Source organism: Muntiacus reevesi, chromosome 4 (genome assembly GCF_963930625.1).
Source record: "Muntiacus reevesi chromosome 4, mMunRee1.1, whole genome shotgun sequence".
Classification (NCBI taxonomy): Eukaryota; Metazoa; Chordata; class Mammalia; order Artiodactyla; family Cervidae; genus Muntiacus; species Muntiacus reevesi.
In genome coordinates, this window is record NC_089252.1 from 44462698 (window position 1) to 44518453 (window position 55756).

At 40.5% G+C, this 55756-nt stretch overlaps 1 protein-coding gene across 1 annotated transcript; it reads right to left on the reverse strand.

Annotated features, from left to right (window-relative positions):
* Window positions 1-23009: 23009 nt before the first annotated feature.
* LOC136167398 (elongin-A-like) lies at window positions 23010-24950 on the reverse strand. The gene has a single exon (XM_065934990.1). It carries the CDS (start codon window positions 24948-24950, stop codon window positions 23010-23012), a length of 1941 nt encoding a protein of 646 aa, XP_065791062.1.
* Between the last annotated feature and the right edge of the window lie 30806 nt (window positions 24951-55756).

Here is a 55756-nt window from a genome sequence, read left to right on the forward strand (position 1 = left end):
AGACTCTTGAGAGTCCTTTGGACTGCAAGGAGATCCAACCAGTCCATCCTAAAGGAGATCAGTCCTGGGTGTCCATTGGAAGGACTGATGTTGAAGCTGAAACTCCAGTACTTTGGCCACCTGATGCCAAGAGCTGACTCATTAGAAAAGACACTGATGCTGGGAAAGATTGAGGGCAGGAGGAGAAAAGGATGACAGAGGATGAGATGGTTGGATGGCATCACTGACTCAATGGGCATGAGTTTGAGTAAACTTTGGGAGTTGGTGATGGACAAGGAAGCCTGGCATGCTGTGGTTCATGGGGTCACAAGGAGTCAGACACGACTAAGCGATTGAACTGAACTGAACTGAATCCCACATGTTGATTTTTACTTTGGTCATTTGTGCTTTGGGTGTCATATAGAAAAAAAATCATTGTCAAGACCAATGTTAAGGAGCTTTCCTCTTATGTTTTCTTCTGAGAGTTTTATGGTTTCAAGTCTTACACTTAAGTCCTTAGTTCAAGTTAGTTTTCGTGATGCAAAAATGGAATGCAAATGATGCAAGATAGGAATCCAATTTCATTTTTTTTGCATAAGGATATCATTTTCCCAACATCATTTATTGAAGAGACTATCCTTTCCTCATTGAGTATTCTTGGCTTCCTTGTCAAATATTAGTTGACCCGAAGATGTATTTCTTAATGTGGGCCTCAGAAATACTTGAAAGCCAGTGGTCATGTGGAGAAAACTCTTTTGAAAAAAATTATATTACCTTTTGAAATAAGGCAAAAGAGAATATGGCATGTTCTGTCAATATCATACCATAGCAATATTTAAGAGGCCCAACTGTTTTTCAAAAGGACTTTTTGTGATGATGGAAATATTCAATATCTATGCAGTCCAATATATTTGTCATTAGTTACATATGACCATTGAATACTTGAAATGTCACTAGCCTGACTGAGAAACTAAATGTTTAACTTTAATTTTAATTAGTTAAAATACAAATGTAAATAACCAACACTAGAGGAATGTTTCTATGTCCTTTAGAAAAGAAAATGTCAAGATTTTATTGCTCCATAGACTATTAACTACTTTTGTATCTAACCTAGAAATCTTATTTTAACTTTTTTTCTCAAAATGCCTATAAATACCCAGTTCATCAAAATGGTCTTTAAGCCAGCTTCACCATCTTATTGGCTTCCTCAGTTAGTTAGACAAAGATCTTTGACATATGTCTATTCATATCAAAGAGAATCATATTTTTAACTTTTTGAAAATCATGTCAAGAAAACAATGTGATAAGTGTAGTGTAAAAGCGTGAATAGTGGAATCAAGGCTCCCCTGGTAGCTCAGCTGGTAAAGAATCTTCCTGCAATGCAGGAGAACTGAGTTCGATCCCTGGGTTGGGAAGATCCCCTGCAGAAGGGAACAGCTACTCACTCCAAGATTCTGGCTTGGAGAATTCCATGAACTGGATAGTCCATGGGATCACAAAGAGTTGGACACGACTGAGCGACCTTAATTTTCACTTTCAACGGAATCAAGAACTAGTGTTCTCTCCACCTAAGCTCTGCCTGGAGTAAGTGTGGTGATCTAACAAACACCACTGACTGAACTGTCCTAGAAAGTGATTCCTGAACTGACTCTTAGTAGGCAAAATGGGCTTTTATTAGACAACTGAGGTAGGCCTGATCCTCCAAGCAAAAGCAACTGCTCAGGATTGGTTCAGAAGCATTGCAAGGAGTTCCTTCAGCAACTGAGTGTAGTGGAAAGAAACACTGGCTTCAGGCAGGAGACCTGGGTGTGCATCCTAACTGCATCCTCTTGGATAACCTAAAATTAGGTAACTCAGCTCTTTGAGCCCGTTTCCACAACTGTAAATTGGGAGTATTAATAACTTTCCTCAGGGTATTAGGAGTAAATTAGATAACCACATAAATCACATAGTACATTGCCTGGTGTCCTGCTTTAAATGTTCAATAAATTACAATCATTACTGATGAGAGAGTGGTGAACAATTTCAAATGGTGCCAAGTTTAAATATATTAAAGTGTAAAATAATCTGTAATTAAATTTTCTAATTAGGAAGTTGGGCTTCCCTGGTGGTTCAATGGTAGAGAATCCGCCTGCCAATACAGGAGACACGGTTTGATCCCTGGTTTGGGAAGTTCTCTTGAAGAAGGAAATGGCAATCCACTCCAGTCTTTTGCCTGGGAAATCCCACGGACAGAGGAGCCTGGCAGGCTAGAGTTCATGGGGTCCCAAAAGAGTCAAACATGACTTAGCAACTAAACAGCAACAACCATAAGGAAGTTATTGGCAACTCTGACAGGAACAGTTTCAACAGAGTAGAGACAGAAAGTTTTGAGAAATGAATGGGAGGTGAGGAAGTGAAGAAGATAGTCAGTCCTTTCAGAAAGCTTGGAGAGAGGGTCAGAGAGGTGATTCAATTTCATAATTATAAGATAAGAACTTTTTTAGATTGAGGTGACTTGAATATTTTTGTATCCTGAGGGGAGAAAATGGATGAAGAAAGCCAAAGAATAAAGAGGAGATGGTTTAGAATAAGATTCATAGCAAGAGAGACAGAAGGGAAAGACATTGAACACACAAGAGTAGTTTAGTACATGAAGAAAATAAAGCGGAGGAAAATGTAAAGTTCATGTTTGTCCACTCATAATGAGTAGGTCTCATGCAGTGGAAAGTGGAGGAGAATGGAAAATTTAATGCAGTCAGAACCCACCTGCAGTGCGGGAGATCTGATTTGGAAAGATCCCCTGGAGAAGGGAATGGCTACCCACTCCAGTATTCTGGCCGGGAGAATTCCATGGACTGTAGTCCATGGGGTCGCAAAGAGTCAGACACAACTGAGCGACTTCCACTTTCCACTTTCACTTGAATCCAATAGTCTTTGACAACCAAAGTCCACAGTAGATTATATCAGTCTAAATGGACCAAGTACAGACAATTTCAAAGTAAAGTGAAAATTGGAATTTCCAAACTTTTCCTTGAATTGGGAGGGACGGGGAGCCTAGAGTAGACAGGATGCCAAAATACAGTCTTGGGAACATAAGCATCAGCTCACAAATGACTGAACATCTGCTGAAATCAAGGACAAATACTATGATGCATAAATTTTAAAGACAGAATTAAGAGAAGCAGACAGTTGCTCCCCCAGAAATTCATCAAAAGATCATTTGAATGCTGAGCAACTTCCACAAAACAACTTCTAAACACTGGTGGAGGACACCAGGCACCCAGAAAGGCAGCCCATTCTCTTCGAAAGAATATGGACATGATACAAAAGACAAAAAGGGAGACAAAAGAGGTAGGGATGGAGACCTGTCCTGAGAAGGGAGTCGTGAAGGAGGAGAAGTTTCCACATAGTAGGAAACCCTCTCACAGGTGGGTCTGTGGGGAGTTTTGGAATCTCAGAAGGCAATATAACTGGAAAAAAAAACAAAAACCCACAGAATACATTTCTAACCTCAACTGCAGAAAAGAGAACTTTCCCTCTGAAGATTCTAACCTAACAAGCTAACAGGCAACCTAGTCCACTCACAGAACAAAGGATTGGTCAAATACCAAAGGAGAGCTAGCTGGCTGCGGACTTGCCCCTCCCCATCCAGAGGCAGAGAGGCTTGCGACAGCCAGAGCCGGAAGGCAAGGGGCTGCTGCAATATCAGCCTCAGAGATGGAATCTTCTACCAAACTGTGAGCAGGCTCCCAGCTGCTAACCACATCTTCCTGAGATCCTGGATGCTTGACAGCAGCCAGGAGGGTTGCAGCCTGAGATTAACTCTACAGAGGACATAGACAGCATGCTTGAGACGGTGCTTTTGCAGCACACCCGGGACACCAAGTGGCCAGGAAGGGGAGGTGATTAAGATGCATGGTCCACCTGAGACAGTGCACTCACCAAGCACCTGGTTGCCTGAGCTGATCAGACCTGGAAAGGGCACAAAATGCACACCCAACCCATACAGACTAAGCCAGAACTGCGTCTGAGTGTCTCCTGTGGAGGTATGGGTCAGCAGTGGCCTGCCACAGAGGCAGGGGCTCTGGGTGCAGCAGACCTGGGTATTGCATAAGCCCTCTTGGAGGAGGTCACCACTAACCCCACCACAGAACCTCCAGAACTTACAGAGGACTGGGGAAACAGACTCTTGGAGGGCACAAACAGAACATTGGGTGCACCAAAACCCAGGAGAAAGGAGCAGTGACCCCACAAGAGACTGACTCAGACTAGTCTGTGAGTGTCCAGGAGTCTCTGGCGGAGGTGTGGGTTGGTGGTGGCCTGCTGCAGGGTCAGGGGCACTGAGTGCAGCAGTGCATGCGTAGCACCTTTAAAGGACCCTTATCTTCATCACCTCCACCATAGTTTGGCCTCAGGTCAAGCAAAATGACCCCACCCATCAACAGCCCCACCTATCAACAGAAAATTGGATTAAAGATTTACTGAACATGGCCCTGCCCATCAGAACTTTGGCCACCTGATAAAGAACTGACTAATTTGAAAAGACCCTGATGTTGGAAAAGATTGAAGGCAGGAGCAGAAGGGGACAACAGAGGATGAGATGGTTGGATGACATCACCTACTCAATGGATACGAGTTTGAGTAAACTCCGGGAGTTGGTGATGGACAGGGAGGCCTGGTGTGCTGCAGTCCATGGGGTCACAAAGAGCTGGACACGACTGAGCGACTGAACTGAACTGAACTGATCAGAACAAGACCCAGTTTCCCCCTCAGTCAGTCTCTCCCAACCGGAAGCTTCCATAAGGCTCTCATCCTTATTCATCAGAGGGGAGACAGAATGAAAACCATAATCACAGAAAACTAATCAAACTGATCACATGGACCACAGTCTTGTCTAGCTCAATGAAACTATGAGTCAAGCTGTGTAGGGCCACCCAAGACGGATGGGTCATGTCAGACAGTTCTGACAAAATGTGGTCCACTGGAGAAGGGAATGGCAAACCACTTCAGTATTCTTGCCTTGAGAACCCCATGAACAGTATGAAAAGGGAAAAAGGTATGACACTGAAAGATGAACTCCCCCAGATCAGTAGGTGCCCAATATGCTACTGGTAAAGAGTGGGGAAATAACTCCAGAAGAAATGAACAGACAGAACCAAAACAAAAACAACACCCAGTTGTGGATGTGATGGGTGGTGGAAGGAAGGTCTGATGCTGTAAAGTGCAATATTGCACAGGAACCTGGAATGTTAGGTCCATGAATCAAGGCACATTGGAAACGGTCAAACAGGAGATGGCAAGAGTGAACGTAGACATTTTAGGAATCAGCAAACTAAAATGGACTGGAATGGGTGAATTTAACTCAGATGACCATTGTATCTAACACTGTGGACAAGAAGCCATTAGAAGAAATGGAGTGGCCCTCATAGTCAACAAAAGAGTCCGAAATGCAGTACTTGGATGCAGTCTCAAAAATGACAGAATGATGTCTGTTCATTTTCAAGGAAAACCATCCAATATGACAGTAATCCAAGTCTAAGCCCCGACCAGTAATGCTGAAGAAGCTGAAGTTGAACGGTTCTATGAAGGCCTACAAGAGATTCTAGAACTAACACCCAAAAAATATGTTGTCTTCATTACAGGGGACTGGAATGCAAAAGTGGGAAGTCAAGAAACACCTGGAGTAACAGGCAAATTTGACCTTGGAGTACAGAATGAAGCAGGTCAAAGGCTAATAGAGTTTTGCCAAGGGAACACACTGGTCATAGCAAACACTCTCTTCCAACAACACAAGAGAAGACTCTACACATGGACATCACCAGATGGTCAACATTAAAATCAGATTGATTATACTCTTTGCAGCCAAAGGTGGAGAAGCTCTATACAGTCAGCAAAAACAAGACCGGGAGCTGACTGTGGCTCAGATCATGAACTCCTTATTGCCAAATTCAGATTTAAATTGAAGAAAGTAGGGAAAACCACTAGACCATTCAGATATGACCTAAATCAAATCCCTAACAATTATACAGTGGAAGTGACAAATAGATTTAAGGGACTAGATCTTATAGACAGAGTGTCTGATGAACTATGGATGGAGGTTCGTGATGTTGTACAGGAGACAGGGATCAAGACCATCCCCAAGAAAAAGAAATGCAAAAAAGCAAAATGATTGTCTGAGGAGGCCTTAGAAATAGCTGTGAAGAGAAGCAAAAAGCAAAGGAGAAAAAGAAAGATACACCCATTTGAATGCAGAGTTCCAAAGAATAGCAAGGAGAGATAAGAAAGCCTTCCTCAGGGATCAGTGCAAAGAAACAGAAGAAAACAATAGAATGGGAAAGACTAGAGATCTCTTCAAGAAAATTAGAGATATGAAGGGAACATTTCACTGAAAGGTGAGCACAATAAAGGACAGAAATGGTATGGACCTAACAGAAGCAGAAGATATTCAGAAGCAGTGGCAAGAATACACAGAAGAACTATACAAAAAAAGATCTTCAAGACCCAGATAACTACGATGGTGATAGTTTATGGTGAAATGTGTCAGATTCGTGATCTCTGAAGATTTATTTTCGGGACCAGAGACCAGCTTGACTGCTCAGGGCTCTTGTGTGGCAGAATTTTTATTACAGTGAAAAGGGACAGAGAAAACTTCTGATATAGACTTCAGAAGGGGGCGGAGGGTGCCCTACTCACTAGCCTTCAGCAAGGGAATTATATACTTTTTAATTAGTTATTACAATAAATCAAAAGAATGTCTCAAGTTTGTGAAAATTTTACCAGATCCACTCCCACAGTTTACATTTTAGGATAACAGAATTAGAACTTAAGAATAGAAAGATCCTACTAGACCAACTCCCATAATTTACATTCTAAGATATCAGGATTAGTCAGAGGTTTTCAGGTAGGAGAAACTGTCCTCAAGCTGGATATATTGCTGTGTAATCCCTAGTACAGAGTTTAAATTAGAGTTGTTTGTTGTGTAATCATCTGTTCCTGTAATCATCAGGGCTTAAAGAAAAAAACGTTTTATGTGACTAAGACTAAGGAATGTAGAAAAAAAAAAAAAAAAAGGTTGTCCTTTCCTCCTCCTTGAGAATTCCAGACCCCTATCTCCTCCGTGAGAACCCCAAACTCCTGTCTCCTCAGAGACTCTCCCCCCCCGCCCTTCGCCCCTGACTTCTTTTCAACTTGCCTAGGAATTAACTCTCTCAATGGTGTGATCACTCACCTAGAGCCAGACATCCTGGAATGTGAAGTCAAAGTGGGCCTTAGGAAGCATCACTATGAACAAAGCTAGTGGAGGTGATGGATTTCCAGTTGAGCTATTTCAAATCCTAAAAGATGATGCTGTGAAAGTGCTGCACTCAATATGCCAGCAAATTTGGAAAACTCAGAAGTGGCCACAGGACTGGAAAAGGTCAGTTTTCATTCCAATCCCAAAGAAAGGCAATGCCAAAGAATGCTCAAACTACAGCACAATTGCACTCATCTCACATGCTAGCAAAGTAATGCTCAAAATTCTCCAAGCCAGGCTTCAACAGTATGTGAACCGTGAACTTCCAGATGTTCAAGCTGGATTTAGAAAAGGCAGAGACACCAGAGGTCAAATTGCCAACATCCTTTGGATCTCGAAAAAGCAAGAGAGTTCCAGAAAAACATCTACCTCTGCTTTATTGACCACGCCAAAGCTTTTGACTGTGTGGAGCATAACAAACTGTGGAAAATTCTGAAAGAGATGTGAATACCAGACCACCTGACCTGCCTCCTGAGAAATCTGTGTGTAGGTCAAGAAGCAACAATTAGAACTGAACATGGAACAACAGACTGGTTCCAAATCAGGAAAGGAGTACGTCAAGGCTGTATATTTTTACCGTGCTTATTTAACTTATATGCAGAGTACGTCATGTGAAATGCCGGGCTGGATGAAACACAAGCTTTAAGTTGGCTTAAAACTCAACATTCCGAAAACTAAGATCATGGCATCCGGTCCCATCAATTCATGGCAAATACATGGAGAAACAGTGGAAACAGTGGCAGACTATTTTCTTGGGCTCCAAAATCACTGCAGATGGTGACTGCAGCCATGAAATTAAAAGACGTTTGCTCCTTGGAAGAAAATCTATGACCGACCTAGACAGCATATTAAAAAACAGAGACATTACTTTACCAATAAAGTTCCGACTGGTCAAAGCTATGGTTTTTCCAGTAGTCATGTATGGATGTGAGAGTTGGACTATAAAGAAAGCTGAGGGCCGAAATAGTGATGCTTTTTAACTGTGGTGTTGAAGACTCTTGAGAGTCCCTTGGACTGCAAGGAGATCCAACCAATCAATCTTAAAGGCAATCAGTCTTGAATATTCATTGGAAGGACTGATGCTGAAGCTCCAATACTTTGGCCACCAGATGCGAAGAACCCACTCATTGGAAAAAACCCTGATGCTGGGAAAGATTGAAGGCAGGAGAAGAAGGGGACGAAAGAGGATGAGATGGCTGGATGGCATCACCGACTCAAAGGACATGAGTTTGAGTAATCTCCGGGAGTTGGTGAAGACAGGGAGGCCTGGCGTACTTCAGTCCACCGGGTCGGTAAGAGTCGGACACGACTGAGCGACTGAACTGAATTGAACTGCCAATCATCCCCTTTGTGTCTCTCGATTGGCCAGTGCGGTGCAAAAACTCCGGATTATTTTAACGTTGATTGGCATGAGGAAAGAATCCATCTTTGCCCAGTGATTGGCCAGCATATCTAGGCTCTGGCCAATCCTGAAGGGGGCGGGCTGGTTAAGCGTCAGGTTTCCCTGAACGGCCTCGGTGGCTGTACTGGTCGGCCTAGTAACGGGCTCCTTTCTTCCTTTTCTCGGTTCCTAACGCAGCGTCCTGATGGAGCTATCTTACCAGACCCTCAGATTCACCCATCAGGCTCGGGAAGCGGTAAGGAAAGCATATACTATCAGGAACGCCTTTCCTCTTGCTGCGGGCCGATTCCTGTGTCCAGTTGCTATGGCGACAGAGTCCGCTGCTCTTGTGGCGCAAGCGCAAAGTCTGGGGACCAGGGTTGAAGCGGGGTTGCGGGAAAGAGTCGGGCTTGGGCTCGACTACTGTTTGATGAAAGAGACGGCAGAGTTTGTGACTGAGGAGATGAGGTGTTGAGGGGCAGGTGTTATTATCAGGCAGGCTGAGTCTTGATGAGTGAGTGGATTTAGGGTATGGTCAAAATGAAATTGTTGAAACGCAGGATAACACTGGCCTGGGAGTTGGAATACGGGGTTCCGGTCCTGATTCACTACTACGAAGGCTGAGAGACGTTAGGAATTTAATTCTCCTCTCAGGCTTACGTTCCCGCAGTAGGAAGTAAGGTAATTGGACTACAGTCCTTTCACACAAAGATTACGTGAATTTTACAATACATAGTGTTTCCTATTGTCTGTGTCTTTGGCTAACTGGCTCAACACTATTTTCCACAACAAAAAAACGTGAATTGAAGCTGTATTATATGCCAGGCACCGAGGATACAACAGTACTTCAAGGGGAAAATGATTATAAGCATTTTTTTTTTTTAGTTGAAAAATACTGATATTTAAGCTCCACCTGCAGAGATTCTGATTTACTGGTTTTGGTGTATGCTGTGCATTGATAGTTTTAAAAACCTCAATTGTGATCTCAATCTAGATTGCAGAGTGTAGCCAAGATTATGAACCACCACTCTACTGTTTCCCACCTTTAAAAAGAAGCTAATAATACACAATAAAAGGTAACCCTTTGACCTTACACTCCCTCTACCTAGCGGTGTCTCTTCAACTTCTCCAGTTTCTTTCCAGCTTCTGGAAAGGATTGGCTACACTAGCTGTTTCCACTTTGTCACCTCTGGATTGTGCTTAAGCCCTTCCATCCTGAGCCTGAACCCCCTGCATCAAAACATTTGGGGATGGCTTTTAATAAAGCATATTTCTGGACCTCACTGAGAATTACAGAATCAGAAGCTCTCTGGGATGAGGATCTTGAAACTTGCATCTTAAATTCAGACTCCAGGTTTGAAAACCACTGCCCTAGATGGTCTCATACATTTTCGTGACTTCCAATGCCATCCGTATGCCAGCAGCTCCCCTAAACTGACTCTAGACTGGACTTCTTTGCTGAGCCCCAAACCCATGTGATATCCTAGAATATGGAACACAGAGAGAATGATACATCAATTGACTACTTGACAAATCCAGTGGAGAATCAAGTATCGGCATGTTAACTTGTTCAACCCCTAACTCTTAACCTTCCTCTCTAAAACTTACAGCTTTTCCAGTCTTTTTCCATCTGCGAATGTGAAAATCAGAATTCTGAGAGTCATTCTTAGCTCCTTCTTCCTGCTAATTCCTGCTTAAGGAAGGCATCAGCAAATCGTACAGGTTCTGTTTATATAATGGGTCTTTAATAATAAATATTTCTACAGCCTTTATCTGGGTACAAGCCACCATAATCTACCACTTGAACCATTTCAATAGCCTCTTAACCATTCCCCCTTTTGGTTTTACCTCCTTTCGGTCAGTTCTTCCTCCAACGATCAGAGTGATCCTAAAATTGTGTCACCCCCTGGCTAGGATCCTTTTAATGGCTTTCCATTATACTCGGGATAAAAGTACCACCTTGACGTGATCTATAGAGCATGGTAATGTTGTGGCCCAACTTCCCCTTTGCCTCCCACTGCTCCAGGCACATTCTCTCAAATCTGACATGTTTCTGAACTCCATATAGTTTGTACCATGTAGGTTATTATTTAATTGTGATTAATTTATGTTATTACCTATTTCCTGCATGTGATATTGCCTCTCAGACAGAATTCATGTGACTTGAAGACAGAGGCCCAATCTTGTTTTTTTGTTCTATTCCCAAGATGGCACTAGGGAGAGCCATATTTAGGTATGCTCATTGATGTCTTAAACTCCTGGGGTCTAAATGCAAGGAATTGTACTGATTGGGGGTCTGGGGAGGGGATAGATTGAGGTGGGGAAGATAATCAGTGAGTTTGATGTATGTCCACAGGAACTTTGATCATCTCTGTTGTCTACTCTATTGGATTTCAAGAATGCTTCCTCTTTATTTGGTTGATTTTTTATTGTTGTTTCAAATTTTAAATATATATGTTCTCATATATATATATTTCAATTGGATTTTTTGTTTTAAATCATGTAATGTCAGCACTCAGTTTAAAAAAATTTAATAGTCCTACAGAACTTAAGAAGAAAGTTTCCTGTTTCCTTTCACACCCTCAAGTATTGCTTCCCAGAAGCAACTGCTTTTGCCCTTCTTAGCAGCTTCTTCAAAATAACAAGTTAAAACTTCTGAATTTTGGTTTTCCATTCTCAGATGTAAATTCTACTTACTTTGATGGAAAACGAGCATTTGGCTTTTTTTTATCCTACTTCGTTCCTTCCCCATCCTCTCTCTCTAGTCCATACTTCCCTTTCTCCATTCTCCCAAGATCGTTTTATCACAATTTTTGGTTAAATACATATTCAGTATAATTGTGTATATTAATCCGACCATGAAACCATTATTCACAGCTGAGCCATATGGTAAACTGTGGTTGTATTTTATTTTTTATTTAACTGTGGGATAGGACTCAATCATAGCTTAACTGCCTTATTCTTAGGCTTACTTTTCTGTATATTTGATACTACTTTCTTCCTAAATTTTCCAAAGAAATTGTAAACCTCCTCTCCGTGTGGTGAAGCCCACCAAGAAAATGTTCAGATTTTTTTCTTTTCCTTCTTCCCTTTGGTTTAGAAGAGTGACTTAAACAATTTATTTATTCATTTTTGGTTGTGCTGAGTCTTGGTTGCTGCGCTGGCTTTCTCTTAAGTTGCGGAGATCGGGGGCTCCTCTCTAGCTGCAATGTGTAGTCTTCTCATTGTGGTGGCTTCTCTTGATGCAGAGCGCAGGCTCAGGGCACGTAGGGCTTCAATAGTTACTGCTCCCAGCTCAGTAGTTGTGGCCCGATGGCTTTGTTGCCACGTGGGATCATCCCAGATTAGAGATGGAACCCGTGTCCTCTGCATTGGCAGGCAGATTCTCAACCTCTGGACCACCAGGGAAGTTCTTCTTTTTCCTCCATCTTGCCTTATATCCCTGTTTAGCAAAACACATCAACCAATGGCTGCCAGAAAAAGGGCACATGGGAGGCAAAGTTTTGGAAGTATGTATCCACATACGTCCATACGAAGCAGCAATGTACGAAGTGGCTTTCCAGGCGGCGCTAGTAAAGAACCTGCCTGCCAATGCAGGAGATGACTGAAGCGACTTGGCGTGCATGCACTCTGTGTGTGCAACTTTGTTCTCTCACCTTGTTGATGGTTTGGCTGAGATTGATACTCTAGGTTGGAATTGATTTTGTGTCATTTGAGGAGGCATTTCTCCATTATTTTTTAGCTTCCAATGGAGTAGCGACAAGTCTGATGTTATTCATTCTCTGAATCCTTTTAGAATCTTCTCCTTCCCATCTCTAGTTTTTGAATTTTCATGAAGATATCATTTGTTGAGAATCATTTTTCATTCCCAGTGCTGGTATGAAGTTATGGGCCATTTAGATCAGGGAATTCATGCCCTCAATTCTGGAAAATATTCTTGTGTTATTTCTTTACATAATTTCTCTCTGTTTCTTTTTTTTTCCCCTTCTCTTTTTCTTCCTTTCTTTCTCTCTTGTCCTTCTTCCCTCCCTCCCTTCATTCCTTTTTCATGTTTTTCTTTCCTGGAAGTCCTATTCATTGAATGTTTGACTTCCAAATGGAAGCTGTAGCATGCTGTTTTCTGTTATTTTACGCTGCTTACTCTTGTTTTTTCTTATCAAAAGAGCTCCTCAACTTTTTATCCGATTTTGTTGAGTTTTAAATTTCTGCTTTCATACTTTTATTTCCAGATACTTTCTTATTGTCTCAATGTTCCTTTTTCATGGCTCCTTTTAACTCTGAAGGTTTCCTCTCCCTCTCCCTCCCTGCCCCAGCCCCTTCCCTCTTTGTCTTTTGCTCCTAGTATTATGTCTGTTTCCCCTCAAGTTTTTCTTTGCTTTTTACCGCTGGTGCCCTGTCTTTCATGTAGGTTTTGCTCAGAAATCTAGTGAACCTTGCCTGAAGTAAGACACCTAAAAGCTAATTAAAATCTATGAGCTTTAGAAGAGGCTCCTCAAATAAGGATGGATTTTTCTGTTGGATGATCCAGATAGGCAGAGCCTTTTTACTGGGGCATCCGCAGAAGCCAGTTTCTGTAGATATTTGCTCTGAGGTTTTCAGTTTCTCCAAGAAATCTTCTTCACTTTCCTACAGGGAATGAGGAAAAAACAAGCATGCTTCCCACCACTGTTGGAGTTAAACAGGAAAAGGCAGTTGTTTGGGGTGGGCGGTTTCTCTTCACTGTTCAGTGCAAAATTTATACTTAATTACTCTTTCCTTTTTAAAAAAAATTCCTTTACCATCATTTTAATGTGATTTGGGGAGACAGCAGAGAGAAACAATGTCTAGAACAGTTTTTGTTTTACAGATATGTATTGTCTGCTGGGCACAGAGACTCGCACTAGTTGCTTTTGCAGGAGGTGAATTTTAAAAAAATCAATTAATATATGATTGGTATCTAAAGGATAGCTTTATTTTGTTATTGTGGGTTTCAAGTCAGGCATTTGTCATACATGTTTGTATGTTAAAATTTACTTTTAAATGTGGTTATTTGCATATGACAGGGGTTGGTGGCTGAGCTTAAGAATGGGAGTTAGATACTTTTGAATTCATATACTGGATTTTACTTAACACTGAGGTGTAAATATGCATTTATTCATCAGCTCCTACAATGAACACTTACTTAGTGACTACTATGTATAAAAACATGGTGTTTTGAGATACCCATGATGTTTTGGGCATTGACACTGATGATTAGCCTTAGGAAACGCCTCTTGGTTTTCATGATACTACAGTCTCCTATCTCCTAGAGTTCTGTTTTCCTTCTTGGCCTCTTTAATGCCCTTATCTTTCTCTGTCCCTTACATTTTTGTTCTTTAGGATCTCTTGGTCAGCCTGCTTTCCAAACTTGACAAAGTGCCTCTCCTTGATGCAAAGAGTAGACATCACCATGCCACCTTTATCCCAGTAAATTATAACTGGATTTTTCCTTGTTGATTCCTTCCCCTGACCCCAGTAGACTATAAGCTCCTTGAGGGCAAGAACTCTGGTAAGTTTCTTTCCTGACTGGTAAACTTCTGAGTCTTTAGTGTGCACTAAACACCTGGGATGTTTTGAACATCCAAGTTGTGATTCAGTAGTTCTGGGTGTGCTTCATGACCTCCTGTGTGGCACAGTAATGATCTGTGGGTAGCAAAGATCTGTGAGTGGAGAATTTTCTTCTATTCCATTTTAAATTTACTGTTTAATTAAAACAAGGCTATGTCCAATTTGTAAACCTCTGCCGCTGTTTTTTTTTTTTTCCTACTTGAAGGTAAGATCCTGGGGGAAAGGAACTCTGAGGAGCAATTGCTTCAGTGTTTTTAATTTGACCACAAAATTTAAACCAAACAAACAGTAATTGGTATCAATGCAGAAAAATGGTTTTTAGAAAGCCATAATTGAGCCACACATTCATGTGCAAAATAATCTGATACAAAGTTACTTTTATTTATTCTCACGTGTCATTACATGTACTTTTCGAAAGTTGTGACTTTGCTTGTGTGAAACTTTTATATTAAAAAAATACCTACTATAAGTGTTAACTAATTAATGAGGTGGCAGATTAGGTTTTTAAATGAATGTTGTTAAATGCCTTGGCTTTTATTAATCGCATAGTCCCCTAAAAAAAAACAAACTAGGGTAATTGAAAATTTAATTACATCAATGTTTTTCTTCAGAGAACTAAGGCTTATTAAACTTTAAATGTTCAAACATTTAAGCATCTATTGAAATACCAATAGCTATAAACAATGCGCAGTTCTAAATACTAATTAAATGAGCTCTAAATCACCATAAGCTAAGCTGAATTTTAAGTAACTCTTATGTTTTAAGTGCTCAGCTCTGCTCTTACTTAAGGAAGATTAACTACTTCACTGCTGACCACCGGTGTAGCCTTTATGGAGATCTTTAAAAATGCTGTGACTGATGTTGAACCACATTTTTTCTGTACCTGGACCAAGAAAGGAAGACTGATCAGATAACCTGGAACATTTTGCTAATGTCACATTGATATTCTTGGAAATGTGTTTTTGTTTTTCTTTATTCCCCCACTTTTAACCACATAACTGAGAACATACAGATGTGAATTTGTACGTTTGGTGTTTTGTGTTAACATCCTTTCTTTCTTCTGTAAAAAAAAACCACATTAACTTTAATATATTTTATTTTTAAGTACAAAAAGTATATATCTCTCCATTCAGATCAGTCTTGTGTACATTTAAAAAAATTGATACAGCTTCCTGCTTTCAAATGTGATAGAGCAAATAGTACCAGCAGTTTTGCAGAGATGAGACAGGGAGCTGAGTTTGGGAAGACGTCAGTGGTTAGAACTGGGAGGGAAGAGGACCAGAGAGGAGGCAGCTTGGCAAACAAATTGCTCCATGTTTTGAGTTTTGGGCTGAATCCTAAGCTGTGCATACACAGATCAGAAATGTTTGAAGCTGGGGAAAAGCCAATTATCAGGGAACTGTGATAGGAACAGCTGCCAGCGCTCCTGTAACACTGAGATGTTTCAAGTCCAACCAACCTGAGTGGAGACCTCTTGTGGAACAGTGGAGCATTTACTAGAGATTCTAGGAAAGCAGTGCATGAGGGAAGATCCCCTGGAGGAGGGCATGGCAACTCACTCCAGTATTCTTGCCTGGAGAATCCCATGGACAGAGGAGCCTGGCGGGCTACAGTCCATGGGGTCGCAGAGTCAGACACAACTGAAGAGACTTGGCACAAAACTAATCTTAGAATAAACATGACTTTACATAACCTCTTTCCTAACAAAGCTTGATAGGATCAGAATTACCTGCAAGTAACTGAATGATCTGCTTCCCCCAAACCTTCAACATACTTAAAAGAAGGTAATATAATCTGGAGATTTGCAGGACTGGCATCCAAGGAAAAAACTACTAGCAGTCATAAAATACAGGAAAATGTGCCAAAACGAGGACAAAAATCTGTCAACAGAAGACTCAGGAATACAACAAAAGACAGAATTAGCAGATGGGGGGGTCTTTAAAAACAGTTGTTATAAATATGTTTAAACATTTAAGGAAAACATGATTATAAAAAGGAGAAAAACAGAAGATATAAGAAAATAAAATTTACATACTTGACAAATAGGCAAAATTGTTTTTGGGTCCTCAAGTCTGTTCCATTGGTCTTTTTGTCTATTTCCTGTGCCAATGCAACGCTGTCTTAGTAATATAGTTGTATCCATTCTTTTTTTTTTTTTTTTCCATTTTTTTTTAGTTATATCCATTCTTCCTGGGCTTCCCAGGTGGCTCAGTGGTAAAGAATCCGCCTGCCAATGTGGGAAACGCAGGATTGATCCCTGGGTCGGAAAGATCCCCTGGAGAAGGAAATGGCAACCCACTCCAATATTCTTGCCTAGGAAATCGCCAGAGGAGTCTGGCAGCTACAGTCTATGGGGCCGCAAAAGAGTCAGACACTTGTTTAGTGACTAAACAACAACCCATTCTTGATATCCTCTAGAGCAAAGACTTCTACTTGTTCTTTTTGGTCAAATGGTCACACTGTTATTGACATGTGTTTACATATTTTATAATCAACTTGTCAAATTCCACAAAGGTTGCTGAATTTTTATTGAGATGGCATTGAGTTGGAACAATAAATTTGAGTAGAATTGATGATTTAAAAATAATGAGAATTACAAAGAATTCTCCAATCGAAGAGTATCATTTCTCTTTTTATTCTGGCTTCCTTAATTTTTTTCAGTAGCAGTTTAGAGTTTTCTGCACAGAAAACTTGCCCATTTTTGTTAGAAATACTTTTAGTTCTTGATACTATTCTAAATGATTTTCATATCATTGTAAATGGTTTCTTGGTTTTTAAAATTTAATTTTATATTTATTACTGATATGTAGAAATGCAATTGATTTTGTATGTTGATCTTATTTTAGCAATATAAAATAGTGTGCTCAGAGTTCTTCTTTTAATCAGAGAAGTATGTTGATTTTTACCATATACTTTTGTACATTGGTTGAAGTGATTATAATATTTCTCTTTATTTTGTAATGTGGTGCTTTAGCTGTGTTGTTTGATTCTCTAATATTAAACAGTCTTACCTCATTCCTGGGATACGCTGAAGTTTGATGTTACATAATGCTGATTCAATTTGCTAATATTTTGCTTAGACTTTTTCCATCTATATTAATGAGTGAGACTGGCCTATTGTTTTCCTCTTTTGAGTGTTTGTGTCAGGTTTTAGTATGAAAGATATGTTGTCCTCATAAAAATTGAGAAATATTCCATCTTCTTCATTCAGTAGAAGAAATTATGAAAATTGCCATTGTGTTTTTCATTGAATGTTTGGTAGAATTTGCCTTGAAAGAAATCTGAGAATGGATTTCCCATAGAAAGTGTTTTGCTTTGTTTTTTGTTTGTTTATTGGTTGGTTTTTAACAAATTCAGGTTATTTTCATCAAAACTGTTGGTACTTTAAAATTTCTTTTTGCTGTCGGTTTGGTATGTTATGTTTTCTTAGAATTTATCTCATCTAAATTTTCAAGTTTATTGGCATAATCGTTCATAATATCCTTTCTTCAGATTATGAGACTGACGCGCTGCCCACTGCGCTAAGAAGGCTGACAATATCCTTTCTTAAAAAATTAAATATATATGGAATCTGTAACCATCTTCTTTTTTTATTCTTACATTGTTTTTTTGTGCTTCTCTTATTTTTCTTCATTAGTTTTACCAAAGTTTTATCAATTTTGTCAGTTTTTTCAAAGAACCAAGTTTTGTTGATCCTGTCTGTGGTCTGTTTGATTTCTATTTCTTTACTTTTGCATTCTTAAAATTATTATTTCTTTGCAAATCAAAACAACAATGAGCTATCACCTCATACCAGCCAGAATGGCTAGCATCAAAAAAATCTACAAACAATAAACACTGGAGAAGGTGTGGAGAGAAGGGAACCCTCCTACTCTGTTGGTGGGAATATAAATTGGTACAGTCACTGTGAAGAACAGTATGGAGGTTCTTAAAAAAACTAAAAACAGAGCTACCATATGACCCTACAATCCCACTCCTGGGCACATATCCAGAGAAAAACATAATCTGAAAGGATACATACACTCCAGTGTTCGTTGCAGCACTGTTTATAATAACCAAGATATGGAAGCAGTCTAAATGTCCATTGACAGAGGAATGGATAAAGAAGATGTGTAATTAAAAAGGAAGAAATAATGCCATTTGCAGTAACATGGATGGACCTAAAGAGTGTCATACTGAATAAAGTCAGACAGAGGAGAAATATCATATGACATCCTTTATATGTGAAATCTAAAAAGAGATGATACAAATGAAGTTATAAAACAGTAAGACATTCACATATTTAGAAAACAAACAGGTTGCTGGGGATGGGAGGGATAGTTAGGGAGTTTGGGATGGACATGTACATACTGCTATATTTAAAATGGATAACCAACAAAGCACATGGAAGTCCGGTCAATGTTATGTGGCAGCCTGGATGGGAGAGGGGTTGGGGGGGAAATGGATACATGTATATGTATGACTGAGTCCCTCACTATTTACCTGAAACTGTCATAACATTGTTAATCAGTTATACCCTAATACAAAATAAAAAATTCAAAAGAATAAAAAAAAGTGTAAAAATGGTTATTTTCTTTCTTATACTTTCCTTGGGTTTATTATTTTTTATAATTTCTTAATATATTTGCCTGATTTATTAATATTTACATTTTCTCTCTTTTAACAGATGCATTTAAAGATTTAAATTTTCCTTCACTGCTTTGCCTGCTTCCATATATTTTATTTATTTATTTCAAAAGTTTTAATATGTAGTATATTAATTTTTCCTTTTCATTCCCTTGTGGCTCAGCTGGTAAAGAATCCACCTGCAATGTGGGAGACCTGGGTTCGATTCCTGGGTTGGGAAGATCCCCTGGAGAAGGGAAAGGCTACCCATTCCAGTATTCTGGCCTGGAGAATTCCATGGACTGTATAGTCCATAGGGGCGCAAAGAGTCAGACACAACTGAGCGACTTTTGCTTTTTTCATTTAGTTCCAAATATTTTCTTATATCTATTATGATTTTTCCCTAACTCATAAGTATTTAGAAGTGTATTATTTACATATGGGAAGTCTGCTGATACCTTTTGGACATTGTTTTCTAGTTTAGCTGTGTTGTATTTACTAGCAACATTCTACAGGATTTCAGTCCTCTGACATTTGTCGAGAATTGTTTTATGGCTCAATGTATGGTTAAGTTTCTTAATTGTGTTGTTCAAATCTTTTCTATCTTACAGATTTTTTTCTTTCTGTTTGAAGGCATATAAGTATCTCTCACTGTAATTGAACTTTTTGCCTATTTCTCCTTTTGATTTTGTCAATTTTTGCTTTATCTGATGTTATGTTATTAGGTACCTAAACATATAGAATTGTTGTCTTCAATTAATTTGTGTGTTTGATGTGAGATAGGGGTTAAGTTTCACTTTTTTTCCTATTTGGTTATTCAGTTGCTCAAGCACCTTTAAAAAAATTTTTGAATTACTGTGGCAACTTTGTAAAAAATCACATTACCATATATTTGTGGGTTTATTTTTGAACTCTCTGTTCTTTTTGATTGATAGATTTATCTGTCTCCATGCCAGTATCAAACTGTCTTAATTATTGTAGTGACAGAGGATGAGATGGCTGGATGGCATCACCGACTCGATGGACATGAGTTTGGGTGAACTCTGGGAGTTGGTGATGGACAGGGAGGCCTGGCGTGCTGTGATTCATGGGGTCGCAAAGAGTCAGACACGACTGAGTGACTGAACTGGACTGAACTGAACTGAATACTAAGCCTTAAAAACTGGTAGTAGAAATTCTCTGACCTAGCTATTTTTCAATGCCATTTTGGTTCTAAATTTCCACATAAATGTCAGAATCAGATTTTCAATTTATACAAAAAAGTTCACTGAGCTTTTCATGAGATTGCATTCAGTTTATATATCAGTTTTCAGGAGAACATCTTAAAAAATTTATTTTCTCAATTTTTAAACATTATAAGTTTTAAAATATCTCTTAGTCCTATTTTGTCATTTTCAGCATAGAGGTTGCATTATTTTGCTAGGGCTGCCATAACAAAATATCACAGATTGGGTGTCTTAAACAGCAAAAATTTATTTTCTCACAGTTCTGGAGGCTAGAAGTCCGAGAAAAAGGTGTTGGCAGGTTTGATTTATCCTGAGGCCTTTCCCCTTGGCTTGCAAGTGGCCAACTTTTTGCTGTGTCTTCAACATGGTATTTCCTATATTAGAGAATCATCTCTGGCATCACTTCACATGTCCAAATTTCCTCTTCTTCCAAGGACACCGGTCAGATTGGATTAGGGCCCACCCTAATGGTCTCATTTTAATTTATTAACCTCCTAAAGGCTCTGTCTTTAAATACAGTCACATTCTGAGTTATTCAGGGTTAGGGCTTCAGTGTATGAATTTGGGGAGAAGGGGATACCATTCAGCCCACAAAAGAAATCTGCAACATCTTTTGTTAAATTTGTTCCTACTTGATTTTTATAGATTATTGTAAATTATATTGATTGAAAGTTTTCCTCAAGCCTGTGTCTGATACTTCTATTATCTTGAGGTCCATGTGGATCTGTTTCAATTTTCTGTTATTCCTAATGTTTTTCGTTTATATTGCTTTTCTCTTAGACTGTGCATGGCAGTGTAGTTGATTTGTTTTTAGAAATAATTTGTGATGAAGGATGATGATATCTTCCTGTAAAGGTAATTTAAGCTTGTGCCTGGTGGGAGGAACTAGCAATCCAGGAACGTCTCAATCCAAATTTAGGGACTGAGATTTTTCTGGGTTTTCTCTAGTAGCTCAGCTGCCAAAGAATCCACCTGCAATGTAGGAGACTCCCATTTGATTCCTGGGTCAGGAAGATCTGCTGGAGAAGGGATAGGCTACCCACTCCAGTTTTCTTGGGCTTCCCCAGTGGCTCAGCTGGTAAAGAATCTTCCTACCATGTGGGAGACCTGGGTTCAATCCCTGGGTTGGGAAGATTCCCTGGAGAAGGGAATAGCTACCCACTCCAGTATTCTGGCCTGGAGAATTTTAGGGATTGAAAGTTAGGGATTCAATCCAAATTTAGGTACTGAGACTTTTTTGGGCCATACAGAACATGGACAGCTTACCTTATCTTTTCTCTCATTCCTAGAGTGGAATAAGGACTGAATATTCATTGGTTTTGCCAGGGTCCCTTATCTTCATGGGTCTTGGTTTAGAACCTTTGCACCTTGGCACTTTGAGGTTGTCAAATATACTACTCAGCGTCTTAGCCTTTTAGAGGCAGGCAGATGTTCTAGAGAAAAGTGGATTCACATACCAGGGTCATGCCTTTGTATTAATTAAATACACACACATACACATACAGCTGTGTTCGTAGAATAAAATCCTACTGGTGAAATTGCTATATCAGTTTGTATATGTGTATATTTGACATGTGTGCATCTGAAGAATGCAATTCTGTGGAAATAAATAAAAATCAACCATATTGAGGAAACAGGCTATTTACTGAGAGCTTGCTATAGTAAGAAAGTCAACTATCATCACTTGCATTTGGCAGGCAGGGGAGTGGGAAAGCTTTATAGTGGAAAAAATTGGGAAGATTTTAATATTTTATGATTGGAGGCTGTTGACTTGGGAAATCTGGAGTTGGACTACCTAGAAGTGGGGCATCTTATGTGATTGATTTGGAGATCATATTTGGCTTCTTGGTTGGTCCTGACTTGGAGGCTAAGAGCAAAAATAAGGAGGCTGGCAGTTGTTGAGCAAATCTTGACCATTCTGGGCCAGTTGCTACGGAGGTTGTGATTTAGTTTCTTGGACAGATTGCTATAGGGTCTGTGATTTGGTTTTCTGAGATGGTTGCTTACAGAGGTTGTGGTTTGGCTTCCTGAGCTTATGCGGGTCTGGCCATTATCCATTTATATATTCAATTTCTCATCCTAAGTGATACTGTAGTACCAAAGAATGTACATAAATTTGCCTTTTAACTTCAGTAGAAGTTGTATCAACTTATCATCTTACTAGTAATGTATGATCATCTGCTCCAACATAGCAGGCTATTAATTTTTTGAATTTTACTCAACTGATACATGGAAATTTGTATTATGTTTCAGGACCGAGCATCTCATCATATATTTAAGAGTCATTTGTGTTTCTTTTTGTGTGAACCATCTTTTCCTATGCTTGCCCATTTTTATAGTAAATTATTGATCTTGTTTCTTTGCTTTGTGGGCACTTATATATAAAGGAAACTGGCCTTTTGAATGTTAACTGAGTTGTAAATATCTTTCCCAATTATTGTCTCTTGACCTTTTTTATATATTAAAAATTTTTTATGTGGTTAAATATATTAGCCTTTTAAATTAATGGCTTCTGGGTTTGTGTTCAAAAAGGCCTCATCTACTCTGAGATTAAAAAAAAAATCCCATGTTTACATATTTTTATTTATTTATATAAATACAACCTGAAGATAATATATGTTAATTAAGACTATGTTTTACTGTTTACAAAGAGGTTAGTTAAGAACAAAGGTATAATGGATCTTAAAATTGTCAGTGAGAACGAGGCTTCTTATTTTCAGAATTCTGAAGTGTTCTCCAGGCAGGGAGGCAGGGGCTTGGTGTGCAGGCTTACAGGTACAACACTTGAAAACTATAGGAGTCAAGAGTCCAAAAAAAGGAAAAAAAAAAAGGAGTTAAGAGTCCAAAAGTTTCTACAAAGCAAAAGTTTCTGGTCTCCTTTGGAAGTCCCATTCCATAACCCCCACTGCCCTTGTATTTCTCCCCCTGAATTCCACCTCCAAGGCAGGGCCTCAATTTATCGTCGGGAGAATCTGTTCTTGAAATCTTTAATTGTCTTGGCCATCATGGGGGCGATCTTCTTCACAGGTTTCCTGCCACTGCCCACCTGTGGCAAGTGGGTACTGGGAGCACTTGAGCATGTGTGGGCCGGCTTCTCATGGGTAAGGTTAAGGCTGTTGCTGCTGGAGGGAGTATGGCTGGTTTCTTTGGGGGACGGGGCTGGCTTGATCTTGACTTTTTCAGGGACAGCTGCTTCTCCTGTTTCAAACTGCTGCCTCCTTTGGACGTCAGAAGGTGGCCGGGCCAGAGAGTTGAGTAGGATCATTTTTGCTTGTCGGCCTTTGGGTTTATTGGCATGTGCAGACTGGATATTCACTGTCAGTGCTCGAAGCCGCTGCTCTTGGGCATCCTGAAGCCGCATGTACATCTCTCGCCATGACTCATGCTCTTGTGGCCTTTCTTTCCTAAAGTTTTGGTGACAGTGAATTTTCCATAGTTGATCTGTTTCTTGAACTAGTGCATGATTATATTTCTCTATGCGATACAGCTCATCAGGTGCACAGCTCTTCAAGATGGGTTCAAGAACTGAATATGGGACTCCTCCCACTTTAAAGATTGAATTGATGTTGTTTTTAAGTACCCAGATGCACTGTTGGCGCAGGGTCATCATTTTGGCGAGGTAGGCACACTTAGAGCCAGAAAACACTTGCATCTTAGAATTCATTCTGCATCCAGTAAATCCAACTTCTCCCTCTTCCTGGGGTGAAGACAGTGCTTTTCGCTTTGGTCGGATCAATCTAGAGGCAGGAAGTGGATGGTACTTGGCTGAGATCCTTGGTAATGGAAGATCTGGCCACACTGGTGCATCAGTGGGGACCTTTTCCAGCTTGGCCCAGACATTTCCAGATGGTTGCAGCTTCTCTGATCTATTTTCATTCACCTCAGGCAGTTCCTGAACCAAGTCCAAGTTTTGACTTGAGTCATTTTTTTTAGGTTCTTTCTCTTCAAGAGCAGTGGCTGAAGTTTTCATAATCCTTTTCTTTTCTTCCTTAGGCTGGTCCAGGTTGAGGAATGAATGAAAAGACATGGTAGGCGGCTTGAATTCATTATCCATATCTGTCTCCTCAACTTCAGGGAGGGAGCCATCTGGCTTTCCATCCAAATGGGGAGGTCTTGCTTTCCCTTCCTGAATCTTTTGGTTATTGGTAGCCTTCTCTTTCACCTTGGGTAACAGGCCTCTTGTCCCCTCTGCTATGTCCAAGTGGTTGAGAATTTGCTTGTTTTTGTCCGCTTTAGTTTTCTCTGAGTCTTCCTGCTTTTGCTTTTTAAAATTAAAGACTGAAGAGTGCCCCACGGAAGGTGAAAACTGGATCCCACAGCGTCTTCTTTCCTTCTCTTTGATGCCAGTAGAAGGTGGATTCTCCTTTGCTTTGTCCCTGGGGACAGACCTCGGGCTTTCCTCCGTGGAGGAGGCCAAGACTGATTTTTGGCTTGTCAAAGTAGAAGACTTCTCGTATTCTTTGGCACCCAAAGGGCGTTTATCCTTGTGGGGAGGCTGGTGCCCCCAGCTTAGACTCCCAGCCTCCCTCCCGTGGGGGGCACTCAGGCGGTGGTCTTGACTGAACCCCAGTATGGCCCGAGGAGCATCATAAGGGCCTTCTCCAGGCCCCCGCTGTACAATGTAGGCCTCGAAGGGGCGTCTGTGACGGTCCCCTGACATCAGAAGAGGACGTGTAGCCGGTGGGGGGGACCGGCTGTAACCACAGTATCCCCGCTCTGAGGAATAAGCTGGGGAACCCCTGCGGCACTGCCTTCTGTCCTCGTCCCTCTCCCGGTCTCGGGACCCATGGTGGGGCCTCGCGTGTTCTGAGGGGAGTCTGTGTCGCTGCCGTCTGTGCTCGCGGCCATGCGAGCGACCGCTGCGGTCTGCGAGGTGTGCGCGGCCGTCTCCCTCCATCGCCTCCTCCTCCTGAGGAGCGTGTCTGGGGCAGGTTCCTCTCAGGGTTTCAGTCCCGCAGAGCCAGCCTCCTCCACTGCGCCTCTAGGTCCCGGCCAAGCTTCCGACGCGATGGCGTTTGCGCCAGCCACTGCCGTCGGGCAGACCCGACTCTCCACGAGAACCGCCACGGGACCGGGCGAGACGCAGGGTACTTCTCGTCTCTCCACGGCCTCCTTGGTGTGGGGATGGGGGTGGCCAGGCCCCGCGGCTCCTCAGCAACCTGCTGCCCCGACGCCGCCGCGCCCGGCTCTGCCTCGAGCTCCGCTGGTGCGCACGGCGCGCGACCCCGCCTCAGGCGCTAAGAGCGCAGCGCGCCCGGGGATCCGCTACCTGCGCTGCATCCGGGACGCGAGGAAAACCCCAGCGCCCCCTTCCTGCGGGGCTGCGAGTTGTGCCCACATTGCATCACCACCTGCCAGGAACTCCTGGGCCACCTCGCCCCGCTCCCGTCCCCAGAGCAGCAACAGCGACGACCACCCTAGCGCTGGACGCTTGCCATCGACTAATTCCAGCCTGTAAGAACCAAAGAAGAGTTCTATTATTCCCATTTTATGGGTGAGGCTTAGAGAGAATAAAGTAACTTGCCTGTGATCACGAAACAGAAAGAGGTGCAGCCGCACTTTGACGGGAAGTAGCTGAGGTCCAGAGTCACAGCTCTGAACACGTCGAGGACCTGAGGCCTACCGAGAGAAAGGGATTTGCCTAAAATCCGCCAGCTTAACCCCATGAGGGCACTAATAGTCTCTGTGTCTGATTGGCCCTCAAGCAATATATAACAGAGGTATTAATAATTCTGAGAGGACTCAATGCCGTTTGCTCTGATCGCAAAAGGTCAGCAGTAGGGCCTGAGTCGGATCAGTTCAAGACGGTGCCTTAGACCCAAGTGTGCTCGAGGGAACAAACCCTCATCTTGGAAGGCCGAAATTTATTGTTGAGATTTTTACTACTAAAAGGCACAACTATATAGACTTAACTTAAAATGTCATCATTGATTACATCTTATTTGATTAGATCAGATCTTATTAGATTATTAGATTCTAGCTAGAACTAATAAAGAACCGACTCGTTGGAAAAGACCCTTAGGCTGGGAAAGATTGAAGGCAAAAGGAGAAGAGGGGGGCAGAGGATAAAATGATTGGATAGTGTCATCGACTAGGGGACATGAATTTGAGCACACTCCTGGAGATAGTGAAGGACAGGGAAGTCTGGCATGCTGCAGCCTATAGGGTCGCAAAGAGTGGGACATGACTTAGCAACTGAACAACAACAACTTTGGCGTAGATGCCAGGCTCTTCGAAAAGCTTGGTTCCTCCCTTAGATAGCCCAAGACTATCTGATTACCTTTGGTCTCCTCATCTCTCTTGGGCTTAAAGAAATTCCAAGTCACTGATGTTATCTTCTTCCCTTTGTAAGCAGAGAAGTGACCCCCTCCTCGCCAAGCAGACTTTGGATCTGAAAGCAGGATCCTGTCATTGACAAGAACAGAAAGATTTTTGTGTCTTCAGTGAGCCCAAGTGGTTGGGATACTAGGGTCAGAAGAGGACCAAGATTCTGTGCCAAATTTCCTCTTTATAGTAACTTTCTCCTGGCATGCTGCAGCCTATGGGGTCACAAAGAGTCGGACATGACTTAGTGACTGAACAATAACAAGAACTCTTAAGAATGCACCTGGCCTGACCTCTTGCCCAAATCAGGAGAGACCAGTGGTTGCTGTCTTTGTTTTTTACATTAAAAATTTTGTTAATTTCTTGAACAATTCTATAAGTATTCATTGTGAGCTATGGCTCAGCTTTAAATTTTTTCCTTCAGTCGTCTTTAACAATGAGTAATCTATATTTCTCGCATCATTCTAGGTTTTAAAGATTTCCCAGGTCACCAAATTCACTGGTGAGTTCTAGTAGATTTTGGTGGCATCCTTAGAATTTTTATGTATAGTATTGTGTCATCTGCAAACAGTGACAGTTTTATTTTTTCTTTCCAATTGGATTCCTTTTATTCTTTTTTCTCTGATTGTAGTGCCTAGGATTTACAGTGCTACATTGAATAAAAATGGTGAGCGTGGGCATCCTTGTATTGTTCCTGATTTCAGATGAAATGCTTATAGCTTTTTACCATTGAGTGTGATGTTGGTTGTAGGCTTGTCATATATAACCTTTATTATGTTCCTTTTGTGCCTACTTTGTTGAGAGGTTTTTTTTTTTTTATCATAAATGAATGTTTAATTTTGTCAAAAGCTTTATCTGCATCTGTTGAGATGATTATATGGTTTTTAGTCTTCAATTCATTAATGTGGCATATCACATTGATTGATTTGCAGATATTAAACCATCCCTGCCTCGCTGGAGTTAAATCCCAATTGATTATTGTGTATGATCCTTTTAATGTACTAGTGAATTCAGTTTTCTAATATTTTGTTGAAGATTTTTGTATCTATGTCTGTAAGTGATACTGACCTGTAATTTTTTGTATAATGTCTTTGTCTGATTTGGCATCAGGGTACTGCTGGCCTCATGTTAGGAAGAATATGTTTGGAAGTGTTTGTCCTTCTGCAGGTTTTTGAAATAGTTTGTGAAGGATAGGTTTAACTCTTTTCTAAGTGTTTGGTGTAAATCACCTGTATAGCCATCTAGTCATGAACTTTTGTTTGTTGGAAAGTTTTCTTTGTTGTTGTTACTGATTCTGTTTCATTACTGGCAATTGTTCTGTTCATATTTTCTATTTCTTGATTCAGTCTTGAGAGATTGTACATTTCTATGAATTTATCCATTTCTTCTTTTATTGGCATGTAATTGTAGTAATCTCTTATGATCCTGTGTATTTCAGTGGCATTGGTTATAAATTCTACTATTTCATTTCTGACTTAAATTGATTTGCCCTCCCCCCTTTTTTTGATGAGTCTGGCTAAAGGTTTATCAATTTTGTGTATCTTTTTAAACAACCAGCTCTTAGTTTCATTGATCTTTTCTATTTCATTTTTTAGTCTTTATTTCATTTATTTCTGCTCTGATCTTTATGATTTCTTTCCTTTTACTAACTTGGTGTTTTTTTTCTTTCTCTAGTTCCTTTAGGTGTGAGGTTAGGTTGTTTGAGAGTTTTCTTGTTTCCTGAAGTAAGGTTGTATTGCTATAAACTTCCCTGTTAGAATTACTTTTGCTTTGTCTCATAGATTTTCAATAGTATGTTTTTGTTTTCATTTTTTCCATGTTTTTAGAATTTTGCATTTGATTTCTTCAACAACTCCTTGGTTGTTTAGGAACATATTGTTTAGCCTCTACATGTTTGTGTTTGACATTTTTTTCTTGTAGTTGATTTCTAGTCTCATAGCATTGTGATTGGAAAAGATGCTTGATATGATTTCAGTTTTTTTTAATTTACTGAAACTTGTTTTGTGGCCTAGCATGTGATCTATCCTGGAGAATGTTCCATGTGCACCTGAAGAGAATGTGTATTCTACTGCTTTCAGATGTAATGTTTCATATATATGAATGTGATCCATTTGGCCTAATGTGTCTTTTAAAGTCAGTGTTGCCTTGTTAATTTTCTCTCTGGATGATCTGCCTTTGATGTAAGTGAGGGTTGTTAAAGTCCCTTACTATCATTGTAATACTGTCAATTTCTCCATTTTTATCTGTTAATGTTTGCTTTATGTATTTAAGTGCTCTTATATGGGATGCATATATATTTATAACTGTCTTCTTGGATTGATCTCTTGATCATTAGGTAATGTCTTCTTTGTCTGTTACAGTCTTTATTTTAAAGTCTTTCATCTGATATGAATATTGCTACCCTGGCTTTTATTTTTCATTTTAGTCTGCATGGAATACCCTTTTCCATCCCTTCACTTTCAGTCCATGTGTGTCTTTAGATCTAAAGTGAGTTTCTTGTAGGCAGTGTATATATGGGTCTTGTTTTTGTGTGCATTCAGCCACTCTGTATTTTGATTACAACATTTAGTTCATTTACATTTAGAGTAATTATATATATATATATTTATTTATTGCAATTTTGTTAATTGTTTTGTGGTTGCTATTGTATTTCTTTTTCTTTTGTTCTTCTTTTGCTCTCTTCCCTTGTGATTTGATGACCATCTTTATTATATTTGAATTCTTTCTCTTTTTGCATGTGTGTGTATTTATTGTAGATTTTTGGTTTGTGGTCATCATGAAGTTTATATATAGAAATATATATTTTAAGATGCTGATCTTTTAAATTCAAATGCATTTTAACAATCCTGGATTTTTATTTTCCCATGTTTATTGCTTTTGACCTCATTTGTGTATTTATTAACTTTTGGCTGTGTTGGTCTTTGTTGCCACACACGGGCTTTGTCTAGTTGCACTTGTGGTGCACGGGCCCCTCATGGTGGTTTCCCTAGGGGATCCTGAGCTCCAGGGCACACAGGCTTCTGTACTTGTGGTGCGTGAGCTCAGTAGTTGTGGTGCATGGGCTTAGTTGCCCCGCGCGGCATGTGCAATCTTCCTGATCCACGAGTTAAACCCATTTCCCCTGCATGGGCAGGCAGATTCTTAACCACTAGACCACCAGGAAAACTCAACCCTTGTCTTTTAACCTTCCTACTAGTTTTACATGTGGTGGATTCACTACCTTTATTTTCTATGTGCCTTTACCAGTGAGGTTTTTCCTTTCAGAATTTTCCTATTTCTAGTAGCAGTCTTTTCTTTTTCACTTAAAGAAGTGTCTTGAACATTTCTTGTAAAGCTGTTATGGGAGTGCTGAGCTGCTTTAGCTTTTGCTTGTCTGCAAACCTTTTGCTCATTCTATCAAATCTGAATGAAAGCATTGCCTGAGAGAGTATTCTGGGTTATAGGTTTTTCCCTTTCATCTCTTTAAATATATTGTGCCACTCCTTTCTGGCCTGCAAAGTTTTTGCTGAAAAGTCAGTTGATAGCCTTATGGGAGCGTCCTTGTACTTAACTTTTCGTTTTTCTCTCTTTTAATCTTAATCTTTATCTTTAATTTTTGATACTTTTATTACAGTTTGTATTGGTGTGGTCCTCTTTGGGTTGATCATGTTTGGAGATCGCTGTGATTCCTGGACGTGATGTCCATTTTTTTACACAGGGAAGTTTTCTGCTATTATTTCTTCAGATAAGTTATCTACCACTCTCTCTCTCTCTTCTATTTCTGAGACCCTATAATGCAAATGTTAGTACCTTGATGTTGTCCCAGAGTTCTGTTAAGCTCTCTTCATTAAATTTTTTTTCTTTGTTTCTGTTCAACTTGGGTGATTTCTACTACTTTGTTTTCCAGCTCACAGATTCATTTTCCTCTGTATCATCTAATCTACTATTGATTACCTCTAGTATACTTTTAACATTTCACTAATTGTAGTTTTTATCTTTCTTTGGTTCTTCTTTATGTTTTCTAACTCATTATTAATAACTTTCAACTTCTTACTCTGCTCACCTAATCTTCTCCTGAGTTCTTTGAGCATTTTTACAATTATAACCTTGAGCTCTTTATTGGGTTGATTGATTATCTCCACCTCATTTAGTTCATCTTCTGGGGTTTTATCATGTTCCCTCATTTGGAACATATTCCTGTGTCACTTCATTTTGCCTAATTTGCTGCTTTTATTTCTGTGTATTTGGTAGGTTGGCTATATTTCCTGACCTTGGAGAGGTGGACTTTTGTAGGAGATGTCCTGTGTTTCCCAGCAGTGCACTTCCCTCTGGTTGCAAGAGCTATATGCTTTAGGGTTATCCTGTGTGTGGGCTGTGTGGGTCTTTCTGTTGTGACAGGCTGACTACTGTGGGTTGTCTGGTAGGCCTGGCTGGTTTATATATAGAGCTTCCCTGGTGGCTCAGATGGTAAAGAATCTGCCTAGAATGCAGGAGACCCAGATTTGAACCCTGGATCAGGAAGATGCCCTGGAGAAGGAAATGGCAACCCTATATATATAGCAACATAAATAGCTATAAACCATATTGGTTTGTTGCCTGTGCTGAAGCTGCTAGCCACTGGTGGGTGAGACTGGGTTCCAAAGCAGCTGGGTACAAAGCCCTGAGGGGTTCTGGGGCTAGTGCTAGTCCATTGATGGGTGGAGCCAGGTCCTAGGATGGGTGGTTGCAGGGCTGGGTGTCTCGAATCTGCTAGATGGCCTGCTGGTGTGGGGCCTGTTCCTGACACAGCTATCTGCGGAGTCCAGGGTGTCCAAAAACAGGTGTTGGCTTGCTGGTGAGTGGGGCTGAATCCTGAGGCTTGGGGATCCTAGGGCTGGTGTTGGCCTGCTGGTGGATGGGCCCAGGGCCAGGGGTTTCCCAGGGCTAGTGCTAGCCTGCCATGGGTGGGACTGAGGCCCTTGGAGTCCTGGACCTAGTGCAGGTTCACTGGTGTGAGGGTTCTGGGGGACAGGTCCTGGGGCAAGGTGGGTAGGGTTTTATCCCCACCTGTCTAGCCGCTTGGCCTGAGGTGTCCCAGTACTGATGCTCAGTACTGACCCCAGTCTCAATGCTAACAAGCTGCAGGGAGGATTCTAAAATGACACTAGTCAGCAACAGTGTCCTTGTGATAGAATGAGCCTCCAATAATGGCTGCTACCCAGCGTCTGTGTCCATAAGGTGAGCTCCCATGCCCTCCTGCCTCACCAGAAGGCTCTCAAAGATCACCAAGGAGGTCTGACCCAGGCTTCTTTCAAATTATTGCTTCTGCCCTGGGTCCCAGCACATATGGGATTTTGTGTGCACAAAGAAAAAAAAATAGAGGTGAAGCCTCTATTTTCCACAGCCCTCTGGCTCTCTTGAAAGTAAGCCCCATTGGCCTTCAAAGTCAAACATCTTCTTGGTGCAGGACTCCCAGGCTAAAGATCATGTTGTGGAGCTCGAACCCCTTACACCTTGTGGAAAACCACAGCAGTTGTAATTATCTCCCCATTTGTGGGCTGCCCACCCATGGATATGGGTCTTGACTATACAGCATCTCCACTCCTTCAGCCTGTCTCATTGTGGTTCCTTCTTTTCTATCTTTAGTTATAGAAGACATTTCAGGCTCTTCTTCTGGTCTTATCAATAGTTGTTCTGTAAGTAGTTGTAATTTTGGTATGCCCATGGGAGGTTGGATGGGTGCAGGGTCTTCCTAATCCACCATTTTGGCCATTCTCCTTTATTTCTAATGACATTGACTTGTTCAAGAAGCTATGTCAATTATCCTGCAGAACATCTCCCTTTCTATAGTTGTCTGATTGTTTCCTTGAGGTTTCACCTGCTGTTCTATGCCTGGTCAGACTGTGATGTCACCTTACCAGGATGGCAGTCTAATCTTTCCATCATGCAGCTATGATTCAACTAGAAAGTAGTCTGTCTGAGCATGAGCTTTTGAAAAGAACATAAACCTAGTGATTCCATAATCTGGTTCTGTGTTTATAACAATGGCATGGGACAGAAAGTCCTCTGTATTTCAGTAGACTTTATACTTCCCGGAAATACCCAATTTTATAACCAATTCATACTCAAGATTGACTGTACATGCCTCCCTTCATGGAGTACTGTTCCTGAGCATAATTGACCGGTTCTGATTTTTTATTAAGTATAGTAAATGCCTTTCTTGGATCTGTAGACACCACTTTTGGTAGTTCTAGTGCTTTATCAAGTTGAGCAGCATTTGAAAGTTGGGAAGTTTCCTGGTAGAAACAGGAGGTAATCAGAAAACAAACAAAAAACAAATTAGAACTTATGGGTATATATATTCAAGCTTTTAAGTGAATTTTAGATGGAAAGACTGTAAAAGAGAACTATAATAAAAACATTTGAAAGAAGAAATGTGTCCTTTTTAACTGTTTGTTTTTGAGACGGTAAGCTTAATGCAAAATTTGGATCTTATTACAGAAATTGAAACGAGCTCATGCAAATTAATCTCCATTGCACCCGTAAAAAAGAAATTAAAAGCACTAATGCTGCTTGTAGTGTATATACAGTAACATTTCCTAAATATCTTCTGGGTCTAAAGCTAGGAATGATATTCAATGCTTCCTTTTCCTCAGGCTACAGTATCATAGGATTCAATTTTGAATCTGATAATGGAGGCACTTTTGTTGCACAATAGCCCACAAAGGAAATGAAGGAAGTAGAAAACAGCCAGATTATTGAAGCAGAGACAAATGAGACGCCTCGGTTAGATGCTCAGTTCTGGGCTTTCTTTCTTTGGTAGACAGAAATTAATTGAGCATCTAATTGTGTCCATTTCAGGGGCACATTATTTTTTACAGTTTAAATTGACCATTGGTGGTGGCCTATTAGTCTTTCAGTCCAGAAGATGGTTTTCTATGTTCATTTGAGTGACATGAGTAGAAGATGTTACAGATCTGGCAAACTTTCTACTTTTAATTAACAAATTTATAAGATGACATTCTGTGTTTCATGTAATTACATATCTTAAGTAGTTAACACTAGGTATTTGCATAGAGTTTTCTTACTTCTCTTTTCTGCTGTTAACAAATTCTGAATTTCCATCAAACTTATTTCAAAGAAAAATTAGTGATTTTATTTTGAGGCCTGGGCACCTCAAGTATAAGCTGTTTCACAATCTGCATAGAAAGCTATTTTTGAAGCAACCCCATGATCAAAGAATTCTAAGTTACTCAGCCACAGCATGTCTTTCTGTCCCCATTATCTGCTGTAGAGAGCAAGACTACTTGCCAGACTTTGTGATCCCAGCCATAATACCCTAGAAATACTCATGACTGGAGTTGAGACAGCTACTGTTTTCCAGGAATGTAATAAAACTTTGCACAGGTTTTTTATGACAGGTTGTTTATAGTCTTTCAAGAATATGGTCAACATTGCTCAGATCAGCTCAGGATCCGGAAGTCCCTCCATTCCAAGAGTTAGAGCTTTGCCTTCCTATTCATCTTTTATACCAGGATTTCACTAGATCAGTGATTCACTGATTAAGTGACTCTGCAGGGATTCTAAAAGGAATTTGAGGGAAATTAGTCTAACAAATCCTCCAGCTCATTTGGTGAGGGCAGCTGTGAAACCCAAGGCTCTCCATATGTGTGTGGATAATTGGATTCCTAGATTTCTCTGCCTTAGTGTATATGTACATGAAGGGCATATGTATATTCAGTGTATAGGCATTCGAGGTCAGGGAGACATGGGAGTAGGAAGTGTAGTGTGGAGGAGGAGATACCTTTGGGTGCCTTTGTCTGGATCTTTCCCTCCAGTGAATGGAACACTTGAGGCCAGCATCAGTGTCAGGACATTTCCCACCCCTGTACCTCCTGATGCAGAAGAGGGAAGGGAACCCTGATATCAGAGTGGCTCATCTGCCAAGGTGATGATGGAATTCCTTAGCACAGAAATTTTTTGATCTGTGAACAGTGGAATCCAGCCTATTGGGTTTCTTTGTTTTGTACTTGCCAAAGTATTAAACAATTCAGAAGCCTCTGGATAAAAAAAAAAAAAAAAAAAAAAAATGGAATTGCTGTACCCCCATCCCATTCCTCTACCCAGAGGTACTACATATTTAAATTTTTCACCAAATCACAGAAATACACATCCATACTCTTTCAATCATAGAAAAAGAAAGGAATAAAAACTTAGATATGTAGATACCTTTTCACCTTACATATGCCTTGGGCTTCCCTGGTAGCTCAGACGGAAACGTCTGCCTGTGATGCAGAAGACCCAGGTTCAATCCCTGGGTCAGGAAGAGACCCTGGAGAAGGAAATGGCAACCCACTCCAGTACTCTTGCCTGGAAAATAAGCTACAGTCCATGAGGTTGCAAAAAGTCAGACATGACTGAGTGACTTCACTTTCACTTTCACTAGATATGTCTTAGAATTAGGTAGATCTGCATCTGCTTACATACAGAGATGTTCAAGACATATTATTAAATGGGGGAAAAAGGCAAGATGCCAAACAGTATACACAAAATGATTCCAGTTTTGCAAATTTAAAAGAGTTTGTGTGTGTATATATATATATTCATAGGCCCCTTTCAGAACAATTACATGAGAAATTAGCAATAGTGGATAGGTGGAAAGCTAAACGTTTCTTTTTAAACTTTTTTTTGTATTAATTGAAGTTTTTCTTTGTCCAATTTAAACATTACCTTTATATTTTAAAAAGTTACCTCCTTATTTTTGGCTGCACTGAGTCCTCATTGCTACATGAAAGCTTTCTCTAGTTGAGGCGAGTGGGGACTACTCCTCGCTGAGCTGAGAGGGCTTCTCATTTCAGTTTCTCTTGTTGCAGAGCACAGGCTCTGGGGCACGGGCTTCAGTAGTTGTGGTGTCCCACAGTATGTGGGATCTTCCTGGACCAGGGATCGAACCTGTGTGCCCTGCGTTGGCAGGCAGATTCTTAACCACTGTACCACCGGGGAAGTCCAAACACTACCTTTAATTCAAACTTTCTTTCTACTTGAGAGTGGACAGACAGTACATGGGTGGAGAGAAAACCGGATATCTTCAAAATCTTTCCTTGTCAGTGTTTATAGATCTACTTTGTTCTTTATATTGGGACATAGTGATCCGTGGTAAGCCTGTATCATGATTTATTTAACCTCTAGTGGATATTTTCTGTGTGTGTGTGTGTGTGTGTGTGTGTGTGTGTATGTGTGTGCGCGCTCCATCATGTTCGACTCTTTGTGACCCCATGGACTGTAACTTGCCAGGCTCCTCTGCCCATGGAATTTTCTACGCAAGAACACTGCAGCAAGTTGCCATTTCCTACTCCAGGGGCTCTTCCTGACCCAGGTCTTGAACCTGAATCTTTTGTATCTTCTGCATTGGCAGGTGGATTTTTTTACCACTAGCGTTTTAGATATTTCTAATTTTGGAGGAGAATATGCATAGTGCTTTATTAAATATCCTTGAACATTAATTATTTTGCACGTGTGAACCATTTCTATAATATAGTGTAAATGATCTTGTATAAATGGTGAGGTGTGGAATTGTGAGTCAGTGGGGCATGTGTTTCATTTCGCCCTATAAAAATGTTGTACTAGTTTATATTCCCACCAATTGTATCTGAGTACATATTCTTTCATACCTTGCCTGCTCTGAATATTAGCTGGGTAAAATCTTAAAAATTTCTGCATTAAAAAATTTTGAGATTCTTTTCGAAAGAAGCTAATATTTTTGTCCAAATGCACTGAAGAAATACTAATAATACTTAAGGTGGTTTCTCCAATTTTCTGTGCATGGCAAGCTTTTTGATACAACCAAAAAGAAAACATATGAAGGGAATAACTGTTTAGATCATTTTGTGTGTTCTTTTCTTTCTGGGGACTCTATCCTGTGGTCACATTGACTCAGCAAGTTTGTTACAGCCAATTCATCAGAACAAGTAAAGGAGCATCGTTGCCACATTCTTAAGATGTGACCCGGCTCTGCCATCAGGGCAGAAAGGAGACCCTCATGGCGTGTGGATGATAAGCAGCCCCCATTTCCATTTTGAATAACTTCAGAATATTACATGAAATCATTTGTATTTCCAGTCATATCATTTATTTCATATTATTCAAAAGTTACTCATTATTTACATCATTTTAGCCTTTTTCTCCCTACCTCTTCCTGTTTTTATGTATTTTAAGATAGCTTTATTGAGATATAGTTCACATATCATGCAACTCACCCATTTAAAATGTACAGTTCTATGGCTTTTAAGGACAGAGGGTGACGGTTAAGGGATGCAGAGTTTCTTTTGGGAGTAATGAAGGTATTTTAAGATTATTATGGTGATCGAGGTATAAATCTGTAAATGAACCTGAGTTCTACCCAGGTGAGCACCTTTAAGGGGAAATTCAGGGCTCCCAGCCAAAGCCAGCGCAGTGCGTGTCATACTGAGGAGCACAAGCAAGACACCCCTGACTGTCTTCTCTAAGCATCTCAGTCATAAGAGAGCACGAGTGCGTGTTTAGATTAGGAAGAAGCACATACTTCCAGAGTGTAGCGTGGAGGGCCTCTGAACTCTATGCACAAAGTAACTAATGGCTGTTGAGCACCCACCGAACACTGACCCTGATGCTGGCAGAGCACCCACAGTTTTATAAAACACTGCCCAGGTAGAAATGGTCACAGATGGTGTTCAGTGCAGTCCCTCTGGGGATGCTCATGGCTTTCCTGGCTTTTTAATTCAGATCCTTTTGTTCTCAAAAACCTTTGCTTACAAATGAAACGGATGAGCTTCAGGTACAGCAGGACTGTGACTTTTCTGGAGTTAAAGGCATCATCCCCTATGAGGTACACTTCTCCTGGTGCAGCAGAGTGACTAATTAACTGAGGCCTGGCCAGTAGTTGCTCTGAAATGGTCACTAAAATTGTGATTAAGTTTGAGGACCTGTAAGGGACACCATTTGTTACTAATGTGAGGTCCGCTAAGAATTACTGGTAACCACGTTTGATTTTGGCAAATTTGGCACACCATTTTTGACAAATTAAAACAGCAACTTCTCTTTGGTCTCGTGAATGTGCAGGGGTGGGAATGGACATTGAAGAGTAGGGGTTAATGCAGGTGAGGAATTGATGGAGGGAAGATCATTGGCTTGGGAGCCGGAGACCTAGGCTCTGAGTCAAACCCTCAAGTGTGAGTTTGAGAATGTGGACATTTAGAAACATATTCCATCAATCTTGCTTGTTTAATATGCAGTTTTATTTTTTATTTTGCAAGCTTGATTTGAATTGAATTTTATGCTGATCATCTTTATTATGTAAACAGTCCTTCAGAACTACCCAAATTTCATGAAAGGACCCCAGTGCTGGGAAAGATCAAGGGCAGGAATAGAAGGAGGGGAGAGAGTATGAAATGGTTGGATAGCATCACTGACTTAGTGGACATAAGTCTGAGTGAACAGCGGAAGATAGTGAAGGACAAGGAAGCCTGGCATGCTCTAGTCTGTGGGTTCACGAAGAGTCCAATACGACTCAGTGACTAAAGAGCAAAATTCATGAAGTGCTTCCCCTTCTTATACACTAGATGTCACTATAGGTGAGGCAAATCGATTTACCAAAAAAGAAAGAGACTTGGATAACCAAGGCAAATTTTGGTAAATTAGGAAATGCTTAGCACCACAGGCATACTTTTATTTTCTGGGAAACAGAAGAGTTACCTTGAGGAACTTAAAGATAGCAACCCTCTAAGACACTGAAATTATGCCCACAGACTAGAAAGCAGTGGAAGCAGATAATTGAACGATGATATTATGAAATAGCTGGATTGTACCTAAGCTCTTACTTTGATGCGAACTTTTTTGGGGGGAGAAATTACATACTGTGAAATAAAAGTAGTCACAAGAAATAAATATATATTCCATTCACATAATGTTCAAAATGTAAACCTAGAGTCTGTTATACAGAGTGAGTAAAGAGAAAAACAAATATATATATATATATGGAATGCTTATATATACAATATATATATATGATATCTATACAATATACGCTACAAAAACAGTACTGATGAACCTATCTACAGGGAAGAAATGGAGACGCAGACCTCGAGAATGGACTTGTGGGCATAGCTGGGGATGGAGAGGCTAGGAGAAATTGAGAAAGAAGCACTGATACACGTCCACTGTCGTGTGTGAACTAGATAACTAGCAGGAAACTGCCGGATAACACAGACCGCCCCGCCTGGTGCTCTGTGATGACCTCGAGGGGTGGAATGGGGAGGGAGAGGCTTTAGAGAGAGGGGATGTGTATAAAATTATGACTGATTCATATTGATGTACGGCAGCAACCACCACCACATTGTAAAGCAATTATCCTCCAATAAAAAAGTGAATTATCCTCCAATAAAAGCAATTCTCTTCTAATAAAAAAGCCCTTCCTCGTTAGTATAGTGGTAAGTATCTGCACCTGTCTTGTGGGAGATGGGGGTTCAGTTCCCTGACAGAGAGGCTGTATAGATTTAAAGGACTTCCCTGTAGCTCAAACGGTAGAGAATCTGCCTTCGATGCAGGAGGCCAGGGTTTGATCCCTGGGTCGGGAAGATCCTCTGGAAAAGGGCCTGGCAATCCACTCCAGTGTTCTTGCCTGGAGAATCCCATGGACAGAGGAGCCTGGCGGGTTAGTTCATGGGGTTGCATAGAGTCGGACACGACTGAGGGACTAACACACACAGAAAAGTTAAGTTAAACAAAGAACGTATCACACAGTGTTTATCATTCTCTTAGTAATAGACTCTTCAGTTTGTTAAAATGTGATCATGAGTAAATATTTTTGAATGTTAAAAAAATGTGAAAACTACAGTGTTTTTTTAAGGATGTATGATAGGCTTCCCTGATAGCTCAGTTGGTAAAGAATCCGCCTGCAATGCAGGAGACCCCAGTTCGATTCCTGGGTCAGGAGGATCCCCTGGAGAAGGGAAAGGCTGCCCACTCCAGTATTCTGGCCTGGAGAATTCCATGGACTGTATAGTCCATGGGGTGGCAAAGAGTCAGACACGACTGAGCGACCTTCACTTCCACATAGGTGGTAAAACCATAAAGAAAAAGGGAATGCTGAGCATAAAAATTGGGATGGAAGTTACCTCTGGTGGGAGGAGGGGAAACGTCTGAAAGGAACAGTGAGGTGGTTTCTAAGACACAGAATGTGCTCTGGGCTTTAATCAGGGTGAAGCCTGTTATTATTATTATTATTAAAAAGGAATGGGTGTTTTACACTCTTCTATATAAATTATGTATTTCATAATAACAGACAAAAACATAGCAAAGAGTATTGTAATTCCCTTCGTGATTCTTTATCTCGCCTTGGTAAGTTGCTTTCCAGTTTTTTAACTCACCCTGATGCTATGGATTTCTTCAAGGACAGAGGGGGAGATGTACCCAGGGTCATTTTTTAAGGATGGCCTGTCATCCACTTTTAAAACTCTCTTAATGTTATCAGATCTGTCCCTGAGGGAAACTTTGGATTTTAGAAACAGTCAAAGCTGCTAATAAAACATGTTCTTAAATTTGGTGAGGCCCAACTTCAAATAAGAGGACTCTCCAACCGCTGAGGACTCTCCAGAGCATCAAGTCATGACGCTTTCTGTGTGGTCATTAAAACTTTTAGTAACTGGGGAAAATATTTACAAAGTATTTTTAAGGAAGAAAACACAGCTTATCAAAATACATGAGAAGCGTATTTTGTAAGAAGATGGAAAGAGTATAACCAAAATATCTTATTTTTTTTTCTTGTGCATTTATGCATTGTTCCAGTTTTCTACAGGGCCACATATTATTTTTGTAAATGTGGGCTAGGGGGGAATGAAATGAAATGAAGTCACTCAGTCGTGTCTGACTCCTTGCGACCCCATGGACTGAAGCCTACCAGGCTCCTCCATGATTGGGATTTTCCAGGCAAGAGTACTGGAGTGAGTTGCCATTTCCTTCTCCCCGGGGATCTTCCCGACCCAGGGATCAAACCCAGGTCTCCTGAATTGCAGGCAGATACTTTACCATCTGAGCTAACAGGGATGAATCTATGTTGAAGATGATTTTAAAAGAATTTCAGAAATGTTTTGAGCAATGGAATAAAAGCATGACCTACTAAGGTGACTACTTTGAAGGGTGACTCTGTTCAAATATATTGAGTTACCCCAAAATTTCCTTCAACTTTAAAGTAAAAATAAAAGACATATTTTTCACTTTCTCCAGGAACTTTATTGAACAATGTACTCACCGTTTTCTTCCACTACCTTCTGCCATTTTTCAGGCAACTTCATAATTCCATATTCCCAAAACTTTTCTCTTTTTGAGCAAAGAACTCTTCTAGGAGTTTTTTTTTACAGTTCTAGGGAATTGAATTTTTTTTCCATTAAGAGAATTTTGTAAAGACCAAAATAAGTGGAAATCCAGAGGTACAATGTCTGGTGAATACATTGGATGAATCAGAACTTCCCAGCCAAGTTGTAATAGTTTTTGCCTGGTCATGAGAGAAACATGTGGTCTTTTGCTATCCTGATGGAAGATTATGTGTTTTCTGTTGACTGATGCCGGACGCTTCTTGTTGAGTGCTGCTTTCAGTTGGACTAATTGGGAGCAGTACTTGTTGCAGTTAATTGTTAGGTTTTTGGCAAGGAGCTCTTAATAAAGGACTCCCTTCCAATCCCACCATATACACAACAGCACTTCTTTGGTTGAAGATTGGCCTTTGGTATGGTAGAGGGTGGTTCATTTCACTTGCCCCACGATCTCTTCTGTTCTACATAATTGTACAGTATCCACTTTTCATTGCCCGTCACAGTTTGTTTTTTAAAATGGACAGTTTTCATTACATTTAAGTAGAGAGTTACATGCAGAAATATAGTCTAGACAGTTTTTTTCCACTTGACTTATGTGGAACCCAATCATCAAAGTGATTAACCTAACCAAGCTGGTGCAAATCATTTTCCATGCTTGATTTGGATATTTTGAGTATATCAGCTGTCTCCTGCGTGATATAACATTGATTGTTCCCAGTTAATGTCTTGATTTGATCTCTATCAACTTCAACTGGTCTACTCGACTGTGGAGCATCGCTTAGCAAAAAACTCCACAAAGCACTTTTGATATGTTTTTTTCACCTTCTCCAAACACTTCAAAAATCTTTTTTCTGTGTGTTTCAGTTAAGTTTTTTTTACCTTTCTCAAAATAATAAAGCATCACATGTCAAAAATGTTGCTTTTTTCTTCCATCTTCAATATTAAAATGACTACACAAAAATTCACCAGTTTTGATGCTTCTTTTAAAAAATTGCACACTGATATGACTGCTGTTAAAACATAATCTGACAAAATTGTTTCCAATGAAGTTAAAGACAACTGAGTGCTATTTAGATTCATTTTACAGAAAAAAAAGAAGAATGAACTTTTTGGCCAACCCAATATTCGATCTGATATATTTGTTTAAAAATCAATTCATATTAAAAAAAAATTTTTTTTTAAAGAGCAGTTTTGGGTTCACAGCAAACTTGAGTGGAAAGTTCAGAGAATTCCCATATATTTCCCACCTCACATGTCCACAACTCCTGTTTTATCAATATCTTGCATCAGATGAATCTATATTGACACGTCTTTATCACTCAAAGTACATAGTTTGCATTGAATTAAAAGTCACTTTTGGTGCACACTTTATAGATTTTTCCTGGAGAAGGAAATGGCAACTCACTCCAATATTCTTGCCTGGAAAATCCCATGGACTGAGGTTACTGGTAGGCTACAGTCCATGGGGTCGCAAAGAGTCGGACACGACTTCGCGACTTCGCTTCACTGTATAGATGTTGACAATGTGGCTACTATAGATATCATGTAGAATAGTTCACTGCTCTGAAATCCTCTGTGTTCTGCCTCCCTCTCTCTTCCCACCATTGATCTTCTTATTGTCTTCATAGTTTTGCTTTTTTCCCAGAATGTCACATAGGTGAAATCATACAGTATGAAACTGTTGATATAAATAATCAATAAACAATCTATAATAGGAATGAAGTGAAAGTGTTAGTTGCTCAGTCGTGTGCGACTCTTTGCGACCCCATGGACTGTAGCCCTCCAGGCTCCTCTGTCCATGGGATTTTCTAGGCAAGAATACTGGAGTGGATTGCCATTTCCTTCTCCAGGGGATCTTCCCAACTCAGGGAATGAATCTTAGTCTCCTGCATTGCAGGCAGATTCTTTACTGTCTGAGCCACCTGGCCAGTCCCATAATAAAAGTAGAGAAGTTTTATTTGAGCCAAACCAAGGGCTATAGCCTGGGAGACACAGACTCAAGAAGCATTTGAATTATGTTCCGCAGGATCAAAATGGGGCAGGCTTTAAAGGCAAAAACTGGAAGGTTACAACTAGTTATATGAGCTGTTTATCAAGAATTATAACTGGAGCTGGCAAGAAGTAAGTGTGCTTCTTGAGTAAGGATTGGGTGGGGTCCAAATGGTTGCAGCTGCTAGCAGATACTGGTTTGAGGATAGCTAGACTGAAGCAACTTAGCAGCAGCAGCAGTGTCCTTGAGTCTGATACTGTTCAGAAATTCAAGTTCTTAGTAATGTAGAACCTGTCTGAAACTACATTCGCAATAGCCACCAGGCTCCATTTTGGATATTTGAACCGCAGTTACTCCATTTTGATTTTTAAAAGATTTTTATTCTTTTCTTTAATGGTTAAAGCAGATGTACAATTTATATTTGATAGGCTACAGACTGGCTATTCTAGACTAAGCCAAATCATGTGTTAGTCAGAATGACTTCTCCATAACTCAAAGTCTCTTCCATTGATACCTTTTCAGATTAGCTTCTTTCACTTAGTAATATGCATGTTTCCTTCATGCCTTTTTATGGCTTTTTTTTTTTTTTTTAGTACTGTCTGATATTCCATTGTGTAGATGTGCTGCACTTTATTGATTCACATACTGAAAGGGTATTTTGATTGTTTCTGGCAATTATGAGTAAAGCTTCATCAGCAACTTCAGAGTGAAAGTTTTTGTGTAGATGTGTTTTTCACTCTTTGGAGTAAATACCAAGGAGCAAGAAAGCTGGGACATATGGTAAGAGTATGTTTAGTTTTGTAAGAAACCAACAAACTGTCTTCCAAAGTGGCTGTACCATTCTGCATTCCCACCATCAGTGAATGAGAGTTCCCATTGCTCTACATCTTCGTCAGTATGTGGTGGTGTTAGTGTTTTGGATTTTCACCATTTTATTTTAATAGCTGTGCAGTGTTATCTTGTTTTAATTTGCCACTCCTTGATGACATATGTTGTTGAGCATCTTTTCATATTTGTTTAGACCATCCATATATCTTCTTTTGTGAACTGTTTATTCATTTCTTTTGCCCATTTTCAATTGTATTTTTTGTTTTATTATTGTTGAGTTTTAGGAGCTCTTTGTATATTTTTCATACAGTTCTTTATCAGATGTGTCATTTGTAAATATTTTCTCCCAGTTTAAATCACTACTTTTTGTGTTAAATATTTTATTACTTCAAGGACTACAATTTTCCTTTAATCTCCTTTTCTCTTAGGTTTCTGGGGGCTTTTGCTTTATTTATTTTAGCCTGAATTCAAAGAAAAAAATTTAACTAAATAGCAACAAAATGTGTATAAACTGGGTGATAAAATGCAAATTAATTTTTTTTCAAAGCCATAATTATCTGAATGGCAGAAAACACATTTTGGTTGAAAAAGTGGTACTTACTATGATTCCTTCACAAGGTCTTAGAAATATAAGTTGCTTCGTTTTCTGTATTTTCTGGCAATCTGAATAAAAACTTATCACCTTAAGCAACAAAACTTTATTTGAATCATTTTAGGTGGATATCTTTATAAAATAGTGTTTTACTTGCCTACACAAACACCAAATATTGAACATAACTGATTTTGAATCATTACAGAACAGTGTATTCAAAGAACAAGAATGACATGTTTTGAAAAAGGAACGATCAGAGCATAAGAACAAGCTCTTGGAAGTTAAAAATATTATTGGCTAAATAAATTCTGTAGAATGATTTAAAGACAAGGCCAAGAAAGTTGCCCAGAAAATAGAAAAAAAGGAGACGAAAAAATGGGACATGTATAGGGAAAAAAAATCTTGTAAAACATGCATTCAGTTCAGTTCAGTTCAGTTCAGTCGTTCAGTCGTGTCCGACTCTTTGCGACCCCATGAATAGCAGCACGCCAGGCCTCCCTGTCCATCACCAAATCCCGGAGTTTACTCAAACTCATGTCCATCGAGTCAGTGATGCCATCCAGCCATCTCATCCTCTGTCGTCCCCTTCTCCTCCTGCCCCCAATCCCTCCAAGCATCAGGGTCTTTTCCAATGAGTCAACTCTTCGCAAGAGGTGGCCAAAGTGTTGGAGTTTCAGATTCAACATCAGCCCTTCCAATGAACATCCAGGACTGCATGCATACAGGTACTTAAAAATCAAATAGTACTATATTTTATCCCTTTTTACATTTCTTTTTCATTGTGATAAAATATACATTACATAAATTTTCCCATATTTAACTATTTTTTAAAGGTTTGTTTATTTATTTTTGGCAGTGCTGGGTCTTCATTGCTATATGTGGACTTTCTTCAGTTGCAGCAAGTGGGGGCTACTTTTTGTTGAGGTGTGTAGGCTTCTCACTGCAGTGGCCTCCCCTGTTGCAGACCACATGTTTCAGTAGTTTCAGGTTGTGGGCTCTAGAGCATAGACTGAATAGTTGTGGTGCAAAGGCTTAGTTGTCCCTGGGCATGTGGGATCTTCTCAGACCAGGGATTGAACCCATGTCCCCTGCATTGGCAGGCGGATTCTTAACCACTGGAGCACCAGGAAAGCATAGGTACATGAAGATGTGGCTGAGAATTTGCATGGCTGAAAGTGTCTTTGTTCTTAAAAAAATGTGATTGTTTGAAAGGGTGTAACCTTTTTAGAAGGAAAGTTATGACCAACCTAGACAGCATTTTAAAAAGCAAAGACATTACTTTGCTAACAAAGGTCCATCTAGTCAAGGCTATGGTTTTTCCAGTAGTCATGTATGGATGTGAGAGTTGGACTGTGAAGAAAGCTGAGTGCCGAAGAATTGATGCTTTTGAACTGTGGTGTTGGAGAAGACTCTTGAGAGTCCCTTGGACTGCAAGGAGATCCAACCAGTCCATCCTAAAGGAGATCAGTCCTGGGTGTTCATTGGAAGGACTGATGCTGAAGCGGAAACTCCAACACTTTGGCCACCTCTTGCGAAGAGTTGACTCATTGGAAAAGACCCTGATGCTTGGAGGGATTGGGGGCAGGAGGAGAAGGGGACGACAGAGGATGAGATGGCTGGATGGCATCACTGACTCGATGGACATGAGTTTGAGTAAACTCCGGGATTTGGTGATGACAGGGAGGCCTGGCGTGCTGCGATTCATGGGGTCGCAGAGTCGGACACAACTGAGTGACTGAACTGAACTGAACTGAACCTTCTTATTCTTGTTCCTTTGAAGGTAAAGGATCTTTTCTTCCCAGGAAACTTTTAGCATCTTTTTAACTTCGGTGTTCTGAAATTACACAACTTTGTTCATGCCAGCCTTTTTCCATTCACTGTGCTTGCCGTTGTCAAACCAGACATTCTCATGCTTCCATTCTAAAATAAAATGTCATTTATTATTTTGTTGATAAATTATTCCCCTATGCTTTCTCCAGTTTATTTTAACCTGGATTGATTTTTTTAAAGATTTTTTTCCCCTATAGTGTCCCATTTTTTGGTCTCTCTCTCTCTCTTTTTTAATATTTTCTGGGCAGTTTTCTTGACCTTGTCTTTAAGCCATTCTACAGAATTTATTTAGTTGATAATATTTTTAACTTCCAAGAGCTTGTTCTTATTCTCTGTTCCTTTTACAAAAGAGTTGACTAAAGACTAAATATTAAAAAACTAAGATCATGGCATCTGGCCACATTACTGTCTGGCAAATACAAGGGGAAAAGGTGGAAGTAGTGAGAGATTTCCTCTTCTTGGGTTCCAAAATCACTGGGGTTGATGACTGCAGCCATGAAATCACAAGACTATTGCTTCTTGGCAGGAAAGCAATGACAAACCTAGATAGTGTGTTGAAAAGCAGAGACATTACTCTGCCAACAAAGATCCGTATAGTCAAGGCCATGGTCTTCCCAGTGGTCATGTACGATTGTGAGAGCTGGGCCATAAAGAAGGGAGAATGCCAAAGAATTGATGCCTTTGAACTGTGGTGCTGGAGAAGACTCCTGAAAGTCCCTTGGACAGCAAGGGGATCAAACCAGTCAATCTTAAGGGAGATCAATGCTAACTATTCACTGGGAGGACTGATGCTGAAGCTGAAACTTTAGTATTTTGGTCATCTGATGTGAACAAACGACTCACTGGGAATATACCTGATGCTGGAAAGATTGAGGGCAGAAGGAGAAGAGAGTGTCAGTGGATGAGATAGCTGGACGGCATCACTGATGCAATGAACATGAACTTGGGCAAACTCTGGGAGATGGTGAGGCCTGGCGTGCTGCAGTCCGTGGCGTTGCAAAGAGTCAGACATGATTGGGCGACTGAACAACAACAATGCATGTTTCAATTTTATTACATTAATTTTTAGAAAGCTTGGATGAATGCCTGAAAAGTTTCTATGTGTCATCATCGTGTTTGTGCCTAGTTTTTATGGTATAATTTGGTATAATATTGGTATAACTTTTGGGCCTTTTATCCAGTTCTTGGCTGTGTTCTCTTTAGATAAAGGTAAGCATTTTCAAATAAGGGAAGTATTAGTGAAGGTAAATATTTTATGAATACATTTTAAGATAATGTGAGATACCAGATAATGTAATTAATACTGATAATGCACATTAATACTATGAATAAAAGTACAGCTTCCTTCATTTTGAATAAGGACATTGTTATTTGGGAATGTCCCCTTTATGGTCCCTGCTACTCAAGAGGATATTCTAAATGTCCGGGTGGGGTTCTCCTGAGTGGTTTGTTGGAACTTATCTCCACATTTTTAAAAAATTTATTTATTTTTAATTGAAGGATTGTAATTGCTTTACAACATTGTGTTGGTTTCTACCACCTCCATGTTTGTGGAGGGTGTGGGTGGGATTCTGGGTGAATTTAAGGGCTTTCCTGGTGGCTCAGTGGTAAAGAATCTTCCTGCCATTGCAGGAGATGCAGGTTTGATCCCTGAGTCTCAAATATCCCCTAGAGAAGGAAGTAGCAACCCACTCCAGTATTTTTGCCTGGGAAATCTCATGGACAGGGGAGCCTGGCAAACTACAGTCCATAGGGTTACAAGAGAGTTTATTTTTTAACATCACTTTCCTTCACCTGGTCCAAATAAATGTGTGTGTATTTGTTCCTTTAGTGATAAGCAATAAAATGCCAATTAGTTTGGCAGTAAGAAGTGAACTAGTCAAGTGCAATCCCAATTGAGATCATTGTACCTTCAGTTTACAATTGAGAAGGCAGCTCTGAGAAGAAAATAACAACTTTATATATCCTTAGAGACCCTAAACTGCCTTGCAGCCTTTAAGTTATGCTTCTTGCTTTTGACAGGTTACAATTACCTTCAAGGGTTTACTGCTATACAAGGAGTATTGTATTTCATTGTCATCCCATCTGCATTTTCTTTTTTGTTCACAGTGTGAGATGAGGACAGAAGCACGACGAAAAAATCTTCTGATTTTGATTTTGCATTACTTAACACAAGAAGGGTATGTTACATTACAGATATTTACAGAGGTGATTCCTCTCTTTCTCTGACCTCTGCTTTTCCAGATACACACTTTAAAAAGCAATTAATAACTATTTTTTAGAGCAGTTTTCTATTTACTGAAAAACTGAGCAGAAATTTCTGGTATATGCGCGAGAACTCCCGTGTATCAGCAATCCCCCGCCCTGCCTACTGTCCCCTGTTACAGCTGACACTGGTGTGGTATGTTTGTTGCACTTGATGAGTTGATATTGATATATTATTATTAAAGTCTGTAGATTACGTCAGAGTTCACTTTTGTGTCGTGTAGTTCTACGAGTTTTGACAAAGGCATGATGTCACATATCCACCGTTGTAGTATCGTACAGAATAGCTTCTCTGCTCTAAAATTCTCTTGTGCCCTACCTATCAATGCCCCCACCCCACCTCCAGCAACCTAGACACATACTTCTGTTGTCTCATTTAGCTAGATATTTTTCACATTGTGTATTTAAAAAAATTGTATTAACCAAGCTACCCAGTTCATGGGATACTTGCCCTTTCCCCTTCAGGTTTGAAGATGGTGTAGGCCTTTTAATAAGATTTCTGAAGTCCCACTGCTGGCACACAAAGATAACATTCTTACTCCCCATTTTTCCTTCCCTCAAAATAAAGGTTTTGCATTTACCTGGATGGCTTGTACTCAACTGTCTTTCCTGAGGTAATTGGGAAGCATTTGAGTTTGGCCTCATTTAAAAATGTTCGAGCATTGGAGAAGGAAATGGCAACCCACTCCAGTACTCCAGCCTGGAGAATTCCATGGACAGAGGAGGCTGGCGGGCTGCAGTCCATGGGGTCACACGTCTGTGTGACTAGAAAAAAAATGTATGTGCGCTTACAATGATGACTGCTGATATGCTGGGTGTTGGGAGAGGAAGAGAGACTGCAAAGTATCCGAAGGCCCCTCTTTTTCGTTTATTTTTTATTTTATTTTGACTGGTGCACTGCGCGGCATGTGGGATATTAGTTCCCCAATAAGGGATCAAACCTTCACCCCCTGCATTGGAAACTCGGAGTCTTAACCACAGGTCCACCCGGGAAGTCCCTGAAGGCTACTCTTTAGAGTTTCCTTTCCTTTTAATTTTCAGCCTGGAAGAAAATATTCAGGTTTCAGGGTTAGGGCTGAACACTTTTGAGTTAAAGCAGTGGTTCTCAACCTGGAGAACCACTGAGAGAATATCCGACAACGTCTGGAGTCCTCCTGAGTGTTGTATTGGCATCCGGTGGGAAGAGGCCGGGAAGCTGCTGAACGCCCTTCAGATGCACAGGACAGCCGCAAATGTCAATCAGGCCCCAGTGGAGAAACCTTTCCTTAGAGCACAAAGAACCAGCCGGCTGCTGGTATTTCCCCAGAAGACTGAACGAGCATCTCTTCCTCTGATAAACATCATAGCTGTCCGTGAAATAGGAGATCTACTGTAGCTGAGGGTCTCATAACCCTAGTGTTGAGGTAGGAAGGCAAGCTGAAGAGGGTAGGAAGTGGCTGGAATGGAACTGAGAGTTGATGCTTGTTTCTCTGATCTGCGCCAGCAGCAGCTATTTTAAATAAATCTAGCGCCCTCCCAAGGGGAATGACCATTCTAGAGACCTTCAGGAATTTTTCTTTTAAGCTCTAGGGGAAGTAGTATTAGGGTCCCCCTTTTACATTTGAAGAAACTGAGGCTTAGGGGCGTCTAGGAGCTTGCTGGAAGTCTCCTAGCTCTAAGTGGGGGCACTTTGCAGGCCTGTCTTGCCCCTAAAGTCTTTCAGGGTCTGATTCCTCTGCTCTGGTGTGGAGGACTTGTTTTTGTTTGAGGATTACCTCAGGAAAATAAAAATGTATGTGGGGCATATTTTTTGAGTTTTTTATTTTTTTTAATGGCTTTTTAAAGTCAGAAAATGAAATCTCTGCAAATGTATTGAAGCATTCTTTTGTTATTGAAAGATTTGAATTTTTATCATGGGAGGTTTTTTTTTTTTTTGGCCAAAATTTCAAAGGCATCCTTTTTGGTGATGGATTATAACACAGCATTTTTAAAAAATTTTAATCTTTAATTGGAGTATAGCCGATTAACAAAGTTGTGATAGTTTCAGGTGAACATGGAAGGGGACTCAGCCCTGTGTTATACATATCTCCAATCTCCCCAAACTCCTCTCCCCTCCAGGCTGCCGCGTAACACTGAGCGGAGTTCCGTGTGCCATACGGTAGTTCTTTGTGGATATCCATTTTAAACATAGCAGTGTGTACATGTCCATCCCAAAGTCCCAAATTACCCCTCCCCGCCCTTCCGCCTAGCAACCGTAAGTTCGTTCACTAAGTTAACACAGGATTTAAAAATTCTTTTTGTTTATTTACTTATTTACTTTTGGCTGCATTGGGTCTTCATTGCTTTGGGAGGGCTTTCTCTAGTTGCGGCAAGCAGGGGATACTCTTTGTTATGGAGCGTGGGCTTTTCATGAAGGTGGCTTCTCTTGTTGCAGAGGAGGCTTCAGTTGTTGCAGTACACGCGCTCAGTAGTTGTGGAGCATGGGCTTTGTTGCTCCACGGCACGTGAAGTCTTCCCGGAGCAGGGATCAAACCTGGGTCCCCTGCATTGGCAGGCAGATTCTAATCCCACTGAGCCACCAGGGAAGTCCCAACAATTTTTTTTTTTTTTTTAACAGCACTTTTGAACAAACTTTGTTACTGAATAATATGATTTCTTCCCTGGATTGACCACATTAGATCTTTAATGACAAAATGTGGCCTTTCTCATAATACCTTAACTTCACAATTTTGGAAATGGCCTTTTTTCTCATGGTAAACAGGATGAACATGGTAAACATCACTGCAGATGGTGACTGCAGCCATGAAATTAAAGACACTTACTCCTTGGAAGGAAAATTATGACCAACCTAGAGAGCATATTAAAAATCAGAGACATTACTTTGCCGACAAAGATCCACTTAGTCAAAGCTTTGGGTTTTCCAGAAGTCATGTATGGATGTGAGAGCTGGACTGTAAAGAAAGCTGAGCGCTGAAGAATTGATTCTCTTGAACTGTGGTGTTGGAGAAGACTCTTGAAGAGTCATTCTTGGGCTGCAAGGAGATCCAACCAGTCCATTCTAAAGGAGATCAGTCCTGGGTGTTCATTGGAAGGACTGATGTTGAAGCTGAAACTCCAATACTTTGACCACCTGATGGGAAAAACTGACTCATTTGAAAAGACCCTGATGCTGGAAAAGATTGAAGGCAGGAGAAGAAGGGGACGACAGAGGATGAGATGGCTGGATGGCATCACTGACTAGGTGATGGACATAAGTTTGAGTAACCTCTGGGAGTTGGTGATGGACAGGGAGGCCTGGCATGCTGCAGTCCATGGGGTCGCAAAGAGTCGGACACGACTAAACGACTGAACTGAAACATGATGAACTGTGTCATCTTTAAAAAACATTTCTCAGTCCACTTACTTTGAAACACACAGTTTTATCAGACACTTCTTTTTGGTGTTGGGGGTTTAAATTTTATTGAAAAAATGGCTCATTCTTTCCACATCATCACCAGTCTCTGGCCAGAGAAAGGAATTCCTGGCCCCCATGCCTCATTGGCAGGCAGACCAATCAGGTGATGCTCAACAACTAAATCTCTATGTCCCCACGTAGCAAGGGGGTGAACACCAGAGCCGGAGAAGGGTAACTGACGAGCCAGGCAGTCTGCATGTGGGCAGTGGTTTGCTCTGCACTTTTCACCATTCATTGATAGAAAGCACTCCCAAGGGCAGCGTAGTGCCAAGTGTCTGCTCTAAAACCAGGGCTCGCGGGCTGGTGTGGTAGGAAGGGCTTGCAGGGTAGAAACACAGACTCAGGAGCCAGTATTGTTGTTGTTGTTCAGTAGCTAAGTCATGTCTGACTCTTTGTCACCTATGGGCTGCAGCATGCCAGGTTTCCCTGTCCTTCACTATCTCTGGAGTTTGCTCAAGCTCATGTCCAATGCTATCCAACCATCTCATCCTCTGTCACTCCCTTCTCCTGATGCCCTCCATCTTTCCCAGCGTCAGGGTCTTTTCCAATGAGTCAGCTCTTCTCATGAGGTGGACATGAGCTTCAGCTTCAGCATCAGTCCTTCCAATGACTATTCAGGGTATGTTTCCTTTAGGATTGACTGGATTGACTGGTTTGATCTCCTTGCTGCCCAAGGGACTCTCAAGAACCTTCTCCAGCACCACAATTCGAAAGCATCAGTTCTTCAATGCTCAGCCTTCTTTATGATCCAACTCTCACATGACGACTGAAAAAACCATGGCTCTGACTATAAGACCTTTGTCGGCAAAGCGATATTTGCTTTTTAATACTCTGTCTAGGTTTGTCATAGCTTTTCTTCCAAGGAGCAAGCTTTTTTTTTTTTAATTTCATGGCTTTAGCTACCATCTGCAGTGATTTTGGAGCCCAAGAAAATAAAATATGCCACTGTTTCCACTTTTTCCCCATTTATTTGCCATGAAGTGATGGGAGCGGATGACATGATCTTGGTTTTTTGAATGTTGACTTTTAAGCCAGCTTTTTTACTCTCCTCTTTTACCTTCATCAAGAGGCTTTGCCTTGATGGAGGAGCCAGTCTACCTTGGTTCAAATGCCCACTCTACTCTTTGCTAACCAGTGACCTTGGTCAATTTACTTACTTTCTTTGTTCCTCAGTTCCCTTGCTTGTAAAATGGAGTAATGGAAGATAGTGAGTGTCAGGCACATGTTTTTATTATGAGGATTAAATATATGACATGCTTAGAGTAGTGCCTGACACCAAGTGAGCGTATTTGAATCTTTCTTACTTTTACTGTGGAGTAGATACGAGCTGGATTTTATTCTTCTAATACACAGCCTGGTTCAGCAAAGGACTTAAAGCAGTTAAAAATGTGGGTTTGGCCCATTTTTCATTATCTTCTGATAAAAATCTCAGCTCCATTCAAAAAACTCTGAGCTAAATTACCTTAAGACAGTGTTTTCTAAGTGCCTGGAACTCTGCAGCAGTCATTCTGCAGGATGTTAATTGATATGACTTCAAATGAGCTTCATGGTTGAGTAAGCCTGGCAAACATTGGGTTCAGTTCAGTCGCTCAGTCGTGTCCGACTCTTTGCGACCCCATGAACCACAGCACGCCAGGCTTCCCTGTCCATCACAAACTCCCTGAGTCCACCCAAACCCATGTCCATTGAGTCGGTGATGCCATCCAACCATCTTATCCTCTGTCGTCCCCTTCTCCTCTTGCCCTCAGTCTTTCCCAGCATCAGGGTCTTTTCCAATGAGTCAGCTCTTCACATCAGGTGCCCAAATTATTGGAGTTTCAACTTCAACATCAGACCTACCAATGAACACCCAGGCCTGATCTCCTTTAGAATGGACTGGTTGGATCTCCTTGCAGTCCAAGGGACTCTCAAGAATCTTCTCCAACACTATAGTTCAAAAGCATCAATTTTTTGGTGCTCAGCTTTCTTTATAGTCCAACTCTCACATCCATACATGACCACTGGAAAAACCATAGCGTTGACTAGACGGACCTTTGTTGACAAAGTAATGTCTCTGCTTTTTAATATGCTGTCTAGGTTGGTCATAACTTTTCTTCCAAGAAGTAAGCGTCTTTTAATTTCATGGCTGCAGACACCATCTGCAGTGATTTGGGAGCCCAAAAAATAAAGTCAGCCACACTGTTTCCATTGTTTCCCCATTTATTTGCCATGAAGTGATGGGACTGGATGCCATGATCTTAGTTTTCTGAATGTTGAGCTTTAAGCCAACTTTTTCACTCTCCTCTTTCACTTTCATCAAGAGGTTCTTTATTTCTTCACTTTCTGTCATAAGGGTGGTGTCATCTGCATATTTGAGGTTATTGATACTTCTCCCGTCAATCTTGATTCCAGCTTCTGCTTCTTCCAGCCCAGAGTTTCTCATGATGTACTTTGCATTTAAGTTAAATAAGCAGGGTGACAAGATACAGCCTTGACGTACTCCTTTTCCTATTTGGAACCAGTCTGTTGTTCCATGACCAGTTTTAACTGTTGCTTCCTGATCTGCATACAGATTTCTCAAGAGGCAGGTCAGGTTGTCTGGTATTCCCATCTCTTTCATTTTCCACAGTGTATTGTGATCCACACAGTCAAAGACTTTGGCTTAAACTGGGTTAAACAGGCTCCTTTATTTCCTGATTTCTCAGGTCTTCTAATTTACATAAATTGGGAATATCTGTGCTAAAGTCACAGTATTCAGGGCTTTGCAAACCAATTTGGCCAAGGAACTCATTTTTCCTCAGGCCATCTTTAGAGACTAGTTTTTCATGGAACACTCTGAGAAATTCTGCCTTCACAGATTCACTGACCCTTATAAACCTGAACTCACCTTATAAGACCCCAACATCATGAGAAACCTGAACTCACCTTATAAGACCCCAACATCATGAGCATTGTATTGATAGATGCTTGATCAGTGTTATTCGAACAGCCATTGAGGAAGTTACTAGCAGGTAGATGGGTGAAATAATTGGAAAGAAAGACAAAGCCAGTCACACAGGTAATTAGTAGGTTTTTTTTTTTTTTTTTTTTTTTTTTTTTTTTTTGTATTCTAGAAACTGTATCAAAAAGGAGAACTGTAAAAACAAAAAGACAAAAGTCACATAGCTATCCTTTCTCCTGCAGGTGCTATTACGGCCTCAAGAATTGACTGTTTACAAAGCATGCATTTCCCCTTTCTGCCACGAGATGGCCTCTGGCATCTGTAATTGATAAAAGTTATGCTAAAGTTGATCATTTCCAGAGACCTGCTGGGAAAGGGAGAAATGAATGAATTATCAAGTTGAAAAATGTTTAAGGACATATTAGTGTCACAAGAGTAGACCCACCTTTAATGAAAAACAGAGGATTGATTTTTGTATATTAAAATAAATAGTTAGAGAAAGCTTTGTAGGGAAGGTGATATGAGCTGGTCTTGAAAGATGGATACAATGTGGATAGACAGCTGTGATGGACAAGGACGTTTTAGATGGGGCCACAGAGCCAGAAGGGGCAGGGCCTAAGTGAACCAGTGGGTAAGCAAAGAGCAGAGTTCAAATGCGTGAGGGAGAGTTAGGGAGAGCAGGCCGTGAGGGGTCATGGCTGCGGTTCCTCTAGCTCTGCACGTGCACCTCCGTTGGCGTGCCTGTTACCAGCCTCTCATCTTTCTTACTGTGTCTTTCTCCTTACTGCTCACACCTCTTTCTAAAGTCCTGTCCTGTCACTCTGTTGGTTAAGAACTTCCAGTAGCTTCTCCTACCAACTCTGTTAAATTCAGACCTCATTCAAGCCCAAATAGTGGAATAGAAACACATAGACATAGCTCTGGGGACTTTACTGGTCCAGTGGTTAAGACCTTGCACTCCCAGTGCAGGGAGTACAGGTTCAATCCCTGGTGGGGTAACTGTGATCCCACATGCCCCATGGAATGGCAAAAAAAAAAAAAAAAAAAAAAAAAAAAATCCTATTTCTCTGATCAATTAGTTTAGGAAATATGAGGCCTGCCATCATCTATTGTTATCATTTTTAAGCCAAACTATGATCCTGGAAAGTGTTCAGAATGTGATGTCAGGAAAGCAATCTTTATATATAGGCAATCTCTAATGTATGTTCCCATCTTTTC

Excerpts from the sequence above, each read along its gene's own strand:
- LOC136167398 (XM_065934990.1), bottom strand. The coding sequence starts at position 24,950 with ATGGAGGGAGACGGCCGCGCACACCTCGCAGACCGCAGCGGTCGCTCG.